Source organism: Zea mays, chromosome 9, assembly GCF_902167145.1.
Source record: "Zea mays cultivar B73 chromosome 9, Zm-B73-REFERENCE-NAM-5.0, whole genome shotgun sequence".
Taxonomy (NCBI): Eukaryota; Viridiplantae; Streptophyta; class Magnoliopsida; order Poales; family Poaceae; genus Zea; species Zea mays.
This window is the reverse complement of record NC_050104.1, coordinates 122,682,848-122,754,936: the sequence shown is the minus strand read 5'-3', so window position 1 is coordinate 122,754,936 and position 72,089 is coordinate 122,682,848. Positions and strand designations below refer to the sequence as shown.

General features: G+C 46.7%; 1 long non-coding RNA gene and 2 pseudogenes across 1 annotated transcript; 2 read left to right on the top strand and 1 right to left on the bottom strand.

Annotated features, from left to right (window-relative positions):
* Positions 1–58,928: 58,928 nt before the first annotated feature.
* Positions 58,929–61,027, top strand: LOC118473465 (kinesin-like protein KIN-14O; annotated as a pseudogene).
* An 882-nt stretch (positions 61,028–61,909) lies between these two features.
* Positions 61,910–63,171, bottom strand: LOC109942607 (putative receptor protein kinase ZmPK1; annotated as a pseudogene).
* Positions 63,172–66,443: 3,272 nt separating this feature from the next.
* On the top strand, positions 66,444–67,201 carry LOC103638957 (uncharacterized). Its single transcript, XR_559123.2, has 3 exons — positions 66,444–66,528; positions 66,745–66,807; positions 67,100–67,201. It is a non-coding gene; the product is annotated as an uncharacterized lncRNA (long non-coding RNA).
* The last annotated feature ends 4,888 nt before the right edge of the window (positions 67,202–72,089 follow it).

The window sequence follows — 72,089 nt, the reverse complement described above, 5'->3', positions numbered from 1 at the left end:
AATTAAAATTTTAGGTTTTAGAAAGTCATACTCAAAATTACATTGGGTATTATAGTACCCCAGAAATTTGGGTACCCGATAATTTGGGTTCGGGCATCGGGTACTCCCAAAGTACCCGAATTTAAAAAAAACAGTCACTACCCGCATGAAACATACACAGGTCACTGGTAAATACACATAGGGAAAATATGATACAATAAAATACATCAAGTTCTCAGGAACTGCTAGACTTTAGACTAGTACTCAACGACCTAAATAAACGATAAATGATATGAATTAAAACAGACGATAAATGAAGTGCTACTCTCCAGTTCTCCACACACGGCACTTGTCCAGAACACCACTCTCGAGCACTTGTCCAGCAACAGGGGCGGAGGACCTAATATGGCGAGGTATGGCCCACGCCATACCTTAGCTCGACCCATTAGCATCACTAGATCGAAGACCCTTGATCTTTCTTCGCATCTGACATCCGCCTAGCTTCTTTGTTGCGTCGTCGCTCGCAGATAGACACAGTTGCTTGCTTCTCCGTCACCCGTTTGGCTTCTTGGCTGCGTTGATGTTCGCATAGGTAGGTACAATTGCTCGCTTCTCTATCGTCGGCTATCGCTCGCTCGCTTCGCCTCCACACCTCTAAGGACAGCCACTCACCTCTTCTAATCTTCGTGCTCGTCTCGACCCTGTTCTGCACTCACCTTAATTCTCATGTCGCCTTGGTTGCTCACCTCTGCTTCGCCGCCGCGAACCGCGGGCGCGACCGCCGAGCAAAGGAGGAAGACATCGTTCAATCGCAAACAATAGTTCGTTTATAATCAGGTAAATCGGCAAATCCCCTGGCAAGATGACCAATTCACATATTTCTTTATACATGTACACATATTTGTACATGTAGTCATATACGAATTCCACCATACCTTAAATTCTAGGCGTCCTCCACCACTGTCCATCAAGGCAACACTTGGCTTGGCACACGGTAGCACACTAGCACCACTGCATTGCATAGAGACAGAACACCACTCTCCAGCACACCGACACACTAAACTCAGCACTATAGGTGTACATTCGGGCCGCCCGACCCGGTCTGGCCCAAGCCCGAAAATGCCCGTATTGTTTGAATTTCGGCCCGGCCCGACCCGTTTGAATTTTGGGTCATGCTGGGTCGGCCCACGGCCCGACGCGTGATTGCTTAAACGTGCGGGGCTCATTTCGGGTGGCCCGAAATTATAAAAGCCCAAAATTCAATTTTTGGACCGAAATTTAAATTTGGGCCCAAAATTCAATGTTTGGCCCGAAATTCACATCAGGGTCGGGAATTCACATCAGAGCCCTAAATTCAAAACAAATTTAATAAAACAAATAAAAGACAAGACAAATAAATTTGAACAAAAGCAAACTTAATATTTGTATTAAAGTTACTAGAGCTATGCAATGACTATATCGTTTATAAATCATTTTGTTAGAAGGAAAAAGAGTATAATCAGTTCTATAGAAAGTTCGTAAGTTCAGTTTATTATCTAATGTTCATAACAAAAGTAAAATTACATCACATACTTCAATCCAAAGCTACAAAAAACATCTAACTAGCATTATCTCTAGATTTGTGTTCTTTATCAAGTACATGAAAGTGTGGAATGAAGTGTAGTTTTAATAAATATATGGGCCTTTTCGTGTCTCTATATGGGCCATTTTGTGCCTGCCTTAAACGGGTCGTGCTCGTGCCCGCCCATGAGCCGCGACCTCGACCCAAACCCATCCCGATATATCAGGTCGTGTCGGCCCAGCATTAAAATATTTCGGGCCATGTCGTGCCTGAGCCGTGCTCTTTTTTCGTGCTTCGGTCCGGCCCATCAGGCCCGGCCCAAATATACGCCTATACTCGGCACTCGGCACGGCATCACACCACTCTCTAGCACTTGGAACACACGGACACACCATTACATGTCTACACCAGTGACCAGTCCACATAGGGAAACAATCTCATCTCTCATGCAGAGACACAGCCATACAGATACAGACAGCATGCCACCACAGACACGTGGACACAGGCACATAGCCGCCAGACTGCCACCAATGAAGGAGACATAGGGACATGCAATCACCAATAAGCCAGACGCGCACCACAGTCCACAACCGTACTTATCCTGCCATTCTGTACAACATACACAAGTCCAAACAAAATATATATAAGTAAACAGTTCATAGCATGAGTAAAAAAGAGAACACAGTTATTTAAACAGCGAATAGTTCATAGCAGATTAATAGCACATTCTTGTGTTGCTTGAGACTTGGAAGTGGAAGTAGCCTCAGTTCTTTTTCCTTTGCCACCATTACCAAATTCTTCAATTAGCTCTGCAATTAAAGGAGTGGAACCATGCAGCTATCAATTAGAAATGACTAAACATCAAATACATACAAAAAATGATGGAATACTATCATACCTTTTTCTATAATGGCTAATTCCTCGATATTTTCTTGTATGTCAATGGGAGTAGACCTTCTTAGCCAATCTTGGGTACATACAAGGGCCTCCAACATGAAAGGTGTAAGGAAAGTACGAAAATCATCCAAGATACGTCCACTTGTGCTGAAAACAGACTCTGAAGCTACTGTTGATATTGGTATAGCAAGGATATCTTGGGCCATGTGAGCCAAAACCGGCAATCTGTGTGTATTATCCTACCACCAAACGACAATATGGATCTTTTTTCTGTATCTTCACAATCTTCAGATACATATTTGTCCAGTTCTGATTTGGTAGTGTTGTTACTACTATTAGTCATCTTCATTTTCTTGGTAATAACTTGTTTAAGCTTCCCTCCTTGACCACCTTTTGCTTGAGCTGAATCTATTTCTTCAGTTGATTCTTCAATTGGTGCATCAATATTTCTATATTCTGTGAACAGTTCTCGAATACATGTCTTAATAGCAGACCAAACTAGTTGTCCTCTATCCTCACCAAAGATCTCTTCAACGGTAATCTTATGGTACAAAGATAACTTGTATCTTGGATCAAGAAATACAACAACAAAAATCAATAGATTAATGTTCTCCTTTTCCTTACCCTTTCCTTTCCCTTTGTCCTTCTCCGACTCATTCCAAACTCCCTAATACTTGTCATATTTCTCTTTCATTCTGAAGCCCATTGAAACTCGCAAAGGATCCACACTGTCAATCCATGATTGAATCAACAAGTGGATCTCTCCAATCTCATGAAAGAAGGTGTTACTAGCGACATGAAGGCTAGAGGAGATATGAATAGTGAGATCATAGAAATGCTCTAGAAATTCAGCCATCTTCTTGGCATTCTCCCAATCATCCTCATTGGGGTGATCATGTCCTCCTCTCACCTTAGATAGCTCCAAAACATAGCTAATGTCGTCTTCAGCCAACCTCAACAATACCTTCTCATACACAATTGCAGCCTTCAACATTAGATGTGTTGAATTCCATCTTGTCGGGACATCAAGCCTCAAAAAGGCCTTGCTGTCAACCTTCTCTTTCTCTGCAATTTCCTTGAACTTTACCAACCTTGAAGTTCTATTTTTTATGTAACAAAAAACATCCCTAACACGTTGCACTGAGAGGTCCACATCTTTCAAGCCATCTCGCACAATGAGGTGCACTACATGTGCAGCACACCTCATGTGGAGATACTTGCCATCTGCTATTGTTGTTTTCTATAATTGTCTTCTCAAATAACCAATAGCACTATAATTGGCACTTGCATTATCAACTGTTACAGTCACAATTCTATCCAAACCCCAGTCCACCAAACTTTTGATCAAGCTTTTCCCAATATCTTCCCCCTTATGCCCTTTTACCTTGAAAAAGCGGATGATTTTCTTCTGCAAAATCCATTTCTCATCAATAAAACTTGCTGTCACAGTCATATAGCCATCTTGTTGTTGAGAGGTCCAACAATCAGTTGTTGGACTAACTCTTTGACAAGAGTATTTAGCTTGGCTCTCTCTTGGAAGTATGTGCGCACAATGTCCCTAGTACAAGTTCTTCTAGATGGCACTTGGAACCATGGGCAAGCTTTTGACATAAATTTTCTGAAGCCCGGTCTCACCAAAAGCAAAGGGCAGCTCATCTTCTATTAGCATTTCATCAAATGCATCCCTCAATGAATTTTAATCAAACCTCCAAGTGCTAGGAGCTTCCCCTCTGGTTGCTTGCAAAGTACCTTGCTTTGGGTCTTTATCAAATTTTATTGGGGTTGCACTTGCATACATTAAAATGTTTTTTAATGAAGATGTACCATGCTGATTGGAATCAACCTTAAGGATACGCTGACAATATTTGCACTTAGTAGACTTTAGCCTACCCTTGTTATCTTTGATCTTAATCAAATGATCCCACATACTTGACCTTGGTACCATATCCTTCCTTGCCTCCTTTTTCTTAGTTTCATTCTCAAGGTCTACGAAATTAGCACCCCCTTCAGTTCCACTAGATTTACCAGCTTGTATAGTTTGTGACTGATCAACTATTGTTTCCACAGTTGCTTGCTCAAATTGAGTAGCAGTACCCATAGATTCTCTTTCCAATTCCATGTCTACTATATCATCAGTATCAGGCATCTGCAAAAACCTCAGACATATAAACAGAAATGCATACTAAGTTACTAACTATAAAACAACATATAAACATAAATGCATACTAACTTAGTAAGAGACAAAAATGCATATGTTGCTTAATTACGAGATAGAGAGTTAGAAACAAAAATGCGTATGTTGCTCGATTCCTCGGTCGGTGTCATTGTGTCGACCGGCGAGGTCTGCATGTTGTTTGGTGCCTGCTACGAGGTTGGTCGGCGACCTTGGACCGCTGAGTTGGACAACGTAGAGCCCTAGACCGCTAGACCTAGACGGACTTGGACACTTGGTGGCGGCGAACGAATCACAGAAGGGCTCGGTGTCGGCTGTAGGGTTTTCTGTATTGCTGTACTACGTGGGAGCCTGGGCAGTGGCCGGTGGGCTAGTGTACTTGAGTTTGGGTAGTTGGTTTAGTGACTTAGTGGGTAGGCTCGTGTGACCGTGTGAGATGTGAGTTGGGTTAGCACTTGGGCTAATGGGTTGTACGCATGTAGGCTGTTAGCTATAGGCCCCTGTAGCTGGCTTAATATTTCCGGGTTCGGGTTATTCAGGTACCGGCAGGTGATACCTGAATTACCTAGAATAATTTCGGGTTTCATAAGTTGGTACCCGAAATTCCCAAATAAAACTCAGGTACCCAATATTATGGTTTGGGTTCGGGAATTCCGAGTTTGGATATCGGGTTACGGGTTTTTTTGCCTAGGCCTAGTGGTGATGGTGGACCAGGAAGTTGGGCGTTTGGCCGATAGGCACCGCCTTGTCATCCTCCATGGCTGTCACGAACTGCAGAATTTTCTTGTTGTGGGCCCTGCTGGGGATGAAATCAGTCTTATACTTTCTCTCTTTCCATCACTTTGGGTACCAATCATGGGCATTTCTGATAAGTCAAAGGATAATGTAAAGGTAAGATTGGATCTAGCAGCGTTATGTGATAGACCAAACCAAGAGATGAAACCGCCTAGTGGTGGAAAGACATGTAGAAGGCCTAATGCTTATTTCGTCCTCAGCAGGGCCCAAAGGAAGGAAGTACTGCAGTGGATCAAAATGTTGATGTTTCCTAATGGGTATGCAGCTAACCTGAGTAGGGGGTGAACTTATCTACTCTGCGAGTCTTAGGGATGAAGAGTCATGACTTTCACATATGGATTGAACGGGTTCTTCAGGTGGTGGTTCGAGACTATGTCCTTGAGCATGTCTGACAAGCGCTTGCAGAGTTGAGCTATTTCTTATGCCAGTTTTGTGCAAAAGAGTTATCTCGGACCGTGATTACAGACTTGGAAAGATTGACACCCGTGTTACTGTGTAAGCTTGAGAAGACCTTTCCACCCGACTTTTTCAATCCGATGCAGCATTTGATTCTTCATCTCTCGTATGAGGCACGAATGGGGGGGCATGCAGGGACGTTGGTGCTATCTAATCGAGAGATGTCTAAAGACTATTCGGAAGAAATGTAGAAATAAATGCAAAATCGAGGCTTCCATTGTAGAGTCATACATTCTAGAGGAGGTGTCAAACTTCACAACAACTTGCTATGGTGACAAATTACCGAGCGTGCATAATCCACCCCCTTGCTACAATGATGGCGGCAATGAATCGAACCTTAGCATATTTCGAGGGCAACTCGGAAGCGCAAGTGGTTTGACCACCAAGACCCTGAGACATGAAGAGTAGCGCCATATCATACTATATGTATTGACCAACTTTGAAGAGGTGACGCCATACATGGAACAATTTCTACATTAATTCTGGCGTCGATCAAGGGACCCAACTCCACAGGAATATGATACCCTTCTTAGAAAGGGTGCGGGAAATGGATTACCCGATTTCATTTCCTGGTTCAAACATAAGGTATGTGCTTAGTTTGTCATTTGAAGTTGCTCTTACATGCTAATCCTATAACAATATAGCGTGTTTGAACTTGCAGGGCCAAAGAGATCCGTCTATAACTGCCGAGTTAAGACAAGTAGCCAATGGTTTTGCCTATAGGGTCAAATATTCTGGGTATGATGTCAATGGATACCATTTTCGCACAACAAGCTACGACCAAAGTCAACTTAATTGAAAAACCACGTGTTTTGGAGTCTTTACACAGGGGCTTGATGAGGTCGAGTATTTTGGACGAATCGAAAATATATGAACTCAAATTTCATGGTTCCAATCTGTTGGGGGCTTGTTCTCAAATGCTATGAATTAAGAACAAGGCAACATAAAATGTTAAATATCAAAGCCCTTCGTCCTTCGAAGCATTATTTCCCTTTGGATATAATGGATTTCGGACGAAGGTTATGAAGGTCACACCTTCATAATCGTAATAAAAGATAAGAGAAACTTATACACAAAAACACGGAAAATAACATGATTACTTTGAATATTATTATTAATCTATTTCTATTTATTTTACTTAAATAAACAACAGCAAATTACAAATGTACCTTCGGTTTGAAGGAAAGTAAGGGTACAAGCGTGATGCTAATGCCAAGTCAGCGTGAACAGTACGGGAGTACTGTTCATCTATTTATAGGCACGGGACGCAGCCCATGTAAAATTACATTAATGCCCTTGTTGGGGACTTGTTCTCAAATGCTATGAATCAAGAACAAGGCAACATAGAATGTTAAATGTTAAAGCCCTTCGTCCTTCGGGTCATTATTTCCCTTCGGATATAATGAATCTAGGACGAAGGTTATGAAAGACATGCTTTCATGACCATGATGAGAGATGAAGAACGTTCATACAAAGTACGGAAAGTAATATAATCTTTTGTAAACATTATTATTAATCTATTTCCATTTATCTTATTTGTACAAACAATATTAGATTACAAATGTACCTTCGGCTTGAAGGAGTGAAAATACAAGTGTGACACCAAAAGCGAATTCCAAGTCAGCGTGAACAGTACGGGAGTACTGTTCACCTATTTATAGGCACAGGACGCAGCCTGTGTAAAATTACATTAGTGCCCTTTATATTTATCAACAACTCTACAGTAATTCTTCAGGGTCTGATTTGGCTTTTCATCTTTAAGTCGGTTCCCCTTTTCTACTGTCATGCCGAAGCTTATATGCGCATAGCTTCGTAATGATCTTTTCCTTCGTCACAATCGCCTTCCGTCCCACTCAAGCTTCATCTTGACCATAATCTTATATACTCGTAATCCAATTCCGAAGATACCTGCTCACACATTTCACTTGGAAAACATTGTTAAATCATGTTTTTGAGGACCTTCGGAAGCCGAAGGCCCCCAACAGTAGCCCCTCGCAATTTTAATTTGTTGTATTGATAAATTCATATTGCGATATGGACGAAGGCCTTAAGCCGAAGGTCCGAAAAAACACCTTCCCTTTGCTAGAATAGCAATCAGTCTTTGACAAGCGGGACCCTCCAGTTTTCAACGCTCTAGGCGTATAAATAAGAGCTCATCCCGAGTTATTTGGTACGCTCTCTTGCCAACCGTTTTTACTCACCCAACCTTTAGCCTACGCGCAACAACACTTGCTTGGCCTTTTAGATTTTAAAGCTTCGGTTTAGAGAGCGCTTTTCAGCGTTTGCAAAGATGTCTGAAGGTAAAAAAGTTGCTGGTGATTCGGGTGATTCGAAGCTAAGTCTTTCTGAGGAGATGCATCTGGGTTTTCTTCAATCAATGTCGAAGACTAATACAGAGAAGATTACTAAAGAAATCTTGGAGGGTTTATCTGAAGATACTGGCGACAGTGACAGCTATGATGTGGATAGCGGAGGTGAAGACTCCGAAGATCGACCCTGGCGACCAAGCCATGCGGTTTTCGGCAAATCAAGTATTAAAGAAAATCATCTTGTCAACATGAGGGGAAGATATTTCCGGGACTTGTCCGTTGTGAGGGCCAACGAAGGAGAGAAGACTTGTCCAACTCCTGAGGAAAATGAAGTCGTAATATTTCGAAGCTTCTTGAAAGCTGGACTATGATTTCCCCTGAGCAGCTTTGTTGTAGAGGTGCTGAAGATATTTGAAATCTACCTTCACCAACTTACCCCCGAAGCAATCATAAGGATGAATATCTTCGTGTGGGCCGTTAGAAGCCAAGGCATGGAACCTGATGCGAAAAGTTTCTGCAACATACACGAATTGATATACGAGACAAAACCCTCGGGTAAGGAACAATATCACAACAATTTTGGGTGCTACAGCTTCGGCTCCCGGTCTGGGTCAAGCTGCCCAGTGCCGACCTTTCGAAAGAGGTGGCCTGGCGACTGGATGACGGAATGGTTTTACGTGAAGAATTACTTGATATCACGAGAAGATATAAAGAAGATCATTATGCATCCTATCTGGCAACGCTTCGGCCTGCGGAGGCCGAAGGTGGAAATGAATGAATTAGCCGAAGAATGCCAGAGAGCCTTCAGAGTTGTTTGCTCTTTTATTGGGACGAGGGACTTGGTCCAGGAACATATTGCCTTCAGAGTATGGCCGCTTGTGGAAAAATGGGAAATGCTGCAGGAGACCATTAAAGAGGCTGACGAAGGTGGACTAGTCAGGCTGAAGTACACTTTTAAGTTCGGAGATAAATTCGTTGAGCCAGATGATGACTGGCTAAAAAGCATTGAAACTGTAAGTGATGAACTACTTGGGGTATATTCAAAGGCCGAAGATACTGCATTGTCAGCAGCCTTCGGAGGCCGAAAAAAGAAGATACTGAACCGAGTGTTTGATGCCATTGGGTTCGTGTACCCCGACTACCACTATCCAGTGCGGGGGCAAAAAAGAAAAGGCACAACTTTTGCGAAAGAAACTGCTGCAGCTGTTCCTAGCGAGCCAGCGCCGAAGAGAAAAAGGGTAAAGGTTCTCACACACCGGCCATGCTATATTGAACCAGCCATGGTGCCTGAGTTTGCCGGTGAGACCTCTTCGGCCACCGAAGCTAAAAAGCCAACCCTGCTGCCAGAAGTCAAAGAAATGGCCGAAGTGCCAGCGACAGAAAAGATGGAAGAACCAAAGACAGAAAAAGCGAAAGCATCAGCTGAGAGAGTGAAAATATCAGAAATTTGAAGTCCTTCAGAAGAAATTGAAGCAGCAAAAATTAAAAAGGGGCCAACAGTGACCCCAAAAAGAAAAAGAATGGCTAATGTGCTAGATGTTTTGGAAACAATTAAACTTCCAAGCACAACCCCAAAGAAAACTGCTAAAACTTCTGAGGCGCTTGCTGAAGTATCCGTTGCTGAAGCTCCGAAGCAACAGACTGGAGTTGAAACCGGGCCTTCAGAACCAACCAAGGTAATACCTTTGGAAGCAGAAGAAACAAAAATTGCAAAGGCAACCGAAAAAATGAAAATGTCAGAGCCAACTTTGGTTGAAGAAATTGATACCACTGCCCCCGAAGCATCTTCCAAAATATACGATTATATCGTGCGACATGCTTCGGGGAAAAAGTTATCGGAAGAAGAAGTTTTTGAAGCTAATCACTATGCCAAAGAATTGAAATATCCGAAAGGGGCACTAGTGTTCAATGGGACGAACGAAGAAGATTTCCTATACTGCCTCCCAGACAACAAAGAATTATCCGTCTGCCGGGAGATGGCTAGGAGTATGGGGTTTCCGAAGCTTGAAGCTGGATTATGCGCTATGACGAAGGAGGATCTTGCAGATAGCCTTGCATACAATAGCCTGAAGGTATGAGAACTGCGTGCTTGGAAATTTTATAATTTGTAAATCATTCTTTTATTCTTATACCAACTCTTTTACATATAGGGTTTAATACTAAGCAACACGTTAAGAGCGCAAAAGAATGCTGAAGACGAGAGCTATGATATTGCTTTCAACAACCTACGATCAGAGGTCATTAAGCTGAGAAACGAAGCTCTGGAAAAGGATAAAATTCTGCTTACATTGGTGGACAAGGTAAAAAAGGACGAAGCTGCCTCAAAGGCCCAGGCCGAAGCCCAAAAACGTGAAATTAAAGATCTTCAGAAACAGCTAGCTAGAGCCAAAGAAGAACGTATACTTGAAGAGACAAAACGAGAGCTTAGTGATCAATGGGCCAATCATTTAGAGAAAAGTGTTAAGGAGCTTCGTGCATCCCAGAGGAAATGCTATGTTAAATCCATAGAGTACGTTAAAAAGATAAAATCCAGCTTCGCCAACGTTGGGGCATTCTCTAGCGAAGAGAATTTCTCAAGAGGCAATCCTGAAGGTCCAATGGAATGGATCAGTCACGAAGCAGAGGCCTTCGAGGAAATCCTGAATAGCCGCGGTGACATCTGCGCTTTTTCGGGTGCTAGAGGGATTGCTGCTATTTTGGAGAGGAAAGGTTGCGAGCATGTAAAATCCTTAGCGCAGTCCAAAGCTACCTTGTCCTCTGAAGACATCAAAGACCCCTCGGCCGAAGCAAGCATGGTTGGCGGAAAATTCTTCACTGATATCTAGGAGAACGGCGGCCGAGAAATGGCGCAAGAAATTATTCAAAAGAGTGAAAAAGGCATCCACAATGCTAGGAAGGTGACAGAAGCTGCCGAGGAAAGTACAGAGCCCGAAGGGCAAATAGGTATTAATTAGTGGTTTTTATTGTGTTGTAATTTTTAATTCCAGACTTTGTTCGCGGTTTGTAATAGTAATATAGCCGTATCTTTTCTTCCCTCAGAACCTGCTGAGGCATCTCCGGGCCCCCACCCAAAGGGGGACGATGAAATTAGAAAAATGGCCGAAGCCATTATGGACAAGGTTGTCGACCAGCTACTGAACGAAGCTGCAGAGATAGTTCTCAAGGAGGATTAAACACTATTGTAGAAACATTTGGAACATAACATGTGTAATATATTGTAACTTTGAATGTAATATATAATCTATTTATAATTTAATTCTTTACGATGCATGAAATTGTGCATACATACCATTTTTTGAGCCTTCGGCGAAAAAACACCTTCCCTTCTTTTCATGCTTCGTGAAGAAAATCTTTTCTACGTCACCAAATTTTGCATACTTCTCTAATGAAGGCTATCCAAGCTTCGTGAAATATTCTCCGAAGTTATAAAAAAGTTTTGTGTTGCCTCTCCAATGAAGCTACACTTCGTCTCGATTTATCTTTTCCAAAATATTCTCTGAAGTTCAACATTGTATCCCCTTCTTGTTCCACATGCAATATGCTGTATGATGCTTATGTTATGCAAAAATGATGTGATGATGTTATGTTATGCAAAATGATATTTGTGCCACAGATATAAGTCCCTGTAATAGAGCACACATACTTTTTATGTCAGCGCTGACTTTTCGCTGTAAGCCTCCCTTAGGAGCTTCTTCGCCTTTTACTTTCAGCGGAATCAGGTTTATTTTTCGCTGCAAGCCTCCCTTAGGAGCTTCTTCGCCTTTTACTTTTAGCGGAATCAGCATTTATTTTTCGCTGTAAGCCTCCCTTAGGAGCTTCTTCGCCTTTTACTTTCGGCGGAATCAGCGCTTATTTTTCGCTGTAGGTTCAGAAAACTTACTCTGCGCTCCCTTAAGAACGACTTTTTACTGTTTCGAACAATTTGCATTGTGTCTGTTAAAACAAATTTTTGATAATACAAAGGTCCTTCATGCCACCATAAATCCGTATGCTTTGGCAACTCAAGCCTATGGAAAGGACATATTTTTATTATGGTAAAAGACGAAAGTGTTACAAGAAATTAAAAAACGATAAAAGACACTTAAACTTCTCATAATTGATCCTTATTAACAAAAAGGTAATACTGAATGTAAAAATGCGAAAAAATTGCTGTTGAGGTAGGATATTTATCAATAAATGTGCTTTGATTCTAGCACAGTGCTATTGACTGTGCGAGCTTCGGATTCCTCTCTGAAGTCCCTCTGAAGGTGATTGTTCTGACTCCCTTCTGGCTACTGTCCTCGCTGTGTCGGCGGTGGTGGTGGAGGGTGCTGCCAGGATGCTTGGGGTTGGCTTGCCGAAGCAACAGAAGCTACGGGGTGATTGCCTACATATTCTAGAATATAAGGTGAATGATACGAAGCAGTATGCATGACCTGCTTTGGCTGACTTTGCTGCGCAGCTGCTTCTGCTATCTCCTTCTGCTTCTGGATGGTAACGTGACACATCCTGGTGGTATGGCCCTTGTCTTCACCACATAATAGGCAATAAATTTTTCTTGGCTGATCTCCAAACCTTCCCCCGAAGCCCCTGGCGCCTCTGCCCCTTGGCGCCGGCGGCCGAAAAGAACTTTGCTGCTGGCCCGAAGCTTGTGAAGAGTATTGTGGCCTTTGCTGCTGACTCCCTCGATCATCAGTTTGAGTAGAGTTATGAATTGACCTAACGTGCCTTGGGTGAAATCTTCCTCCGAAGCCCCTGGTCATTTCAGAGAACCTGAATGCTTCCTCCCTTCTTTGGCGGAAGTCATTATCGGCTCGAATGTATTCGTCCATTTTCTGGAGCAGCTTCTCCAACGTTTGTGGTGGCTTCCTGGCAAAGTACTGCGCTGAAGGTCCCGGCCGAAGTCCCTTAATCATGGCCTCAATGACAATTTCATTGGGCACTGTTGGCGCTTGTGCCCTCAGACGAAGAAACCTTCGGACATACGCCTGAAGGTACTCTTCATGGTCCTGGGTACACTGGAAGAGAGCCTGAGCGGTGACTGGCTTTGTCTGAAATCCTTGGAAGCTGGTTATCAACATATCCTTCAGCTTCTGCCAAGAGGTGATTGTCCCTGGCCGGAGAGAGGAATACCAGGTCTGAGCGACACTCTTGACGGCCATGACAAAATACTTTGCCATGACTGCAGTATTGCCACCATACGAAGATATGGTTGCTTCATAGCTCATCAAAAATTGCTTCGGGTCTGTATGACCGTCGTACATGGGGAGCTGAGGTGGCTTGTAAGACTGGGGCCATGGTGTAGCCTGCAATTCTGTTGAGAGAGGAGAAGCATCATCGAAAGCAAAATTTCCATGATGGAAATCTTCATACTAGTCATCCTCATTATAAAAGCCTTCTTGATGAAGCTCTCTCAGAGGCCTTCGGTTCTGATCATCTTGAACAAGATGACGAACCTCTTCCGAAGCTTCGTCTATCTGTCTCTGAAGATCAGCTAGATGAGCCATCTTCTCCTTTTTTCGTTGCACCTGCTGCTGAAGGATTTCCAGGTTTTGGATCTCCTGGTCCAAGTCGTCCTCCGGAGGCGTTGGACTAGCGGCCTTCCTCTTCTGGCTTCGGGCCTCCCTGAGGGAAAGGACGTCCTGATTGGGGTCCAGCGGCTGTAGAGTGGCAGCCCCTGTTGCTGAAACTTTTTTCGGCGGCATGACGAAGGTGATGCTTGCCGAAGATATTCAAAGCTCAAGAAATGGAAGTGAGTTCACCAGAGGTGGGCGCCAATGTTGGGGACTTGTTCTCAAATGCTATGAATCAAGAACAAGGCAACATAGAATGTTAAATGTTAAAGCCCTTCGTCCTTCGGGTCATTATTTCCCTTCGGATATAATGAATCTAGGACGAAGGTTATGAAAGACATGCTTTCATGACCATGATGAGAGATGAAGAACGTTCATACAAAGTACGGAAAGTAATATAATCTTTTGTAAACATTATTATTAATCTATTTCCATTTATCTTATTTGTACAAACAATATTAGATTACAAATGTACCTTCGGCTTGAAGGAGTGAAAATACAAGTGTGACGCCAAAAGCGAATTCCAAGTCAGCGTGAACAGTACGGGAGTACTGTTCACCTATTTATAGGCACAGGACGCAGCCTGTGTAAAATTACATTAGTGCCCTTTATATTTATCAACAACTCTACAGTAATTCTTCAGGGTCTGATTCGGTTTTTCATCTTTAAGTCGGTTCCCCTTTTCTACTGTCATGCCGAAGCTTATCTGCGCATAACTTCATAATGATCTATTCCTTCGTCACAATCGCCTTCCGTCCCACTCAAGCTTCGTCTTGACCATAATCTTATATACTCGTAATCCAATTCCGAAGATACCTGCTCACACATTTCACTTGGAAAACATTGTTAAATCATGTTTTTGAGGACCTTCGGAAGCCGAAGGCCCCCAACAGCCCTTTACTTTTATCAATAACTCTATAGTAATTCTTCGAGGTCTAATTTGGCTTTTCATCTTTAAGTCGGTTCCCCTTTTCTGCTGTCATGCCGAAGCTCTTCTGCACATAGCTTCGTGATTGTTTCATCCTTCGTCATGATTGTCTTCCCTTTCAGTCAAGCTTCGTCTTGACCATGCTCTTGTGTACCCGCGACCTGATTCCGAAGATACCTGCTCGCATACATGGAAAACATTGTCAAATCATGTTTTTGAGGACCTTCGGAAGCCGAAGGCCCCCAACAGTAGCCCCTCGCAATATTAATTTGCTGTAATGATAAATTCATATTGCGATATGGACGAAGGCCTTAAGCCGAAGGTCTGAAAAAACACCTTCTCTTTGCTAGAATAGCAACAGTCTTTGACAAGCGGGACCCTCCAGTTTTCAACGTACTAGGTGTATAAATAAGAGCTCATCACAAGTTTATTTGACACGCTCTCTTGCCCACTGCTTTTACTCACCCAACTTTTAGCCTGCACGCAACAACACTTGTTTGACTTTTTAGATTTTTAAGCTTCGGTTTCGAGAGCACTTTCTCAGCGTTTGCAAGGATGTCTGAAGATAAAAAAGCTGTTGGTGATTCGAAGCTAAGTCTTTTTGAGGAGATGCATCTGGGCTTTCTTCAATCAATGTCAAAGACTAATACAGAGAAGATTACTAAGGAAATTTTGGAGGGTTTATCTGAAGATACCGATGAGAGTGACAGTTTTGATGCGGATAGTGGTGGTGAAGAGTCCGAAGATCGACCGTGGCAACCAAGTCACACAGTCTTCGGAAAATCGAGCATTAAGCAGAGTCATCTTGATAGCATGAATGGAAGGTATTTTCGAGACATGTCTATTGTGAGGGCAGATGCCGGGGAGAAGACTACGCCTACTCCCGAAGAGAATGAATTCGTAATCTTTCGAAGCTTCTTGAAGGCTGGACTGCAATTTCCTTTGAGCAGTTTTGTCGTGGAAATACTGAAGATATTTGAAATCTACCTTCATCAACTTACTCCGGAATCAATCATAAGGATGGGCATCTTCGTCTGGGCCGTGAGGAGCCAAGGTTTAGAACCAAATGCAAAAAGTTTCTGCAACATACATGAGTTATTGTACGAGACAAAACCCTGGGGTAAAGAACAGTATCACAACAACTTCGGCTGCTACAGCTTTGGCTCCCGGTCTGGGTCAAGCTGCCCTGTGCCAACCTTTCGAAAGAGGTGGCCCGGCGACTGGATGACGGAATGGTTTTACGTGAAGAATGATTTGAAATCACAGGAAGATATTAAAAGTATCATTATGTGTCCCATCTGGCAACGCTTCGGACTACGGAGGCCGAAGGTGGAAATGAATGAAGCAGCCGAAAAATGCCAGAGAGCCTTCGGTGTTGTTTGCTCTTTTATTGGGACAAGGGATCTAGTTCAAGAACATATTGCCTTCAGAATATGGCCACTTGTGGAAAAATGGGAAATGCCGAAGGAGACCATTAAAGAAACTGACGAATGTGGACTAGTCAGGTTGAAGTACACATTTAAATACGGAGATAAATTCGTTGAGCTAGATGATGACTGGTTGAAAAGTATTGAGGCCATCAGTGATGAATTACTTGGTGTATACTCAAAGGCCGAAGATACTGCATTATCGGCGGCCTTCGGAGGCCGAAAAAGGAAGAGGCTCAACCGAGTATTTGATGCAATTGGGTTTGTCTACCCCGACTACCATTATCCAGCACGGGGTGAAAAAAGAAAGAATACATTTTCTGCGAAGAAAACTGCTTCAGCCGCTCCTAGCGAGCCGGCGCCGAAGAGGAGAAGGGTAAAAGTTCTCACACACCGGCCACGTTATATTGAACCGGCCACAGTGCCTGCATTTGTTGGTGGAACTCCTTCGGCCACTGAAGCTAAAGAGACAGCTCCCCTGCCTAATATTGAAGTGCTGGCCGAAGTGCCAGCGACTAAAAAATAGAAGAAACGAGGGTTGAAGAAACGAGGGCTGAAGAAGTAAAGACATCAGAAATCTTGAGTCCTTCGGCAAAAACTGAGGCAACAAAAAGCCAAAAGGGTCCAGCAGTGACCCCTAAAAGGAAAAGGATGGTTAATGTGCTAGATGTTTTAGAGACAATCAAATCTTCAAGCTTAACTCCAAAGAAAATTGCTAAAACTTCCAAAGTGCACACTGAAACCTTTGACGCCGAAGCTTCAAAGCCACAGTCTGAAACTGAAGCCGGGCCTTCAGATCCCGCCAAGGTGAAATCCTTGGAAGCTGAAAAAACAGAAATGGCAGAACAAATTTTGAGTGAAGAAACTGGCACTGCTGCCCCCGAAGCATCTTCCAAAATACATGATTATATTATTCGACATGCTTCGGGGAAGAGATTATCTGAAGAAGAGATTTTTGAAGCTAATCACTATGCCCGAGAACTGAAGTATCCGAACGGGGCCTTAGTATTCAACGGCACAGATGAAGATGACTTCTTATACTGCCTCCCAGACAACAAAGAATTATCTGTCTGTCGGGAGATGGCTAGAAGTATGGGGTTCCCGAAGCTTGAAGCTGGGCTCTGCGCTATGACGAAGGATGATCTTGCGGATAGCCTTGCATATAATAGTCTGAAGGTATGAGAATTGTATATTTGGAAATTTGCAATTTTTGAATCATTCTTTTATTCTTATACTAATTCTTTTTTCATATAGGGTCTAATACTGAGCAACGCTTTGAGAGCGCAAAAGAATGCCGAAGACGAGAGCTATAATATTGCTTTCAACAACCTATGAACAGAGGTTATTAAGCTGAGGAACGAAGCTTTGGAAAAAGATAGAATTTTGCTTACACTGGTGGATAAAATAAAGGAGGACGAAGCTACCTCTAGGGTTCAAGCTGAAGCCCAAAAACGTGAAATTCAGGATCTTCGGAAATAGGTGGCCAGAGTTAAAGAAGAACGCATACTTGAAGAAACAAAACGAGAACTTAGTGATCAATGGGCGAATCATTTGGAAATAAATGTTGAAGAGCTTCGTGCATCCAAGAAAAGGTGCTATGACAAATTCATAGAGTGTGTTAAGAAGATAAAATCCAGCTTCGCCAGCGTTGGCGCATTCTCTAGCGAAGAGAATTTCACAAGAGGGAATCCAGAAGGCCCGATTGAATGGATCAGCCACGAAGCTGAGGCCTTCGAAGAAATCTTGAATAGCCGCGGAGACATATGTGCTTTTTCAGGCGCCAGGGGGATTGCTACTGTTTTGGAAAGAAAAGGCTGTGATCATGTGAAATCTTTAGCGCAATCCGAAACTGCCTTGTCTTCTGAAGATATAAAAGACCCCTCGGCCGAAGCAAGCCTGGTTGGTGGAAAATTTTTCACTGACATCTAGGACAATGGCGGCCGAGAAATGGCCCAAGAAATCATTCAAAAAAGCGAAAAAGGCATCCATGATGCTAGGAAGGTAGCAGAGGCTGCTGAGAAAAGTGCAGAGCCCGAAGGGCAAATAGGTATTAACTAGTGGTTTTTATTCTGTTGTAATTTTTGATTTCAAACTTTGTTCGCGGTTTGTAATAGTAATATAGCCGTATCTTCTCCTCGCTCAGAACCTGTTGAGGCATTTTCGGGCCCCCACCCGAAGGGGGACGACGAAATTAGAAAAATGGCCGAAGCCATCATGGACAAAGTTGTCGATCAGCTACTGAACGAAGCTGCAGAAGTAGTTCTTAGGGAAGATTAAATGCTATTGTAAAAACATTCGGAATGTAACATGTGTAATACTTTGTAACTTTGAATGTAATATATAATCTATTTATGGTTCAATTCTTTACGATGCATGAAATTTTGCATACATACCATTTTTTGAGCCTTCGGCGAAAAAACACCTTCCCTTCTTTTCATGCTTCGTGAAGAAAATCTTTTATATATCACAATAATTTCCATACTTCTCTGATGAAGAATATCCAAGCTCCGTGCAAACATTCTCCGAAGCTATAAAAAAGTTTTATGTTGTCTCTCTAATGAAGCTACACTTCTTCTCAATTTATCTTGTGCCTTAGCATGATTTTCTCTTTTTCAAAGCATTCTCCGAAGATCAATACTGTATCCCCTTCTTGTTCCACATGCAATATGATGTATGATGCTTATGTTATGCAAAATGATGTGATGATATGTTATGCAAAATGATATTTGTGCCGAAGATACACACATCCCTGCAGTAGAGCACACAATATTGTTATATCAGCGCTGACTTTTCGCTGTAAGCCTCCCTTAGGAGCTTCTTCACCTTTAACTTCAGCGGAATCAGCGTTTATTTTTCGCTGTAAGCCTCCCTTAGGAGCTTCTTCGCCTTTTACTTTCAGCGGAATCAGCGTTTATTTTTCGCTGTAAGCCTCCCTTAGGAGCTTCTTCGCCTTTTACTTTCAGCGGAATCAGCGTTTATTTTTTGCTGTAAGCCTCCCTTAGGAGCTTCTTCGCCTTTTACTTTCAGCGGAATCAGCGCTTATTTTTCGCTGTAGGCTCAGAAAACTTACACTGCGCTCCCTTAGGAACGACTTTTTACTGCTTCGAGTAAATTGCACTGTGTCCCTTAGAACAATTTTTTGATAATTCAAAGGTCCTTCGTGCCACCATAAATTCTTATGCTTCGGCAACTCAAGCCTATGGAGAAGATATGTTTTCATTATGGCAAAAGGCGAAACTGTTACAAGAAATTGAAAAACGATAAAAGACACTTAGACTTCCCATAATTGTTCCTTATTAACAAGAAAGTAATACTGAATGTGAAAATGTGAAAAAACTGCTGTCGAGGTAGGATATCTGTCAGTAAATGTGCTTCGACTCTGGCACAGTGCTATTGACTGTGCGAGCTTCGGACTCCTCTCTGAAGTCCCGTTGAAGGTGAGTGTGCTGACTCCCTTCTGGCTGCTGACCTCGCTGCGTTGGTGGTGGCGGTGGAGGCTGTTGCCAAGATGCTTGGGGTTGACTTGCCGAAGCAACAGAAGTTGCCGGGTGATTGCCTACATATTCTGGAATGTAAGGCGAATGGTACGAAGCAGTGTGCATGACCTGCTTCGGCTGACTATGTTGTGCTGCAGCTTCTGCTATCTCCTTTTGCTTCTGGATGGTAACATGGCACATCCTGGTGGTATGGCCCTTGTCTTCACCACAGAATAGGCAGTAAATTCTTCTTGGCTGATCCCCAAATCTTCCCCCGAAGCCCCTGGCGCCTCTGCCCCTTGGTGCTGGCGGCCGAACAGAGCTTTGCTGCTGCCCCGAAGCTTGCGAAGAGTATTGTGGCCTTTGTTGTTGGCTCCCTCTATCATCACTTTGAGTAGAGTTGTGAATTGACCTGACGTGCCTCAGATGAAATCTTCCTCCGAAGCCCCTGGTCATTTCAGAGAACCTGAATGCTTCCTCCCTTCTTTGGCGGAAATCATTGTCAGCTCGAATATACTCGTCCATCTTCTGGAGCAGCTTCTCCAACGTTTGAGGCGGCTTCCTGGCAAAGTATTGCGCTGAAGGTCCCGGCCGAAGTCCCTTAATCATGGCCTCAATGACAATTTCATTGGGCACTGCTGGCGCCTGTGCCCTCAAACGCAGAAACCTTCGGACATACGCCTGAAGGTATTCTTCGTGGTCCTGGGTACACTGGAATAAAGCTTGAGCAGTAACTGGCTTCGTCTGAAACCCTTGGAAGCTGGTTATCGACATATCCTTCAGCTTCTGCCATGAGGTGATTGTTCCTGGCCGAAGAGAGGAGTACCAGGTTTGAGCGACACTCTTGACGGCCATAACAAAAGACTTTGCCATGACTGCAGTATTGCCACCATACGAAGATATGGTTGCTTCATAGCTCATCAAGAATTGCTTCGGGTCTGTATGACCGTCGTACATGGGGAGCTGGGGTGGCTTGTAAGACTGGGGCCATGGTGTAGCCTGCAATTCTGTTGATAGAGGAGAAGCATCATCAAAAGCAAAATTTCCATGATGGAAATCTTCATACCAGTCGTCCTCATTGTAGAAGCCTTCCTGATGAAGCTCTCTGCGCGGAGGCCTTCGGTTCTGGTCATCTTGAGCAAGATGACGAACCTCTTCCGAAGCTTCATCTATCTGCCTCTGAAGGTCAGCTAGACGAGCCATCTTCTCCTTCTTTCGTTGCACCTGTTGATGAAGCATCTCCAGGTTTTGGATTTCCTGGTCCAAGTCGTCCTCCGGAGGCGTTGGACTGGTGGCCTTCCTCTTCTGGCTTCGGGCCTCCCTAAGAGAAAGGACGTCCTGATTGGGGTCCAGCGGCTGCAGAGTGGCAGCCCCTGTCGCTGAAGCTTTTTTCGGCGGCATGACGAAGGTGATGCTTGCCGAAGGTGTTCAAAGCTCAAGAAATAGAAGTGAGTTCACCGAAGGTGGGCGCCAATGTTGGGGGCTTGTTCTCAAATGCTATGAATTAAGAACATGGCAACATAAAATGTTAAATATCAAAGCCCTTCGTCCTTCGAAGCATTATTTCCCTTTGGATATAATGGATTTCGGACGAAGGTTATGAAGGTCACACCTTCATAATCGTAATAAAAGATAAGAGAAACTTATACACAAAAACACGGAAAATAACATGATTACTTTGAATATTATTATTAATCTATTTCTATTTATTTTACTTAAATAAACAACAGCAAATTACAAATGTACCTTCGGTTTGAAGGAAAGTAAGGGTACAAGCGTGATGCTAATGCCAAGTCAGCGTGAACAGTACGGGAGTACTGTTCATCTATTTATAGGCACGGGACGCAGCCCGTGTAAAATTACATTAATGCCCTTTACTTTTATCAATAACTCTATAGTAATTCTTCGAGGTCTAATTTGGCTTTTCATCTTTAAGTCGGTTCCCCTTTTCTGCTGTCATGCCGAAGCTCTTCTGCACATAGCTTCGTGATCGTTTCATCCTTCGTCATGATTGTCTTCCCTTTCAGTCAAGCTTCGTCTTGACCATGCTCTTGTGTACCCGCGACCTGATTCCGAAGATACCTGCTCGCATACTTGGAAAACATTGTCAAATCATGTTTTTGAGGACCTTCGGAAGCCGAAGGCCCCCAACACAATCCTTTTACTCCAGTGATATTCAAATGTCATTGGTTTGACCCTGAAGTGACGAGACGAACACATTCTAATCATGGGCTAGTTGAAATTCGACATGATTCCACCTTACCAGTAGACGATGTCTATATCGTGGCCCAACATGTCACACAAGTGTATTATCTCCCATATGTGTGCCAAATGAAAGGACATCTTAAGGGTTGAGATATTGTGTATAAGGCATCACCGCACGGTAAATTACCTATTCCAAACAATGAATATTATAATTTAGACCTAGACACATATGACGGAGAGTTCTTCCAAGAAGATGGGCTAGAAGGGTGATTTGAGATAGACTTAACTGAAGCTATCGGAATAGAAGTAGATATTGAAATGGTTGTTGATGAGGAGGATGATGAGGTGTAAAATGAGAATGACTTAAAAATACTTGAAGGCAATGACATTAATGACGTACTTGCACCTTCATATGGTGTTGACTATGAAATTGTTGATAGTGATGATGAGACTTATGATCCGGTTAACCCGGACACACATGAAGATTATTTTTATTCAATGTAATGCTATATTTTATTTATTTCGCATCTGTTTCTAAATACATCTTCTTTTATCTATGTTTATTTGCTTACTCTTAATTGTAGGTTGTTGGACAGAGATGGTGGACGGTGGGATGAGGACTAGGCAGGGGAGGAGGAGCACCCGTAGGACGGCAGAGGAGGCACATCAGGACAACGACGCTCAACAGCAGGTGGAGCAGTAGGCCGCTGTCGATGCGGCGCAGCAAGACGATGACGACGCTCAGTAGGACGCCTCAGGTTCTGGCGCCTCAGGTTCGAGGAACGTCTACTTGCGAGGTCACACGAGTTTCCCTCAACGACCCATACTTTGTGACAGGCGGCCGCTGATTCGACCCGATGGGGAGAGACATGTAACTTTAGATGTTCTCGCTAATTGTTCATATTATATGTTTAAATTCATTATAGAAACTAATACTTTTTCTTTATTACTCGGACAGGTCTTGAAAGGTTGTGGAGAATGCAGAGGGTCACGCTCGCAACCTTAATGACATCCTCGACCTTCTTGCAGGGGACACTTCCCTAGACTGGTTGAGTAGTACGCCTAGGGGTGGTAATGGATCATGGCCCTAATACTTGTTTCACAAATCAACAAAGCCCTTAATTTTGTTAGTTCAAAATTGTATTGTTTTATGATCCGGCCCTAACTTGACTCGATCCTTAAATTTGCTAGGCTAAATTAAATGGCCCGTTACCACCCTTGAGTACGCCGGAGTGACGGGCCCAACCTACACCTTCGACCACTACGACGTCGTCCCCGATGCAGTAGATCCGGATGACATGGAATTCAACAACAAGGTGGAGCGGGTGAAGCAAGAGTTGTGGGTAAGTCTTCCTATATTGTAAAATATGTCACATTCGTTGCACATTCTTGAAATAATGTATGGATACATCGTCTTTGTATGTAATATTTCTTCAGATGCGAGGCTGGATACAATGCCACGGCGGATGTGGTGGCTACCACGAGCTGTAAGAAGCTCGTCGTGGACATGCACTACGAGGCGCGAATCCAGGCCATCGTCAGTTACCACGGCTCCGTCCTTGGGGAGAAGGTGACCAAGCAGGACACCCGAACCATGTCGTTGACTCGAGACCAATATTTGTAGGTAAATACAGAACTTTAATATTCGCGACAAAATTTGCTTAATTTTATCTTATGATATGTCGTGTACTTGTTTTACTTTGTTTTATCGTCAGTATATATATAACTTGCTTAATTTTTGCATCTCAAGACTCGGACCAGTACTTGTCGTTGACTCGGGACCGGTACTTGTTTTACTTTGTTTTATTCGTGGATTTGCTTAATTTTATTGTCAGTGTATATATACACACTTGCTCATACATGATTGAAATGTTTATTACATCTCAAGCACCCAATAATTAGACCACCATAAAAATTTACCATGATTAGACCACATAAACTATTGCTATAAATTAAGTATAGAAAAACATAGGTCTAAAGCTATAGCAAAATATTTGTACTAAGCATACCGTATGATGTGTTCGATATGTAGATCTACTTATGTGGAACACAACAAAAAAAATTATGCTCATTGAATCGAGTGAGTTATAGATATATCCAAATCTAAACAAATCTATAACTACGCATGATCCAACAAATATGATTTTGTTACTATATCTCAATCATGCAATAATTAGCTCATTAGACCGTCTCCAACAAGTGACAATAAAGCATCCCGTACGCATATAGTGCTTCTCGTCATTCGTAAGCCCTCCAGCAACCATTTGTAGAAGGTTCGGTATTGCCGTTCGCGATATGTGGAGCACCTTTATCCTCTCGTTAAAGCTTGTCTTCTCGTTCAAATTCGCGCTAGCTAGAGCTTTCACGCCATGCTCGATGTGCAGCACACGTCTCTGGTGTACGACATCATCCTTTGTCGTCCGCTTATATCTGGAGCACCTTCATCCGCTCGCTAAAGCTTGTCTGCTCGTTCAATTTCGCGCCAGCTAGAACTTTCCCTTCATGCTCGATGTGAAGCACATGTCTATCTCTGGTGTACTATAGAAAAAACTAGTCTACATGTCCACACACATGAACACAAAAAACAATTTCGCAACCGCGTCAAAGTGCAGTTGTAAAACATATTTAATAATTTCAATATAAATACTATTTCACAATCTACGAATGAATTTTTGCATTGCGTACTCATACAATTTTTGCATTGTGTACTCATACGATTTTCAAAAAATGTTTACTTCATTTTTGGATTACGTACCTTTGTTAAACTTGTATTTAAATGAATATTAAAAAACAATATAGTACATGAGTTCTGTTATCACTTTACACTACCGGACTCGCCTTCTTTGGCAAGTGTCCCAAACATTCGGCAAAAGTCATTTTGCACTCGACAAAGTCTATGTCGAGTGTTACACTCGGCAAAGAATATTCGACAAACATTTTATCGGCAAATAATTTTTTGTCGAGTATTTTTTCGGACCCTCGACAAAGACTTTGACGAGTGTCGAAAAGCACTCGACAAATTAAGAATAACATAAAACCCAAAAAACAGCAAACCATTTTTTAAAATTAAGGAAACAACTCCCCAACCATCGCCACCGTTACCCTACGCATCGCACTATCAATTCACCATTTTTTAAAATAAATTTATATGTTTTATGAATGATGAGATTCGAACTAGTAAACTCTCGTGCATAATATCCTCTACCACTATACTACTATATAAATTATATATATTACGTTTTCATTCCTCATGTATTATAACAAACCATGAGTAATTTGATTATTTAAGGCACTAAATGAATTCCACTAAAATTATTGCCAACTATAAATTTTCATAACTTTTCAAGATCTACAACTTCTATTTTGATAGTTTCTACATCCGAGGCCGTTTACAAAATCTGAAGTTCAAATCTAAAAACTTCACACGAATTTTTCTATGATAAAATGATTTCAAATCAAAAAATTATCAATTACAAAGTTTCATTACATTTTAAGATCTACAACTTTTATTTTGGTGGTTTTTCTATCTGAGGTAGTTTGAAAATTTTAAATTTTAAAATTCAATCATAGTTTTGCATGACAAGATGATTTCAAACCAAAATATTGTCAACTACAAAGTTTCATAACTTCTCAAGACATAAAACTTTTATATTGGTGGTTTTTCCATTCGAGGTTGTTTTCAAAATTCAAATTTTAATTTTTTTTAAATTTAGACGCAGTTTTCGTTGACAAGATGACTTCAAATGAAAAAGTTGCAAACTACAAAATTCTATAACTTTTCAAGATCTACAAAGTTTTTTTTGATTGTTTGGTCATTTGTTCATCCCACATGATGGTTCTAACATTATTCATAAATCTTATATATCTCTGTTGTGGTTTCATAAACTACGAGAAAGATATAGGTTTTATGAACAAATTTACTTTTATTTTGTCATATGAAGAAATGACCAAAATATAAATTATACATCTTGATGAGTTATACAAATTTGTAGTTGAATTGTTTTCAGTTGAATTAATTTACTACTTCAAAATATGATTTTTAAATTATCTTTGCCTAGTGTTGAAAAAACACTTAGGAAAAAGCTCTTTGCATAGTGTCAAAAAAACACTCGGCAAAAAATATTTTTTCAGAATGTCAAAAATAAAACACTCGACAAAGAGTTTTGTCGGGGACCATAATTAGGGGTACCCTCAAGGCTCCTAATTCTTAGCTGGTAACCCCCATCAGCATAAAGCTGCAAAGCCCTGATGGGTGCGATTAAGTCAGGGATCAGTCCATTCGAAGGACTCGATCACGCCTCGCCCGAGCCTAGCCTCGGACAAAGGCAGCCGACCCCGGAGGATCTCCGTCTCGCCCGAGGCCCCCCTCCAGCGGCGAACATATTTCCGGCTCGCCCGAGGCCCTGTCTTCGCCAAGAAGCAACCCTGACCAAATCACCGCACCGACCGACCAAATTGCAGGAGCATTTAATGCAAAGGTGGCCTGACACCTTTATCCTGACGCGCGCCCCCCAGCCGACAGAGCCGAAGTGACCGCCGTCACTCCGCCGCTCCACTGACCGGCCTGACAGAAAGACAGCGCCGCCTGCGCCGCTCCGACTACGGTGCCACTTGACAGAGTGAGGCTGACAGGCAGTCAGGCCCGGCCGCAGGCACCATAGGAAACTCTGCTCCGCCCGACCCAGGGCTCGGACTCGGGCTAAGCCCCGGAAGATGGCGAACTCCGCTCCGCCCGACCCAGGGCTCGGACTCGGGCTAAGCCCCGGAAGACGGCGAACTCCGCTCCGCCCGACCCAGGGCTCGGACTCGGGCTAAGCCCCGGAAGACGGCGAACTCCGCTCCGCCCGACCCAGGGCTCGGACTCGGGCTAAGTCCCGGAAGACGGCGAACTCCGCTCTGCCCGACCCAGGGCTCGGACTCGGGCTAAGCCCCAGAAGACGGCGAACTCCGCTCCGCCCGACCCAGGGCTCGGACTCGGGCTCAGCCCCAGAAGACGACGAACTCCGCTTCGCCCGACCCCAGGGCTCGGACTCCGCCCTAGCCTCAGCCGACGGTCTCCGCCTCGCCCAAACCAGAGGCTCGGACTCGACCTCGGCCACGGAAGACAGACTCGACCTCCCCTTCGGAGGAGCTTCCACATCGCCCAACCTAGGGCGCAGACCAGCCACGTCAACAGGAGGCGCCATCATCACCCTACCCCGAGCTGACTCGGGCCATGGGGAACAAGACCGGCGTCCCATCTGGCTCGCTCCGCCAGATAGGCAATGATGGCGCCCCGCATACTCTGTGACGATGGCTGCTCTCAGCCCCCTTACGGAAGCAAGAGGACGTCAGCAAGGACTCAACAGCTCCGACAGCTGTCCCTCCGCCAGGCTCCAGCACTCCTCCGACGGCCACGACATCACACCAGCTGGGTGCCAAAATCTCTCCGGCTGCCACGACGGCATGTACTTAGGGCGCTAGCTCTCCTCCGCTAGACACGTAGCACTCTGCTATACCCCCCATTGTACACCTGGATCCTCTCCTTACGCCTATAAAAGGAGGGACCAGGGCCCTCTTAGAGAAGGTTGGCCGCGCGAGGACGAGGACGAGACAGGCGCTCACTTGAAGTCGCTCGCTCCCTCTCCCGCGTGGACGCTTGTAACCCCCTACTGCAAGCGCACCCAACCTGGGCACGGGATGAACACGAAGGCCGCGGGATTTCCACCTCTCTCACGCCTGTCTCCGGCCACCTCACTTCCCCCCTTCGCGCTCGGCCTCGCGTCGACCCATCTGGGCTGGGGCACGCAGCGACATTCACTCGTCGGCTTAGGGACCCCTCGGTCTCGAAACGCCGATAGTTGGCGCGCCAGGTAGGGGCCTGCTGCGTGTTGACGAACAGCTTCCCGTCAAGCTCCAGATGGGCAGTCTCCAGCAACCTCTCCAACCCGGGACGATGCTCCATTTCGGGAGTCTTGAGTTCATGTCCCTTGACGGCAGCTACGACATGATACTCATTCCACCGCCGGGCGACAGCGGCAATGGCGGCCGACAGCCCGCCCGCCGGCGGTGGAATCGACGACGTCTTCCCCGCGTGGTGGAAGAACAACCTTCGAGCTCATCCCGCCCTCTTCCCCGCCGATGGAGGGGAAGGCGGGGCAACCAAGGCCAAGCAGGAGGCAGCGCCTCGTCGGCTGTCGAGCGAGCCGATAGCACCAGCACCCCAACGGGGGGCGCACCGGGCATCGACCTCGCGCTTGAGACGAAGACGAGCGCCGTCTCCCCGCGACACGCCAATCCCGAGCAAGCGGGCGACGCCAGCACGCTCGCGAAAAGCTTGCTGGACGTCACCCTCGTACCTGAGACGACGGTGCAGTCAGTCCCCGACGTGACTTCATCACCGCCCGTCGACCAAGAGGTACCGACCGATTCCCATCCCACGTCATTTGGATTCAGCCTCAACCCGCCTAGCGGCTTCACTTTGGCGGGCGCTCTCGTAGAGGCGAGCCCAAACCCTCTGGGGTTTCGTATGCGGTCACCTTGGGACCGGCTGACGGACGTCTCGACCTACGGGCCCTCTGGGTCCGAGGAAGACGACGAGCCCAGCTTCTGTTGGGATTTCTCTGGACTTGGCAACCCCAGTGCCATGCGGGACTTCATGACCGCATGCGACTACTGCCTTTCCGACTGTTCCGACGGTAGCCGTAGCCTCGGCGACGAGGACTGCGGCCCAAGTCGCGAATGTTTCCACGTCGATCTAGGGGGTCCCTCCGTAGGCAACCATCTCGGCATGCCGGAGGACGGTGATCTCCCTAGGCCGGTGCCTCGCGTTGACATCCCACGGGAGCTAGCTATGGTCCCCGTTCAGGCGGGGGGCCATGACCCACAGCTCGAGCAAATCCGCGGGGTGCAGGCCATGCTCGACGAGGGAGCAGGAGCGCTTGAGCCGATCCGCCGGGACGTCGGGCAGGCATGGGCGGCTCAACCTCCGGCCGGAGAAATACGTCATCTACCCCAGGGCTTCCAGCACCGCATCGCCGACGATGTCAGGGTCAGGCCGCCACCCGCATCCAGTGGGGTTGGCCAGAACCTGGCTGCAGCAGCAATGCTCCTCCGCGCGATGCCGGAGCCATCAACCACCGAGGGGCGGCGAATCCAGGGAGAGCTCAAGAATCTCCTGGAAGGCGCAGCGGTCCGACGGGCCGAGAGCTCCGCCTCCCGAAGGCAGGGGTACCCCTCGGAACCTCATGCCGCGACTTCCCGATTCATGCGGGAAGCCTCGGTCTACACCGGGCGCACGCGCAACACAGCGCCTGCGGCCCCGGGTCGCCTCGGCAACGAGCACCATCACCGCGACCGTCGAGCCCGTCTCGACGAGAGAGTGCGCCGAGGCTACCACCCCAAGCGTGGGGGACGCTACGACAGCGGGGAGGATCGGAGTCCTTCGCCCGAACCACCCGGTCCGCAGGCCTTCAGCCGGGCCATACGACGGGCGCCGTTCCCGACCCGGTTCCGACCCCCGACTACTATCACAAAGTACTCGGGGGAGACGAGACCGGAACTGTGGCTCGCGGACTACCGTCTGGCCTGCCAACTAGGTGGAACGGACGATGACAACCTCATCATCCGTAACCTCCCCCTGTTCCTCTCCGACATCGCCCGCGCCTGGTTGGAGCACTTGCCTCCAGGGCAGATCTCCAACTGGGACGACCTAGTCCAAGCTTTCGCCGGCGATTTCCAGGGCACGTACGTGCGCCCCGGGAATTCCTAGGACCTCCGAAGCTGCCGACAGCAGCCGGGAGAGTCTCTCCGGGACTACATCCGGCGATTCTCGAAGCAGCGCACCGAGCTGCCCAACATCACCGACTCGGATGTCATCGGCGCGTTCCTCGCTGGCACCACCTGCCGCGACCTGGTGAGCAAGCTGGGTCGCAAGACCCCCACCAGGGCGAGCGAGCTGATGGACATCGCCACCAAGTTCGCCTCCAGCCAGGAGGCGGTCGAGGCTATCTTCCGAAAGGACAAGCAGCCCTAGGGCCGCCCATCGGAAGATGCCCCCGAGGCGTCAACTCAGCGCGGCGCCAAGAAGAAGGGCAAGAAGAAGTCGCAAGCGAAACACGACGCCGCCGACGCGGACCTTGTCACCGCCGCCGAGTACAAGAACCCTCAGAAACCCCCCGGAGGTGCCAACCTCTTCGACAAGATGCTCAAGGAGCCGTGCCCCTATCACCAGGGGCCCATCCAGCACACCCTTGAGGAGTGCGTCATGCTTCGGCGCCACTTCCACAGGGCCGGGCCACCCGCGGAGGGTGGCAAGGCCCGCGACGACGACAAGAAGGAAGATCACCAAGCAGGTGAGTTCCCCGAGGTCCGCGACTGCTTCATGATCTACGGTGGGCAAGCGGCGGATGCCTCGGCTCGGCACCGCAAGCAAGAGCGCCGGGAGGTCTGTTCGGTGAAGGTGGCGGCGCCAGTCTACCTAGACTGGTCCGACAAGCCCATCACTTTCGACCAAGCCGACCATCCCGACCATGTGCCGAGCCCGGGGAAATACCCGCTCGTCGTCGACCCCATCATCGGCGACGTCAGGCTCACCAAGGTCCTCATGGACGGAGGCAGCAGCCTCAACATCATCTACGCCGAGACCCTCGGGCTCCTGCGTGTCGATCTGTCCTCTGTCCGGGCAGGCGCTGCGCCCTTCCATGGGATCATTCCCGGGAAGCGCGTCCAGTCCCTCGGACAACTCGACCTTCCCGTCTGCTTCGGAACACCCTCCAACTTCCTAAGGGAGACCCTAACGTTCGGGGTGGTCGGGTTCTGAGGAATCTACCACGCGGTACTGGGAAGACCATGCTACGCGAAGTTCATGGCCGTCCCCAACTACACCTACCTGAAGCTCAAGATGTCGGGCCCCAACAGGGTCATCACCGTCGGCCCCACGTACAAACACGCGTTCGAATGCGACGTGGAGTGCGTGGAGTACGCTGAGGCCCTCGCCGAGTCCGAGGCCCTCATCGCTGACCTGGAGAGCCTCTCTAAGGAGGTGCCAGACGTGAAGCGTCGTGCCAGCAACTTTGAGCCAGCGGAGACGGTTAAGGCCGTCCCCCTCGACCTCAGCGGCGACGCCTCCTAGCAGATCCGGATCGGCTCCGGGCTCGATCCCAAATAGGAAGCAGTGCTCGTCGACTTTCTCCGCGCGAACGCCGACGTCTTCGCGTGGAGTCCCTCGGACATGCCCGGCATACCGAGGGATGTCGCCGAGCACTCGCTGGACATCCGAGCCGGAGCCCGACCCGTCAAGCAGCCTCTACGCCGGTTCGACGAGGAGAAGCGCAGAGCCATAGGCGAGGAGATCCACAAGCTAATGGCGGCAGGGTTCATCAAAGAGGTATTCCATCCCGAATGGCTTGCCAACCCTGTGCTTGTGAGAAAGAAAGGGGGGAAATGGCGGACGTGTGTAGACTACACTGGTCTGAACAAAGCATGTCCGAAGGTTCCCTACCCTCTGCCTCGCATCGATCAAATCGTGGATTCCACTGCTAGGTGTGAAACCCTGTCTTTCCTCGATGCCTACTCAGGGTATCACCAAATCAGGATGAAAGAGTCCGACCAGCTCGCGACTTCTTTCATCACACCCTTCGGCATGTACTGCTATGTCACCATGCCGTTCGGTTTGAGGAATGCGGGTGCGACGTACCAGCGGTGCATGAACCATGTGTTCGGCGAACACATTGGCCGCACGGTCGAGGCCTACGTTGATGACATCGTAGTCAAGACGAGGAAAGCCTCCGACCTCCTTTCCGACCTTGAAGTGACATTCCGATGTCTCAAGGCGAAAGGCGTCAAGCTCAATCCCGAGAAGTGTGTCTTCGGGGTGCCCCGAGGCATGCTCTTGGGGTTCATCGTCTCCGAGCGGGGCATCGAAGCCAACCCGGAGAAGATCCTAGCCATCACCAGCATGGGGCCCATCAAGGACTTGAAAGGCGTACAGAGGGTCATGGGATGTCTCGCGGCTCTGAGCCGCTTCATCTCACGCCTCGGCGAAAGAGGTCTACCTCTGTACCGCCTCTTAAGGAAGGCCGAGTGCTTCACTTGGACCTCTGAGGCCGAGGAAGCCCTCGAGAACCTGAAGGCGCTCCTCACGAAGGCGCCTATCTTGGTGCCCCCAGCTGCCGGAGAAGCCCTCTTGGTCTACGTCGCCGCGACCACTCAGGTGGTTAGCGCCGCGATTGTGGTCGAGAGGCAAGAAGAGGGGCATGCATTGCCCGTTCAGAGGCCAGTCTACTTCGTCAGCGAGGTACTGTCCGAAACCAAGATCCGCTATCCACAAGTCCAGAAGCTGTTGTATGCGGTGATCCTGACACGGCGGAAGCTGCGACACTACTTCGAGTCTCATCCGGTAACTGTGGTGTCGTCCTTCCCCCTTGGGGAGATCATCCAGTGCCGAGAGGCCTCGGGTAGAATCGCAAAGTGGGCGGTGGAAATCATGGGCGAAGCAATCTCGTTCGCCCCTTGGAAGGCCATCAAGTCCCAGGTCCTGGCAGACTTCGTGGCCGAATGGGACGACACCCAGCTACCAACGGCGCCGATCCAACCGGAGCTCTGGACCATGTTCTTCGACGGGTCGTTGATGAAGACAGGAGCCGGCGCAGGCCTACTCTTCATCTCGCCCCTCGGCAGGCACATACGCTATGTGCTACGCCTCCATTTCCCGGCGTCCAACAATGTGGCCGAGTATGAGGCTCTGGTCAACGGGTTGCGAATCGCCATCGAGCTAGGGGTCTGACGCCTCGACGCTCGCGGTGACTCGCAGCTCGTCATCGACCAAGTCATGAAGAACTCCCACTGCCGCGACCCGAAGATGGAGGCCTACTGCGATGAGGTTCTGCGCCTGGAAGACAAGTTCTACGGGCTCGAGCTCAACCACATCGCTCGGCGCTACAACGAGACTGCGGACGAGCTGGCTAAAATAGCCTCGGGGCGAACAACGGTTCCCCCGGACGTCTTCTCCCGAGACCTGCATCAACCCTCCGTCAAGATCGACGACACGCCCGAGCCTGAGGCACCCTCGGCCCAGCCCGAGGTACCCTCGGCACAGTCCGAGGCACCCTCGGCTCGGCCCGAGGCACCCTCGGTTCGGCCCGAGGTACCCTCGGCCCCCGAGGGTGAGGCGTTGCACGTCGAGGGGGAGCAAGGCGGGGTCACGCCTGATCAAAACTGGCGGACCCCGTACCTGCAATATCTCCACCGAGGAGAGCTACCCTCCGACCGAGCCGAAGCTCGGCGGGTGGCGCGGCGCGCCAAGTCGTTCGTCCTGCTGGGAGATGAGAAGGAGCTCTACCACCGCAGCCCCTCCGGCATCCTCCAGCGATGCATCTCCATCGCCGAAGGTCAGGAACTCCTGCGAGAGATACACTTGGGGGCTTGCGGCCATCACGCAGCGCCTCGAGCCCTTGTCGGGAATGCCTTTCGACAAGGCTTCTACTGGCCCACGGCGGTGGCCGACGCCACTAGAATTGTCCGCGCCTGCGAAGAGTGTCAGTTCTACGCAAGGCAGACCCACCTGCCCGCTCAGGCTCTACAGACAATACCCATCACCTGGCCTTTTGCTGTGTGGGGTCTGGACCTCGTCGGCCCCTTGCAGAAGGCACCCGGGGGCTACACGCACCTGTTGGTCGCCATCGACAAATTCTCCAAGTGGATCGAGGTCCGACCCCTAAATAGCATCAGGTCCGAGCAGGCGGTGGCGTTCTTCACCAACATCATCCATCGTTTCGGGATCCCGAACTCTATCATCACCGACAACGGCACCCAGTTCACCGGCAGAAAGTTCCTGGACTTCTGCGAGGATCACCACATCCGGGTGGACTGGGCCGCCGTAGCTCACCCCATGTCAAATGGGCAAGTAGAGCGTGCCAACGACATGATTCTACAAGGGCTCAAGCCTCGGATCTACAACGACCTCAACAAGTTCGGCAAGCGATGGATGAAGTAACTCCCCTCGGTGGTTTGGAGCCTGAGGACAACGCCGAGCCGAGCCACGGGCTTCACGCCGTTCTTTCTAGTCTATGGGGCCGAGGCCATCTTGCCCACAGACTTAGAATACGGTTCCCCAAGGACGAGGGCCTACACCGACCAAAGCAACCAAGCTAGTCGAGAGGACTCGTTGGACCAGCTGGAAGAGGCTCGGGACAAGGCCTTACTACACTCGGCGCGGTACCAGCAGTCCCTGCGACGCTACCACGCCCGCGGGGTCCGGTCCCGAGACCTCCAGGTGGGCGACCTGGTGCTTCGGCTGCGACAAGACGCCCAAGGGCGGCACAAGCTCATGCCCCCTGGGAGGGGCCGTTCGTCATCGCCAAAGTTCTGAAGCCCGGAACGTACAAGCTGGCCAACAGTCAAGGCGAGGTCTACAGCAACGCTTGGAACATCCAACAGCTACGTCGCTTCTACCCTTAAGATGTTTTCAAGTTGTTCATATACCTCGCTCCCACGCAAAGTTTAGTCATCAAGGAAGGGTCGGCCTCGCCTTGGCAAAGCCCGACCCTCCCTCGGGGGCTAAAAGGGGGGAACCCCCTCTGCGTCGAATTTTTTCCTCGAAAAAAGATCCCTTCTGCCAGAATGTCTTTCGTGCTTTTTGACTACTTCGAAAGTGGATCCTGAAAACGGTGGAGTACACGTAAGCAGCCAAGGCTGACCGAGCCGAGGGACTCCTACGCCTCCAGGATACGGATACCTCACTCATCACCTTCTGCGATAAGTAACTCACGTTCGGATAAGTGATTCTGCGGACCGAACAAGTCTTCACGTTCGGAAGCTCTTCTGCCGGAGCGATTCTTCGATCCTTCTTGACTGCGTCGGTGACAGAACCCCATGGACGGGTAAGAGTGCGCGTAAGCGGCAAGGCTGACCGAGCCGAGGGACTCCTACGCCTCCGGGATACGGATCCCTCACTCACCACCTTCCGTGAGAAGCAGCTCTCGCTCGCACAAACAATTCTGTTACCGACAAAAAAGTCCGGGTACTCGAAGCAAGAGGAAAAGAGACGCAGCTTCACAACACGGCGAGGGTGTGTTTTGGCCTCGGTGGCCGTAGGAAACACACGCTACAAGACGATCCGATCCTGCAGGCTCGGATCTTGACCCTTGAAGGGAGCAGCAGCACCCTCGGCGTCGACAACACCTTCGGCGAGGTCCGACCTGGCCTCGGACGGCGACACGGACCAAGGGTCTCCGCTCTGAACGACAACGCCATCACCGAGCCCGGGCCATCGCCGCCAGGGTCTTCTCCGAGGATCCGGCCCGAGCAGGCAGCTCGGTCGATCACCCCGGGGCCTCGGCCAGCTGTCCCCCGAGGACATCAGCCCGACCCGAGGCCTCGCAGGTCAATTCCGGCGTCGGTCCCGCTAACGGACGACCCGGCCAGGCTCCGGCCGACCAGGTCTTCTTTTCGAGCCAACTCCGCCTCTGTTCGCGCTGACACCGCTACCCCTGGCCTCGGCTCATCAAAGAGCGGCCGAGGGGTTCCTTTAACTAAGCAAGGGAAGCCTCGGACAACAAGGCTGACCGAGCCGAGGGACTCCTACACCTCCGGGATACGGATACCTCACTCGTCACCTTTACACGGGGCGACTCACGCTTGGTGAAGCGGCTTAGACAACCAACAGGCGAGTCTTAGTGCTCGAAAATGAGGAAAAAATACATACATGTTCAGGCCCCGACAGCCACAATGAACAAAAAACACTGGCATTCAAAGTGCCATTACAAACATAACTCCGGTTCCACCTCCGCAGGTACGAACAACCCCACTCGATGGGGGGGGCCTGCGGAGCAACAGGAGACTGACGGGTGGCTCGTCGTCGCCCGCTCTGGCAGCAGCAACAACGACTCCCGCTCCGGGTGGCCGAACTGCAGCAGCGAGGGCCTCAGGGCGGATGCTGCTGCAATCTTGCCCTCGCCCACGCTGACGCTCGAGGGGCGAGGACAAGTACAAAGAGCCGGAGGCCCGAAGCGCGGATGGTGGCGGTGATCCCGTCGGCAACGGGGACTTCTCGAGCCGCCTCCACCTCGGCACCGACGACAGGGGCCGTCAGCCCTCCGGCAGATCCCCACTCAGATCCTCCTGGACGAGTGGGGCGCCGACCTCCGCGTGGAGGCGCCGTACCGGTGCAAAGGCAGGACCACCCCAGAACACGAACGCCGCCCTAGCAGCGCGCGACATCTTGGGTGGTCCTCCCGTGCACACGGTGCGGCAGCCGCCTCCCGGCAGGAGGGGGCACCGGGAGCCAAGCCGACGAGCCCGACGCGCTGAGGCTGACGACGTCCGCCGTCGACCAGCCCCTCGTTGTCGAAGTCCGACCCGCCCGCAGGGCCAATGAGCGCCCTCTCCCTCGAACGCCGCAGGAGAGGCCGACCCACGGACCCGCGCGGGAGGTAGAGCTCCGGCTCAACCCGGCCTCCACCCCAGCGAGGATGATGAACATCCTTGAAGATGAGGGTGGGACCAAGATCACAGCCCGGCTTGCTTCTCCCCACCCAGGAGCTGGTGGTCACCGTCTCGGGTGACCGCCGGCAGAGGGGTACAGCCGGGTCGGCTGATGAAAATCCTTGAAGCCGAATGATGGCTGAAAGGTACCAACTCCCGCGGAGTTGCGTTCCTCCAACGATGAAGCAGAAAGACGGTGGGAATCCCCCATCCGGGGGCTTGGAAGGTGGAAGGACACGATGCATAAGGGAGCGTGAAGACATGGTCGCCTTCCAAGGGGGTCACCCTCCTTTTAAAGGCAACTCTCCCTACTTGCGTCCCCAGCCGTCGTGGGCTGAGTCTTCTCCAACACGCTCCAAGGTCTTCCCCTACAGCGCGGGGGCTGGGTCCCACACGTCATGCAAGCCGGCTCAGAGCAGAAGAAGCCAAACCACCGTGCGCGGTGCGTACAACCGCCCAGCGGTTACAAGCGACTCTCCACTTTTGCCCAGACTAGCGGGCGAAAGGGCAGGCAGCCATGCAGGCGGCATGCAACCGCGCCAAGTGGGCGCACTTCTCCGACTCCCAACACGCCCGGCATGGAGGCCCAGGCCCACGCGTCATGCAACCGGCGCGCCGAATGCTTCGTGCATGCAGCTGCACCGCCACTTGCGCCACCACCGGGCCTCCTCGACTGCGGAACCAATACCGTGACTCGAGGCGACCCAGCGCACGACCCAGCAGCGCCAGCCTGGCGCGACGGTCAATACGACCAAAAATGAGCCGGCAGTAATGGCGGTGACAGGCGGGCAGGAGCAGTGGTCACGTCGTCAGCCAAGCCTACGTCCCATCCAGGGGCGACGAGAGAACCCTCTCTCACGGCGTGAAGACAACGCGCCCGTGTTTCGTTCCTTGAACGGCTCGCGCACGCGCAACGGCCGCCCCGCCAACCACTCGCCCCGTCGCATTAACTCCGCGGCGGGACAGGCGGCGCCTCTGGCAGGAGAAGCGGGCGACGCTTCGCCTTCGCCATAATGACCGCGTCAAAAAAGGTACGCCGCGCCATTCGATTTCGTATCCTTTTCATTTTTCCTCTTTCTCTCTCTTGCAACAGGGACCAAGAAAGGGGGATACCCCAAAAAGGATCCTTCCCCGTGAAGGAACCAGGCTCCGAGCCTCCCTGCTGATCAGAGGTTTGAAGGCTGGCCCCTCGGATGGGTTCGACAGCCGCCTCAGATCGCGTGGGCTCTACACCCACTACTGGTCAGAGGTTCGAAGGCCGGCCCCTCGGAAGGGTTCCACGGCTGCCTCAGGCTACTCGGGCTCCGCGCCCACTACTGATCAGGGGTTCGAAGGCTGGCCCCCGAAGGGTTCACAGTCGCCTCAGACACAGAGCGAGGGATGACCATGGGTACGTTCGATACATAACCAAGGCTCGGGCTACGCTCCCGAGGTACCCTAGGACATTTCCAAGACCAGCTGGAACGATCTTGTAACGGAATCCCATCAGAGGGAGGCATCGAGCCCTCGGACCCCGCCGCCAGGGGACCAGGACCGGCAGATCACCCGCAGGTACTTTTGGGCGTGCCTCTGCGCCCCTAGCCGACCCCTAACGAACGGGGCACGGACGTCCACTCGGATTACCCGCTTGCAGCTCACCGGAGACACCATGTTCGGCGCCCATCGAGGGCAACATGGCGCTTTCCCCCCCTCCTCCTTGCGGAAAGGCGACGCAGGGGCGTATGTAAAAAAGTCGAGTCTGTCCCTGATCGCCCTCTCGCCCTGTGCAGAGGCTCGGGGGCTGCTCTCGCAAACCCGGCTCCGGCCGAACCGTTGACAGCGTCAACATACCAGCCCGAGAACTTGGGACCCGACCGTACACCCGGGCTACGGCCAGCTCGCATGAGGGACGACCAGACCAGCCGAAGCATTACACGAGGCATTAAGACCTCAGAGGAGTGAAACCACTCCTCCGAGGCCTCGGGGGCTACACCCGGTGGGTGCGCTCGCGCGCACCCACCGGAACAAAACGCAACCGAGAAAGGCTGGTCCCCTTGCAAAAAAGTGCGACGAAAGCCTCCAAGCGAGTGCTAACACTCCCTTCGAGGCTCGGGGGCTACTGTCGGGGACCATAATTAGGGGTACCCTCAAGGCTCCTAATTCTCAGCTGGTAACCACCATCAGCATAAAGCTGCAAAGGCCTGATGGGTGCGATTAAGTCAGGGATCAGTCCATTCGAGGGACTCGATCACGCCTCGCCCGAGCCTAGCCTCGGACAAGGGCAGCCGACCCTGGAGGATCTCCGTCTCGCCCGAGGCCCCCCTCCAGCGGCGAACATATTTCCGGCTCGCCCGAGGCCCTGTCTTCGCCAAGAAGCAACCCTGACCAAATCGCCGCACCGACCGACCAAATTGCAGGAGCATTTAATGCAAAGGTGGCCTGACACCTTTATCCTGACGCGCGCCCCCCAGCCGACAGAGCCGAAGTGACCGCCGTCACTCCGCCGCTCCATTGACCGGCCTGACAGAAAGACAGCGCCGCCTGCGCCGCTCCGACTGCGGTGCCACTTGACAGAGTGAGGCTGACAGGCAGTCAGGCCCGGCCGCAGGCACCATAGGAAACTCCGCTCCGCCCGACCCAGGGCTCGGACTCGGGCTAAGCCCCGGAAGACGGCGAACTCCGCTCCGCCCGACCTAGGGCTCGGACTCGGGCTAAGCCCCGGAAGACGGCGAACTCCGCTCCGCCCGACCCAGGGCTCAGACTCGGGCTAAGCCCCGGAAGACGGTGAACTCCGCTCCGCCCGACCCAGGGCTCGGACTCGGGCTAAGCTCCAGAAGACGGCGAACTCCGCTCCGCTCGACCCAGGGCTCGGACTCGGGCTAAGTCCCGGAAGACGACGAACTCCGCTCCGCCCGACCCAGGGCTCGGACTCGGGCTAAGCCCCGGAAGACGGCGAACTCCGCTCCGCCCGACCCAGGGCTCGGACTCGGGCTCAGCCCCAGAAGACGACGAACTCCGCTTCGCCCGACCCCAGGGCTCGGACTCCGCCCTAGCCTCAGCCGACGGTCTCCGCCTCGCCCAAACCAGAGGCTCGGACTCAACCTCGGCCACGGAAGACAGACTCGACCTCCCCTTCGGAGGAGCTTCCACATCGCCCAACCTAGGGCGCAGACCAGCCACGTCAACAGGAGGCGCCATCATCACCCTACCCCGAGCTGACTCGGGCCATGGGGAACAAGACCGGCGTCCCATCTGGCTCGCTCCGCCAGATAGGCAATGATGGCGCCCCGCATACTCTGTGACGACGGCTGCTCTCAGCCCCCTTACGGAAGCAAGAGGACGTCAGCAAGGACTCAACAGCTCCGACAGCTGTCCCTCCGCTAGGCTCTAGCACTCCTCCGACGGCCACGCATCACACCAGCTGGGTGCCAAAATCTCTCCGGCTGCCACGACGGCATGTACTTAGGGCGCTAGCTCTCCTCCGCTAGACACGTAGCACTCTGCTATACCCCCCATTGTACACCTGGATCCTCTCCTTACGCCTATAAAAGGAGGGACCAGGGCCCTCTTAGAGAAGGTTGGCCGCGCGGGGACGAGGACGAGACAGGCGCTCGCTTGAAGCCGCTCGCTCCCTCTCCCGCGTGGACGCTTGTAACCCCCTACTACAAGCGCACCCGACCTGGGCGCAGGACGAACACGAAGGCCGCGGGATTTCCACCTCTCTCACGCCTGTCTCCGGCCACCTCACTTCCCCCCTTCGCGCTCGGCCTCGCGTCGACCCATCTGGGCTGGGGCACGCGACGACATTCACTCATCGGCTTAGGGACCCCCCGGTCTCGAAACGCCGACAAGTTTCTTTGTCAAGTCTTTTTTACCGAGGTTTTTTTGCTGGGCACTCGGTAAATAACTTTTTTGCCGAGTGCCGAAAGAAAACACTCGGCAAAGAATTTGGCACTCGGCAAAGAGCTAAATTTCAGTAGTGTTAGAGAACGAGATGGAGTCATGGAGAAGATATAGAGAGCGAAATCTTTTAGAGTGTGTTATAAATAAAATGAAATATTTCTTTAGAGTATGAAATTTAGAGACGTTGCTGGAGACAGCCTTATAAAAAATTCACTATAATTGGGCCATAAAAATTGTAGCTATAGATTAATTATATGAAACCATATATCTAAAGCTATTGTAAAAACTTTGCTCCAAAGTATACCATATCATAAGTTCACTACATAGATCAGCTTATGTAGAGTTTAATAAAAATGGTTTTTGATCTATTATGTTTTTAAATATTTACCCAAAATAAAGATAGCACAAAAATAGAAAAAACGGCGAGGAGATCATATATATAATTTTAGGAGATGAAAGAGAAACTATTCCGTATTTGTAGTTGAGGAGGAAAAGCTGATGATAGGTAAGGGCATGTTTGGGAGCAATGTTCCGGTATTGGAGGGACTAAAATCTCCATACTATTTATTTCAATAGCCAGGAGATTTTTGCCCATCCAATCCCTCTGTTATCCTTGTTCTCAAACAAGGTCTAAGGACTAGTTTGGTAGCCATATAGAAATTATGCTAGGGTGAAAGGATCACGATACCCAAGAGGGGGGTGAATTGGGCTTTTCTAAAAATCAACACTAATTAAAAAGCTAAACAAGAGCTAAGCAAGAGCCCAACTTCACCCCAACAACTAGCACTAAGATAATAATACTAGAAATACAATATTGCTAATACAATACTTCAAATACTTGCTAAACAAATACACAATGTAAAGTGCTTGAATTAAGTGTGGAATGTAAAGCAAGGTTTAGAAGACTCCTCCAATTTTTTCCCGAGGTATCGAAGAGTCGGCACTCTCCACTAGTCCTCGTTGGAGCACCCGCGCAAGGGTATCGCTCCCCCTTGGTCCTCGCAAGAACCAAGTGCTCACTACGAGATGATCCTTTGCCACTCCGGCGCGGTGGATCCCTCGAGACCGCTTACAAACTTGAGTCGGGTCACCAACAAGATCTTCACGGTGATCACCGAGCTCCCAACGCCACCAAGCCGTCTAGGTGATGCCGATCACCAAGAGTAACAAGCCGTAGACTTTCGCTTGACCAAGAGAAGCCTAATGCAAGTGGTTTGTGCTCTAGGTGGCTCTCGCTAGCGCTAATGAGGAACAAATGCGGGATTAAGATTCTCTAATCTCCTCACTAGGCTTTTGGTGCTTGCAATGCTCTAGCAATGTGCTGGAATAAATGTGGGGTGCAAGACATTGAATATGGTGGGTGGAGGGGGTATAAATAGCCCGCACCCACCAACTAGCCGTTACAGGCACTTTACTGCGCACTGGCGCACCGGACAGTCTGGTGCGCCACCGGTGCGCCAACGGTGCACCAACGGTCGTTTCCAACGGCTAGTTCTGACAGTTAGCCGTTGAACTCATGGCACACCGGACAGTTCGGTGTACTGTCCGGTGCGCCACTATAATTCAACTCTGAAACCTGCGCTCTCGGGTTTCTGCGTGGGGAAGGCTCTTCCCCGGGCCAGCCTGGCCCCACCTGGCAGAGGGTGCACCGGACAGTCCGGTGCACCAGGGCCAGAAACCATATCTCTTGTTTTTCAGCTGATTTTCAAATCGGTTTTCGTTCTAACTTGTGAGTGAGTTCTAGAGTGACACCTAGCACTGTATGTGAGTGTGATTGTGCACCAACACTACACTAGAACTCTCTTGGTCAAACTACTCATCGACAACCCCTCTTTATAGTACGTCTAAAAGAGAATAAAAGACCTAACTAAATCACGAGTGTCCACATCTCCTTGACACTCGGATTCCATAGTCCTTCACCTTTTGTTTCGTCGTTTTAGCCGTCGCTTCGAGTTCTTATCTCCGGGATTGTTTTCATGGTTGTAGTACTTCTACCTGTCATGCGACCTAACTTACCATTTGTCTCTGCAAAACACACGTTAGTCACATATAACATTACGTTGTCATTAATCACTAAAACCAACCAGGGGCCTAGATGCTTTCAATCTCCCCCTTTTTGGTGATTGATGACAACCCTACAAGATTTGTGAGAGTAGTTTGTTTTGAAATTTCTGTCAATAGAAAAGATGGTTAGTTATACTCAGTAATCTTTGACAGAAAGAATGTGTACCATAATAATAAGAATGAGCGCATACACATCGTAAGATTCTTGTTCATATAGAAGTGAAATTAAAACAATGAATCAAGAACTAGAAGACTGGTGATAGAATATAAGGTGAAAACATAATACACACAGTCAATCATAAGCATCGAGAGTATATATAGAGTTTGTGAGCCAAAAGCACCAAGCTAGTACAGAGAGTAACAAGCACATATATTACATCAAAATGACTCTCTACTAACTCTCTAACTCCCCCTAGCTCTCACAACTCATATCTCTCCCCCTTTGGCGTCAAACACCAAAAGGGTACCCGAACCTACACATCTGAGGCGGGAGGAGGCGGCGAGGGCGCATCCGGTCGCGGTCGAGGCAGGAGAGCGAACGCCGGCGGGGGTCAGAGTCAGTCTCGGATCCAGGATCTGCTGTAGAAGCTGGAGCTGGTACTGACTCGGACTGAGGCCGCGCTGCAGGAGCTACCGGAACTGAAGTGGTCACAGATACTGCCACAGCAGGAGTGGTAACAGCAGAAGCTGGTGGCACTAGCGGCTGAGGTCAGACAGAGCTAAGAACCGGTGACGTGAAAGCCAGAGTGACCGGCCGGAGCGGAGAGGAAGAAGGACCAACAGAAGGAAGAGGGGGTCCTGTCTGAATCGCTGGCACAACAGGAGCCTGAAGCGGAGGAGGTGGAGCAGACTGAACCGGGGGAACTGAGACACCAGAATGCTGCAGCATAAGAGCCATGAATGCCCTGCTCTCAGCCCGATCCTAGAGAAGCTGCTGCTGAAGAGAATCATGCATGTCCTGTATGGTCTGAAACATCGAGAGCATCCGCTCGGATAACTGCTGATGGGCTGCTGCCTGGCGGGTCTGCTCGGCTGCCAAGTGAGCCTGCTGCTGAGTGAGAGTCTGAAGAATCGAAGCAATAGTAGGGTCAATAGCCGGAGGGGCAGCAGGGGTAGCACTAGAACTCCCAGCCTCATGATCATGGGAGCGTGGAGGCATAGGAGGCGGAGGCGGAGGAGGAATCCCAAAATCATCATCATCATCATCATCAACTGCTGCACCCTGAGCTTCGAACTGATGAAGAGCAGCATCCTCAGCCTGAGAGTCAAAAACTGGAGCAGAAGCTGGCACAGGAGCCTCAGGCGCAGGACGGTAGGACTCAAAGACAAGGCGTGAGGCCTCAAGTGTACCCTGGAACTGTGGAGGCCGAATCAGCTGCGCAAAAATGTGACACGGGTAGTGAGCATATGGAAACTGTCGACGAGCACGTATGCCATCCAAAACGGTGTCCTCGATCTCACAAATAAGGAAATCCACGACGTCAAACTCAGAGTGAGAGACCAGGGCACCAAGGAGCCAGAGCTGGATATGTGTGGTAGCCTCCCTGTATCCCATCCTTGGTAGAAGAGTCCGTCTGATAAGATCAAATAAGTACTTGGCTGTTGTAGTAAAATCTGCCGGTGAACATCGCGACCCATCTGAGAAGGGCGGGCGGAATAGAGCCGCGACGTGAGCTGTACTCGGAGCCACATCGCCGTGAGGGCGACGAGGAGGGTCAGAGGTGCCGTAGCATAAGCTATGAAGTCGAGTCGACGACTCGGGAAATCCAAAGAGCTCGCGAATCTGACTGGCAGTAATAGTGACATCCTCTCGCTCAAAACGAAACCTCATCCAGTGATGATCTAGGTCTATCCATACAGTCGCGTAGAAAACTCGGACCCACTCCTCAACATACCTGCCGCTGGTAGTCAAAAGAGTCAGAAGGCCAGGCAGATATGTGAGGTGCACCTTAGAGTCAGCACCGGCGACAAGCAGAAAAGCTGGAAGATCCAAAAGCCGGTGCACTCGCAGAGCAATCTGTGCAGACATCTGTGCCCTGAAGAAGGATTCCTGAATCCTGGTGCTGAAAAGGTCAACTGCAGCAGGGTCCCTCTGAGCCGGTAACCAAGACTCCATGGGTACGTATCTGAACCTACGTACTCGTGCCGTTGTAGCACACTGAAGGTCAAAAAGTCTGGGATCCGCAGCAAGTGGTCGTACCTCAGTCTCATCGCGCTCCCGGAATCGAGGTGGAGGGATACGAGGAGCTGAAGCGGGAGCGGGAGGAGGAGCAGTGGAAGCTGGTGTAGTGGAGGTAGCGAGTATGGCTGTGGTGGTGGATGGTGCAACAGGGGTGACGGGAGCAGGCAGAGTGGGTGGTGGAGTGGAAGCAATGGTGTGAGTGGAGGAGCGAGGCCGGGAGGCGAGACGACGAACACGGTACGCAATCTGGTCTGACGGAGTCTGTGGCTGATCTCCAAGCTTGGCCTACGCAGCGGCTGCTGCCGCTGCACGGGCTGCTCTGTCCATACGCCACTTCTTACGGCCTTCCTGCTGCTCCAAGTGTACTGTCTTGCCCTTGACCTGTCTGAAGGGGCGACGAGGATCCTCATCATCGCCTCCCGCTGGCGCCGACACATTCTTCGTGTGTGGCATCCTGACCTGATGACTGCAAATGAGAGAGAGAGACAAAGCACGGATCGATAATATCTGATAGAATATCAAAGGATGAGATGACTACCTGGAAAGCTCACACGAGAGGTGACGATCCAGGCAGGACAGGAGACGGCACACGGGCAATCAAGGTCACTGATATGACAGAAGAGGTGAGCACGTATTAGTCACATAGTCATAAGTATATGAAATGTGAATAAATACATATACAGAGAAATATGGCACAGAAAACAAGAGATGAGACGAACGAGAGGTCAAACGACGTGAAAACAGCGTTTGAACGATAAAAAGTGCCATAGGAGGTTTGGAATTCGAATTGAGGCACGAAATGACGTGGAATTGAGCCGATACTTCACAAATAGGTTTATATGGGTGAATATGAGTGAAGTGTGTGCTTGGTTTGAATTTAGGCGAAGAAAAAGAGATTTGGGCACTCGGCTCGGAAACGATCGCTCGAAACGGGGAATTTGATGAAATTAAAGCCTGGAATATCGGATGGGCGTGAAATTTTGCGAATATGTTACTGGAGATGTTGTGAAGGTGCCTGAAAAATCTGGGTTCAATTGGAGCATTTTTGGCTGGTTTGGGCATTTCACCGAGCACGTGACGTGCGGGGTTCTAGGGTTTCGGTGAAAAGACTATTTGGGGTGGGAAAACCTTCCCGAAGGAGCTAGGAACCTGCAAGGATACTCAATGGCCACATAGGAACACATTGCACCACATGGATTCACTGGAATTCACATGATTTTGAATTGGGCACAAAGGGTGGAAATAAGGGGTGCACTGCCTAGAGAAATAGAGAGAGAGAGAAGACAGAGGGAGAAGGGGCTGCTCACCAAGCGAGGGCAGGAGAGGAGCACTGGGTCGAGGTCGCCGGAGAACAGTGGACGCCGGTGAGAGGAGGTCGCCGGCGAGAAGGAGCAAATCGGCAGAGAACAGAGAGCAGAGAGCACAGAGGGAGAAGAGAGCCTCTGGCTCGGTCTCGGGCTGGAGGCTGTTTTTTAAAACGCGATATGGGCGCACCGGACAGTCTATAGTGCCTGTCCGGTGCACACCGGACAACACACAGTAGCTGTCCGGTGAACCACCGGACAGCGCACAGGAGAAAGACATTTTAGCGCGCGGCTGCCGGTGCACCGGACATTGCACAGTGCACTGTCCGGTGAGCCCAGACAGAGGGAAAATTTGGATTTTTTGAATTTTTCTATCTAGTTCCCAACCAAACCAAATCCCAACTTATAAACACACAAAATAACACCTGTTGGGACATGTATTGGCACCCTCATATACTTTTCTCATAATTTTCAAAATATTTTGCCATAGGCTAGATAATTTTTAGAGAAAATAGGCAAATGGTGAAATTTGCATTTTGGCCTTGCACTAGGGGTTTTCATGAGTGATTTGAGTTTTGAATACTCCCCCTAAGTGCAGTACCTCATGCATATTTCAAGAACCAACAATTGCATAAAAAGTAAGAATTTAAGTGCTAAAAGCTTAAAACTAAGACTTGTCAAGTTTGATCCAAGTTAAGCTTTTTCACTCGCTTTGTTGGCGGTTATCTCAACTAGGTTAGACAAGCCCTAGATGCAATACAAGAAATTTAAACATGCAATGCAAGCTTGACAACACCATTTGACATTTTACATAAAATTTCTGAGATCAAGAATATTTAGTTCATTCCTCAACATGCAAAAGCGGGTCTTATCAAGTGGCTTAGTGAAAATATCTGCTAATTGATCTTCCGACCTCACTCCTTCTAAATGATATCTCCTTTAGCAACATGATCTCTAAGAAAGTGATGACGGATATCAATGTGCTTGGTGCGAGAGTGTTGTACAGGATTATTAGCAATTTTAACAGCACTCTCGTTATCACACAACAAAGGTACCTTTTCTAGAACTACGCCATAGTCTAGAAGAGTTTGTTTCATATATAAAATTTGTGTGCAACAAACACCTGCGGCAATGTATTCCGCTTCGGCAGTTGACAAGGCAACACTATTTTGCTTTTTGGATGTCCATGAAACTAGTGATCTACCAAGCAGACGGCATCCCCCAGAAGTACTTTTCCTATCAATTTTGCAACCGGCATAATCCGAATCGGAATAGCCAATTAAATCAAAAGTAGCTCCTTTGGGATACCACAGACCAACGCTTGTGGTGTGCTTGAGATACCTAAGAATTCTCTTAACAGCGCGAAGATGAGCTTTCTTAGGATTAGATTGAAATCTAGCACACATGCAGACACTAAACATAATATCGGGCCTAGATGCGGTAAGGTACAATAAACTACCAATCATAGAACGGTAGAGAGTTTGATTAACCGGGTTACCTCCCTCATCTAAGTCGAGATGTCCATTTGTTGGCATGGGGGTCTTGATTGGTTTGCACTTCTCCATGTTGAACCTTTTCAACAAGTCTTTGGTATACTTCTCTTGTGAGAGAAAGTTACCATCTTTCATTTGCTTGACTTGAAAGCCGAGGAAGTACGTTAGCTCACCAATCATTGACATCTCGAACTCCTTCGACATCAACTCACCAAATTCCTTGCAATGATAGTCATTTGTCGAGCCAAAGATTATATCATCAACATATACTTGACAAATGAAAATATCACCATTATGTTTCTTTGTGAATAGAGTTGTGTCGACGGTCCCGATCTTGAAGCCCTTTTCGATGAGGAAGTAACGAAGGCGCTCATACCAAGCCCTTGGAGCTTGCTTTAGCCCATATAGCGCCTTGGACAACCTGTAAGCATGGTTAGGATATCTAGGGTCTTCAAATCCAGGTGGTTGCTCAACATATACAAGTTCATTTATAAAGCCATTTAAAAATGCACTTTTTACATCCATTTGATAAAGTTTTATATCATAGCATGATGCATAAGCAAGTAGGATACGGATGGCTTCCAGTCGAGCAACCGGTGCAAAGGTCTCTCCAAAATCTAAGCCTTCAACTTGAGAGAAACCCTTTGCAATAAGTCTTGCCTTGTTCCTTACAATCACACCTTGATCATCTTGTTTGTTTCTAAACACCCACTTTGTTCCAATGATTCTTGCATCTTGTGGGGGCTTCTCCAGGGTCCAAACTGAAAGGATTACGGGGAGGCTACGCTAGCGCAAAACAAAATTTTCAACCCCATAAAACCAAGAACTACTGCGGTTATAGGTCATGGAATTACCACTAGACGCGCAGAGCAGCGGAAGACGTCTCGATGTAGACGAACGCGTCGAGCAGTGCCGTGCAGTCGTCGGCGTCCTTCACGTCCTCGCACGGTTCGTCCTAGTGCTCCAGATGCAGCACCTCCGAGGTATCCACACGTACAGGGAGGAAGCGTCGCGTACCGAACTGCTAGGTTCACGACGGCGGCTTAGCGAGGGCGAGAGGCGAGCGGCTACTCGTTTGCTGGTGGCGAATTAGGTTAAGCCTAACCGCGCCCCCGCCCCTCATTATATAGGCGTTATGGTGGGCTTCTGACACCGAGGCCCATCAGTAACCCTAAAGCCCAGTCTAATTTCGGATCTAATCCGAGTTAGGCTTCCTTCCCCTTAAGTGTGTGACCCTATAGGTTCACGTACAAATAGACATAGCCCGAGTACTCTTACTTGGCCCAATAATTGACAGCGGCCTCTAGCAAGACATGTCAACTCCTATGCGCACGTAAAGATCATATCAGACGAACCACTGCAACATTACGTACATGATGTTCCCTTTGTCTCACGATATTCGGTATGGCTCTAAGCTGACCTCTCTTTCTCGATACTGTGAATTGGAATCCTTTCAATGGTTAACTCTTAACCCTAGCACGGCCATGCATTTCTTGATCCAATCACTCGAGGGGCCCAGAGATATCTCTCTCACAAAGAGAGGGACAAATTCCATCTTGACTGACCATGCCTCACAGCATGCTTCCTGACAAACCCAAAACTACCTTTATAACTACCCAGTTACGGAATAGCGTTTGATAGTCCCTAAGTAAGTCAATTCACATCTTGAGAACATGCGACAATCTCAGGTCTAAGGATACAGTATTTATGTTGCAAAAAGAGAACTATATTACAATATCTCACGTTGGGTCGGTCCAGCCTCATGTCATACATGCGCCCACATTATTAGTTTAACATCTCCATGTTCATGACTTGTGAAATGTAGTCATCAACTAATACATGTGCTAGTCATCGACTCTGACTAGGGACATCATTTAGAATAACCATATAAGTAAAGAATCTCACAAACAATTCACATAATTGCTAATCAATACAAGGTGCCTTCCATGGATATTCAATTAAGCAATATATATATCATGGATACAAAGAAATATGCTCATCTCTATGATTACCTCTAGGGCATATTTCTAACACAAACTTCGTTACGGGTGAAGTTGTTAAGTTCTTCATGCATGGCATTCACCCAGTCCGGATCCTGTAGCGCCTCATCTATACATGTAGGCTCAACACAAGAAACAAAGGAGTGATGTTCAATAAAAGAAGCATGTCTATGTGATCGAGTAATAACCCCTTGTGAAGGACTCCTGATGATTTGGTTTTGAGGATGAGCTTGAAGTAGTGATGAGTTTCTCCTATCAACCACTTGGGAAGAAGATCCTGGAGCATCAACATCTTCGGCTTGTACCCTTGCTTGTTCATGAGAGACAAATGTATCCTCATTTGCATGCCTCTCATCTTTATCATCATCTTGTGGTACATTTGATGAAGAAGGCCTATCAATGTTTTGCACCTCTTCTTCATCTTCTTTTGGTTTGATAGCTCCAATTGGCATGTTCTTCATTGCTTCCCTAAGTGGCTCATCACCTACATCATCAAGATTTTCAAGTGCTCCTTGGGAGCCATTAGTCTCATCAAATTCCACATCATATGTTTCTTCTACCATGCCAGTGGCATGGTTGAATACTCGATATGCTTAGAACTTTAATGAATAACCCAAAAGAAAACCAATATCACAACGTCTTTAAAACTTCCCTAGGTGATGGCATTTCTTGTAGATGTAGCATTTGCACCCAAACACCGAGAAGAAGGAGACGTCTGGCTTTTTCCCATTTAGCAGTTCATAGGGAGTCTTCGCAAGTAGCCGGTGAGGAAATAGCCTGTTTGATGCATAACATGCAGTGTTGACAGCTTCGGCTCAAAACCTCTCCGGTGTGTTATACTCATCAATCATTGTTCTTGCAAGTGTGATCAAGGTCCTATTTTTTTCTTTCAACAACTCCATTTTGTTGAGGTGTGTATGTGGCAGATACTTCATGCTTGATCCCAATTTCATCACAGTACTCATGAATGTTGGTGTTGTCAAATTCTTTGCCATTATCACTTCTAATCTTCTTGATCTTGCAATCAAATTCATTTTGTGCTTTCTTGGCAAACTTCTTGAATATAGATGCAACTTCAGATTTGTCATGGAGAAAGAACACCCAAGTGTATCTTGAGAAGTCATCAACAATCACTAGACAGTAGAGGTTGCCACCGGCACTTACATAATTTGTAGGTCCAAATAAATCCATATGAAGTAGTTCCAGTGGCCTTGATGTTGACATGAAAGCTTTAGTAGGATGTGTATTAGCAACTTGCTTTCTAGCTTGACATGCACTACATGGCTTGTCTTTTTCAAACACCACATCCTTTAATCCTCTAACCATGTCTTTCTTTAATACCTTCTTGAGTGTGCTCATCCCAACATGTGCAAGCCTCCTATGCCAAAGCCATCCAAGTGAAGCTTTGGTGAAGAGGCAAGTTCTTAAGTCTGCATCTTCTGAAGTGAAATCCACTAAGTAGAGGTTGTTGTATCTAAATCCCTTGAACACCACTGATTCATCATCCATCTTTGTTACAATAACCTCTGTTGGAGTGAATAAGCATTGAAGTCCAAGATCACAGAGTTGACCCACTGATAATAAATTGAAGCTCAAAGGTGCAACCAAGAGAACATTTGATATTGATAAATCATTTGAAATTGCCACCTTGCCAAGTCCTTGCACTTTTCCTTTTGAATTGTCTCCAAATGTGATTTTATCTTGTCCATCAACATTCTCATCAAGTGAGGTGAACATCCGTGGGTTGCCTGTCATATGTTGTGTGCATCCACTGTCAATAACCCAATGGCTCCCACCGGTCTTGTAGTTCACCTACATCCATAGACAAATCAAGCTTGAGTTTTGAGGGCCCTATATTGCATAGGACCAGTGACTCTCTCAATCAAGGACTTTGCAACCCAGATTTGTCTAGGTCTACTCTTGTTTGGTGGACCTAGGAATGTAACTTTGACCTTTCCATTTGCAACCTTTCTTAGAACATAATGAGCATTGAAAGCAAATGGTCTTGAGTGCTTAGGCAAGGGAGTTGGTGGTTTGGCTTTGCAGTTGTGGGCAAAATGACCTTCATTTCCACACTCAAAGCATTTGATAGGCTTGTGAGTCTGCTTTGGCTTGTATTGAGTGGTAGCTTTCTTTTGCACAAAAGCATTGTATCCAATACCACTCTTGTTGTTTTTCATGACAGTGTTCATAAGCAGCTCATTTTGGAGGTATTGACCCTTGTTGAACTTTTGCACACTTGTTGCAAGATGTTCATTTTCACTCTTTAGTTTCTTGACCTCATTTTTAAGCCTTTCATTATCCATTGCCAACTCATTGTTGAAATCATTGTTCTCAATAGCGACCTTTCCTCTAGTAGTTGCATCAGTCAAGTATTTCTTCAATTTTTGGTTGTCTAAAGTCAAGACTTCAACTTTTTCAGTCAATTCAGCATGTAGACTAGTTTGCTCTCCTTGACTCAAATCATCACATGAGGTTGCTACATCAATCTTAATAACAGGGTTAATAGCCTCATGTGTTTTGCAAGATAAAAGTTCATTTTCAACAAGAAGATTGTCATGATCAAATTTAATTTGAGTATAGTCTTCCTTGATTTTTACTAGTCTATCTTGCAACTCCCTATTAGCTTCATTTAATTTGTCACATTTATCCTTAGCATCTTTTAGGGAGGTTGTGAGCTCATTTACAGTTGATGACATAGTTTTATTTTCTTCTTTCATTTCATCACTAGCTTTCATAACTATGTCATATTTGGCATTTAAAGATTCATTTTCATTTTTCAACATATCACATTTAGCTTTTGACTTTCTAATAATTTGAGTATATTCTTTAAGCAAGTCAGCTAGTTCATCATATGAAGGTGAAGCAAATTCCTCATCACTATCACTATCATCAGTAATATCAATATCATTTTGTACCTTCCGTTCACCTCTAGCCATGAGGCATAGGTGAGAAGTCGATGATGGCGATGGTGGTGGTGAAGAGAAGTCCCAGCGATGGCGGCAACTTTTTCATCATTCTCTTCTTCACTTGAAGAAGATCCACTTGATGACTCAATGTCGGTGAGCCAGTCACCAACAATATATGCCTTTCCATTCTTCTTCTTGTGGAACCTCTTTTGCTTCCCATCCTTCCTCTTGAAGAATTTCTTTTCCTTCTTTTCATCATCGTTGTCATCTTCTTTCTTGCCCTTGAACTTGTTCTTCTTGGGCTTGTTACATTGATGAGCAAGATGACCGAGCTCACCACAGTTGTAGCAATCCATCTCAGAAATGGGCTTTCTTTTGTTGGAAAAGAATTTCTTCTTTCTTGAATCAAATTTGATGCCTTCTCTATTGAGCTTCTTCAACATCTTGGTGGTCTTCCTTACCATCAAGGCAATGTTAGCATCAAGGTCATCATCACTTGAGGATTCTTCCTCAACTTGTATTTTTGCTTTTCCTTTTCTTTCATGATTTGCTTTGAGAGCCAAATCCTTTCTTTTGGAAGATGATTCTTCTTTGTCATTGATGTGCATGTACATCTCATGAGCATTGATCTTTCCCAAAATCTGTGTAGGTGTGGTAACTGAAAGATCCATTTGATGTAGCACAGTGACAATGTGTCCATATTTGTCTATTGGGAGGACACTGAGAATCTTCCTCACAACATCCGGTTGTGAGATTTGAGTAAGCCCCAATCCATTAACTTCCTCTACAAGAATATTGAGACGTGAGTACATAGCATTGGCATTTTCATTAGCAAGCATTTCAAAAGAATTTAACTTTCTCATGGCTATGTGATATCTCTCCTCACGCTCACTTTTAGTTCCTTCATGTAGAGCACAAATGTCCATTCACAAATCATGAGCATTTTTATGATTTCTTACTCTATTGAACACATCTTTGCAAAGGCCTATAAAAAGGGTGTATTTGGCCTTAGCATTCCATTTCTCATAATTAAACTCATCACCTACAAGATTTGTGTGATCTCTAGGTTCGGGGAATCCTTGTGTGGCGACTTTATAGACACCAATGTCTATAGCCTCTAGATATGCTTCCATACGAATTTTCCAATAAGGAAAATCGTCACCATCAAAAACGGGAGGAGGTCCATCCCCACCGGACATCGTAACTCTTAGCGGTTAAGCTAATCTAAGAGCAACAAGGCTCTGATACCAATTGAAAGGATCACAATGCCCAAGAGGGGGGTGAATTGGGCTTTACTAAAAATCAACACTAATTAAAAGCTAAACAAGAGCTAAGCAAGAGCCCAACTTCACCCCAACAGCTAGCACTAAGATAATAATACTAGAAATACAATAATGCTAATACAATACTTCAAATACTTGCTAAACAAATACGCAATGTAAAGTGCTTGAATTAAGTGCGGAATGTAAAGCAAGGTTTAGAAGACTCCTCCAATTTTTTCCCGAGGTATCGAAGAGTCGGCACTCTCCACTAGTCCTCGTTGGAGCACCCGCGCAAGGGTATCACTCCCCCTTGGTCCTCGCAAGAACCAAGTGCTCACTACGAGATGATCCTTTGCCACTCCGGCGCGGTGGATCCCTCGAGACCGCTTACAAACTTGAGTCGGGTCACCAACAAGATCTTCACGGTGATCACCGAGCTCCCAACGCCACCAAGCCATCTAGGTGATGCCGATCACCAAGAGTAACAAGCTGTAGACTTTCGCTTGACCAAGAGAAGCCTAATGCAAGTGGTGTGTGCTCTAGGTGGCTCTCGCTAGCGCTAATGAGGAACAAATGCGGGATTAAGATTCTCTAATCTCCTCACTAGGCTTTTGGTGCTTGCAATGCTCTAGCAATGTGCTGGAATAAATGTGGGGTGCAAGACATTGAATATGGTGGGTGGAGGGGGTATAAATAGCCCTCACCCACCAACTAGCCGTTACAGGCACTTTACTGCACACTGGCGCACCGGACAGTCCGGTGCGCCACCGGTGCGCCAACAGTCGTTTCCAACGGCTAGTTCTGACAGTTAGCCGTTGGACTCATGGCACACCGGACAGTCTGGTGCACTGTCCGATGCGCCACTATAATTCAACTCTGAAACCTATGCTCTCGGGTTTCTGCGTGGGGAAGGCTCTTCCCCGGGCCAGCCTGGCCCCACCTGGCAGAGGGTGCACCGGACAGTCCGGTGCACACCGGACAGTCCGGTGCCCCAGGGCCAGAAACCCTATCTCTTGTTTTTCAGCTGATTTTCAAATTGGTTTTCGTTCTAACTTGTGAGTGAGTTCTAGAGTGACACCTAGCACTGTATGTGAGTGTGATTGTGCACCAACACTACACTAGAACTCTCTTGGTCAAACTACTCATCGACAACCCCTCTTTATAGTACGGCTAAAAGAGAATAAAAGACCTAACTAAATCACGAGTGTCCACATCTCCTTGACACTCGGATTCTGTAGTCCTTCACCTTTTGTTTCGTCGTTTTAGCCGTCGCTTCGAGTTCTTATCTCCGGGATTGTTTTCATGGTTGTAGTACTTCTACCTGTCATGCGACCTAACTTACCATTTGTCTCTGCAAAACACACGTTAGTCACATATAACATTACGTTGTCATTAATCACTAAAACCAACCAGGGGCCTAGATGCTTTCATAGGGAAATGAGCGAGTGGGAGGATTTTTTTGGACAACCGAGTACCCCTCTATCTGGTGTGGGATATCCCTGCATGGGGTAACTTCCCTGTTGCTATCTGGAAGTTTCCCTAAGGGCTCCCAAACTAACCCTAAAGAAATAATCGCGCAACAGAAAAGCAACAACAAGACAACATATTCAAACAATTTCATACGACCGGTCAAGCAACAGTTTTTGAAACAAACAGTTTAATTCAAGTAGCAAGCGCTAAAACAAACATTTTAATTCAGCTAGACAACATTGCAACGGAAAAGCAGATGAAAAGCAAGAATTAATTCAAGTAGCAAGCGCTGAAACAAACGATTTAATTTTGCTAGAAAACGTTGCAACAGAAAAAGCAACAACTAGTACAAGCTTGCCATCTTCATCCACACATTCATGCGTAATAAAACCACAATGTAGCTACATCTTTCTTCTTAAATTATACATTGGTTCCACCAAGAGCTCTACAAGTAAACACAAGGAATACATTAGCAGCTAGTATAAACTAGAAAAACATTAGGTCAAGGAAAAACATGCAGCTAGTATACACAGTTTACACAAATTATACAAAATATCAGTTTATCAGATTTGGACAGTTTATTAGTTTATATAGACATAACTAATTTGGATAGTTTATCAGATTTGGACAGAAATATTCTCTATATCAAAATGAGTACTTTGGATCAACATTTTACTTATTTTGCAAAATGTCCTAATGTTAGAATATTTTGTGTTCATCATTTGTGGCAAACATATTTTGTGTTAGTCGGATTTGGATAGTTTATATACGTAGCTACTAGCAGTATCTCAATGCAGACTCATAACACAATATTCCACTTAGGCATCTTTATCATAGCAGTAGCAACTGTTCAACTAGCAGCTGATTGATGTTAGTTGTTAGTTGTTAGTAGTACTCGGAGACAATAATCAGCATTGCTCTGTGAATATCGATATTGCAGAAATTGTTGATGTGGACTAAGTAAAGAAAATCACATGATACTAGTTTAAATAATTCACAGTGATTTTTTGATGAAGGGACTATGAGCAGGTAGTAGTTACTTTATTAAAAAAACTAATGTCACATAGAAAGAGAGAACTAAACAAGAGACGAAAGAGACAACAGGTTATCTGACAACCTTGAGCAAAGTTCAGAATGGAGAGTCTTTGTGCCAAATCTTCTAATAATCACTGCGAGAAAAAAGGAAGACGCTTATCTACAACCAAATACAAAAATATCTTCAAACAAATAACCACACATACGTATCTTAAAACATTAGCACAAGTTATAGATGCACAAAACTTCCCCATATGTGAGTTGCGGTAAAAGCAGGTTCTAGATGCCGATATTTCACACTAAGCTAGCCATGTCTGGAAAAGCGACATCGGTAGAATAAGAATCATCGTGAGCTGATATTATCCCTGGCTTAACAAGATTTCAGATGGCTTATTAAGGTTTCGTAAACTCAATAAGCAATCAACCTATTTATAGAAGTTGTAGAAACAACATATATAATAAACCTACTGGAACTAGACATTGTGATTGCACTTTTGCAGCTTCACAATGTAAAGACTTGATCATACAATTCTTCAGCTAAAGTCTAGGTTCTGTTTGCTAAATCATCATTGTTAAATAACTTGGATGATACAAGTAATATAGCTACAGTATAGCAGCTACCTCGACCTAGCACACCAATGATATAGTCGTGCTCGTGTCTCTACAATCTGCTGGTGTTGCTGCACCATCCGTTGTCAATTATCGTTAGCTTCAAACCATGGCATCTTAAGCGTGTCACCGGCGATGAGCGTGACCTTGAATATAATAATAAGCTTGGTCTATTCTAAGACCTATATTAAAGATCACTAGTTCGGCCTTCAACGACTGTCGCGCAGGTTCTGGATGCACAAAATTTTGCATACCTCACTAGGTCAATGATAATATGTCCATACATAAAAATTTTGCACAGAGGCGTCAGTAGATCAATGATAATATGTCCATTGGACAAAGGAAATTTTGCACACCAATCATTAGATCAATGCATATCTCACTAGCGTCTGGGTTCAGATCTTGGAGGAGACAACCCTGAATCTTGGAGTAGACCTTGTGCTGGAGGTTGGAGAAGACCTTATACTGGATCTTAGAGATGACCTTGTACTAAATCTTGGAGAAGAACTCAAGAATGGAGAATGATTCGAAACCCTAGGTAAGTTTGTAAGGTACAAGAGGAGTGAAGGGCTTACATCGTGTCGTGAAAGATGACTATTGAGGACAACAAACCAGAGGCGGAGATGGCAACGGAGGATGGCAAATCCGAGATAGGGACGACGGTGGAGGGCATAGTTGCCTCATGTCCTGTTCGCGTGCGATTGCGTTAGGGAAAATACGATGGCGGCACAATGAATGATGGTGGAACGACAACGTAGTAGATGGCAGCGGTGCGGACGATGGCGATGGAGACGGTGGCAGTAGAGGGTGTGGTCGCTCGGATCCACTCGCTCGTGTCCCTTCCAAACGAAGGAAAGTTGCCCAGCCTCGGGTGGTTAGGAGCGCTGCCACGGGTATGCCTCTGCGTCGGGAGGAGAACTAGATTGTGCCTTCTGAATGGGCCAAGTAATGTAACCAGGGTATACCTCCACGTGAGACTGACACGGAGACGACCTCTCACCCCTCACCCGGAAGTGGCCTTCCAAACAAGCCCTAAGGGCTAGTTGGCAATTTCATTTTCCCATGGGATTCTTATTTTCCCAAGGGAAAATAAACTAATTTCTTTTGAAAAATGGAAATCCTTTGAAAAAATAAGGTTGACAAACTAGCCCTAAGAGGTAAATTAGGTTTCCCATTTTTTCCATAGGAGGACGTCATTTTGCACAATGCAAAGCCCAGTAGAGCGTGGCCCAGTAAATGTATCCTATCCTAGTGGAGTCCGCAAGACCAAAATACATGCCCAATCTGCTTCCTGTTCCCCTAATGGATACAACACACGAGTCCCGAACAACGCTCACTTACTTTCCTTCCGTCTAGGGCCGCAAACGAGTCGAGCCGAGCTCATCTCGGCTCGCCTATTGCACGAGCTCAAGAATGAGGCTCGGTTTGGCTCGCGAGCTGGTTCGACTCGGCTCGTGAGTCGTACCCTAATAAATATTATTGCATTATAAAACAATTAAAAATATATAAATATGGAATATACGATGATCATTCAATATTATGAGTAATCTAAATTATGAAATATCTTAAATTCATCATCAAAAGTTAAGAAACGATCCTATTATATCTCTACTACTACTTAAGACGTTAGTGTAGACGTCCACATTTTTGGTGCACGGTTCTGCCGTCGCCCGCTCTCCTCTCTCACGGCCCCGCTCTGTGCTGTCCGTCGCAATCTGCGCTATCTCGCCGCCAGACCCGCCCCCGCCCCCGCTCTCCTCTCTCACGCCTCGCTCTCTCGTCTGCCATCATGGAAGGAGAATCAACACATCCAGGGAAGGTCCGACCCCGCTCTCCTCTCTGCTGTCTCTCTCGCCCGCCATCTGCGCGCTCTTTAGCCGCCATCTCCGCGCCCCCGCTCTCCTCTCTGCAGTCCACCGCCATCCATGGCAACCTCTGTCCGCGCCCACAAATCGCGCACGCTTCATGGCAGCCGCGCCCCGCTCCCAAATTACCTCTGCGCCAGGGATCCGCGATCCCCGTCATCCACCCCATCGCGCCCTCCTCCCCAAGGCTCAGATCCCCCGCGCGCTCAAATCCCGCCAACCGCTGCCCGCTGTGATCCACTGCTGCAAATCCCGTCTCCTTCAGGCAAAACCGCCTGTGACCCGCCGCCATCAACGGCCACCTTCCATCGACCCCGCGCCTGCCCCGCACCCCCGTGCGTGAGCCTGCCTGCCCTGTGTCGCCGTGTGAGCCCCGTCCAGCGGGAAGAAGCAAGTGCCCTCGACTGCCAAAGAGGACGCGCGCGGGCGCAACTCGCGAGAGAAGCGGCCGCAAGCACCATAGCACAAGCATCCGACCTCCTCGAACGAGCTGAGCCCTCGCCCAGTCGCCACCGCTCGCGCCCCTCACACTACCCACCGTGCTTCAGCTTCAGATTCCACACACGAGTATAGGGCAAAAGGTAGGAGGCTAGGAGCCGAGGCACCACCGCCCGCCCGGCGAGCGAGAACCAATGAGCCACCGGGCCGAAGTTGCGCGTCGCCTCGCCGTCCGCCCAGTGCGCTCCTGGGCCGCCGCCATAGCGGGGCGGAGATCCACAGCGTACCTCCCACAGCTTTCGTCGGTTCCTGGTAACGAAGCAACCCCTAGCCTCTGCGTGTGGATTGATGATGATGTTGTTGTTGCTGTTCTACGACCAGTTCCTATCCTGCGGGATCTTCCCTCTCCCCTTCGCTCTAAGGCAAATCTAAGCCCGAATCCATTTTTACTGGGATCGGCGGGTTCACTTGTTGTGCATGTCGAGGGTGGGCAACTTGCTCCTGTCCCAGCAATTTGGGGGGCCAGCACACTGCACGTCTTTGTGTTCTAGAGGAGATTTCGAGTATGCGATCGAGGCAGCGGCGTGTTGACAGGAAACGGCGGGAGGCGCTCGACAGGCTCGTTGACCTGAAAGGTACTAAGTACTACGTCCTTCAGCCCTTGACACACAGCTGGTTAGCTTTGTTACCGCTTGGATTTCCCGCCAATCTGTCTCTGAGCTCCAGAGCTTTGGGTTTGGGGGCAATGTGTGTGCAGGAAGCGTTAGGGTCTTCTGCCGGGTCCGGCCGCCGGTTCACACGAACAGCTTGCATGCTTAATCACCTGTTATCGTCGAGCAGGAGAGGATGACGGTCTGGGCAGCCGGAATCAAGAAGGAGTTTGGAGCTGATAGGGTTTTCGGCCAGGAGTCAATACAAGGTAATCCTTTTTTTTGCTTACTACTTAGTACTGATCACTTGTTTGTTTGTAGGTCTGTACGCTTGTCTTTCTTTCTTACTCACTTGTTCCAGTGTGTGGTCCATACAAAGGATGTGTTTGAAGAAGTGAAACCAATCCTCAGGTTTGCTCTCGACGGCCACAACGTCTGCATCCTCGCGTACGACCAGACCGGGATGGGGAAGACCTATACAATGTTTGTTGGTTGGTCGTTCGTGCGTGTTGGCCTGGCTCCCAGCAGAACTCGAGCTAAATCTATGGCTTTTTTCCCACGGTGTGTGTGCTTCTTATGATAGGTGGGTTGCATTGAAGGAAGGAACCGACGGTAATAAGCTCGGCGTCGTGCCTCGGCGATCCAAGAGTTGTTCTCTCGCGCTTCGGAGGACGGCTCATGTGCCTACTCTTTCTCTATGAGCATGCTTGAGATCTACCTGGGGAGTCTCAGGGACTTGCTGGCAGCACCAAGGCAACCTCTCTTTAGGCGAACAGAGTGCAAAGCAGCGACATGGTAAATAAGACTGTCAGTTCAGTTCACCTACAGTTTCTTGTTAAAACGAAAACAGAAGCTTCAACAACAGTAAAACCATTGAAAGATCCCCAGCACGGGAATTGAATTTCCATGTCCCATTTTCTTCGTGTACTTGATCAGTAGTAGCCTCAGCATACTGGCAATGAAAGGTTTGTGGGTGGGATTTAGAGGTAAGTTGCTTCACAGGAACTTTTCTTTATGAGGTTTTTATTATGTCATTCTTGTTTTTTGTAATGACTACTTGAAATTGGTTTCATTTAGGGTCGTATACTCATTTCTGTAATTTCCAAAACATCAGGAAATAATGCACTACTTTACAGAAGGGAAAATCCTCTCTCGTTGAGATGCTCTTTTCGCTCCTTGAAAGCAAGAAATAACTGTTCATCAGTTGTGGCACCTAAGGACTACTGTGAAACTTACATCCAATTTTTGAGAGATAAATGGATAGTTCCTGATTCAGATCCTCCAAGCCCTAAAGATGTGGACCTATTGTATCAGTTTATAGATAAGAGGTGAGACCCCCCATATATGAACGAACTTGTCATTTTTCTGAACTGTAGTTTAAATGAAATGAACTTTATTGCCTTCTCTCTTTTAGTAAAAGGCTCATGGTAGTAACTGGGGCAGGAATGAGCACTGAATTTGGGATTCCTGATTACAGGAGGTATGTGCATTGTTGTATCTGATGAAACCATATTTTCAGCCTCCCATTACTCTTAATATTCTAACAAGCAGAATTCTTATTTTATGGCAGTCCTAATGGTGCATACAGTACACGTTTTAAACCACTTTCTCATCAGGTGTGCCCAGCATTGCTTATCAAATGATGTCTCTTGCTGTTTTTGATACACATTTCTTCCATTATGGTGCTATTTTTAAAAGGGACGCTGGTATCTTTTACAAAAATTTCAAATTTGTATCCTAAAGATAACAAGGTTTTTGTTCTGTTTATCTGCATACATTGTCTTTGTGTGAGGACTCATAAAAAGAGGCTACTTGTGTTACAATCAACTATATTACATAAGAAGTTAACTCTGTCTCTTCACCTTTGTTCAGCTGTATAACTATCTGGAGCATTGAATCCAAGCTAAAAAATGATATTTTTTTATTCTTGAGCTAACATTTTACCTACAGAAATCATTCAAAAGTATGATCATCAATGATGTTTGGTCTATGTAGGCCTCATCATTCTTCTTTCTTGCTCTGTTACTGTAAGTTGTTCTGTGAATTGTGGCATTCTTTTATAATTTTACTTTATGATTTTTGCAAATTCGGTTCTGGTTATTACTGATTAGTTAAACCAACTTTCGTTATGAAATCATTCTTGCAGTCACCAATTTTCTCTTTCATTGTCTTGTTTGTGGTTACTTACCACTTGAACCACATAGGAGTTTGTTCGCTCTATTAGAGCCTAGAGGCGGTACTGGGCTAGGAGCTATGCTGGATAGAGAAGGTTTAGGAGAGCACAACCAAATGCAACCCATTACGCTCTTGCGGTTCTAGGAAGGATTGGCCGTGTTCACTCAATGGTTACCCAAAATGTGGATAGGTAGTGAGCTGGGCCTGTGTAGGTAACAGAAGTGTATTTTCACCTTCACTTGTTGTACATGTAACTTAGGTTGCATAATCATGCTGGGAGTAATCCACTTGAGCTGCATGGGAGTGTATATGAGGTAATTTGTTTAGAATGTCTGAATGTGGTACATCCATCAGTCGAGAATCATTCCAGGAGGAATGTGGTAAATAACACTGACCCTTGTTGGAAGCTTGAGATATATCGTTCGCACGTCAGATGTTGGGTGGGTTCTTCCACTGAAAAGATAAGCTTTTGGATAGCATGATCATGTGCCTTACTGATACTGAAAGCCTTTACAGGTGCAGTCACTGATGCAGATATACCTACAAATTCGAAAAGAAACCGACAGAAGATGTTGTCGATTTGACCCCCAAAAATCTGTATTGGGAAGTCTCACAAATTTCATAGACCTCTTGTCATAGAGGTCACAGGTTGTGTTGACAATAGCCATACAGCCTTCGGTCCAGTTACCCGGGTTCCTCGTCGCATAACCTGGTGGGCACGAACATGTAGGTCTGGGTGAGTAGTGGCATATGCCATTAGGACCACACAAATCGTGAATATTGCAAGGCTGGGTCATTGCTACCATTGAAACCGACCATGACCCATCTGAATCGTTCAGGCTGTACAGACGGAGATTGCCATCAGGGTCAAGAGTTAGCCTTCTCTTGACGCCTGGCCCTACGTCGGAGGCCACAAGCGCCTGATCATCAGCGAAGTCGCTCGAGGCAAGCACCCTGCTATCAGTAAGCATTCCTAACCTCATACAATTATACTGGTTCCGACCATCCTGGTAGATGTTCTGGTCAGGGTCTGGCCAGTATATGTCTGAGACTTGAGGCAGGTCGCTGAAGCGGAAGATGTAGTTACCAGGACTACGCGATTGGGTTGTGGGGACTAATCTGGTCAAGCAGTGATGAGCTGCGTCGGCAGGAAAGTGTCCGTTGGGGAATCAAAACTCTGCCATACAGTGTTACCTCCTGAGTCCTCGATGATGAGGTTCCCGGTGTTCAGGAGCCCAGCACGCTGGACACCGGTGAAGTTGTTCCCATCAGCTTGCCACACGGCTGCCCCGTCATAGTCGGTGAACACCATGTTGTCGTCCTTTTGCAGGGTTAGAGTCGACGTCCTGGCATGGACAGGGCGGTCAGGGTTTGCGCTCCACACGATGGTCTTGTTGGCCGCCGCCTTTGAGTACCATACTGAGAATGTGAAGGCATGGGTGTAGACTTCGTAGAAGCCAGAGGAGAATGCCCCGTCTGATGATTGTAAGGCGCTGGATTCCTAGGACTTGACTTTGAGAGAGGAACCCAGTGGTAGGATGTCTCGGGATGATGCGGCTCTTGGAAATAGAGCGATGAAGGAGAGGAGAGCTGCAAGAGGACGAGGCATCATTGCTGAGATGGGGTTTTGGTCGATGAACGCGCAGGCACAACTACTTGTATTCGTGGTATGCCGAGTTTCTGTCTCAGTCCTGATAGCGAAACGCCATTACCTGGTCAAATTCAGAGTGCCATGGAGTTCAAGTTGTTTAAGTTTCCTTTATGCGCATTGATGGTGAAGTGTACAACAGCCATTCTAGCGATGTGAAGGCCATATTTGCTCAACTACTGACCACTCAGGTCCACTCACATTTATGTTTCTTGTTTTCCAATTGATCTTTTTTTTTCTGGTGAAGCCTTGAAAAAACATCGATGTCATGTTTAGTGTTCGTGTCAATAGATAAGTTTGTAGTTAATTATATATATATTTATTGTTTTCATGTAATTATTATACACTAACTTTGTATCGAATAATTTGTATGTCGTCGCAACGCACGGGCACATACCTAGTAGGACTTATTAAGGCTACAAGGTAGCCTGCCTCTGGCTGTTCTGCCACCCACCGTGGTTGTCCCTCCCGCGCTGCAAAAATATGAGGCATATAGGGATTGAACTGTGACCAATTCTCTACAGGCGTTGGCACTTAACCACTCCAACTAAGTCTACTTTGTGTTACATGATGGTCGTTCAAAGTATTTTTACAAGAAAACATTGTCTCTCTCCCATCACAAATCTCAACTGGAACCGCTCGCTCACACACAACAACATTGTTTCTCTCCCATCCCAACTGCACAGCGATGACGACCCGAAGAAATTCCCACTCCCATCCCCGGAACCTCTCCCTCGCTCTCTCCCTCTCGTCAGCTCCACGATCTGCACGTCTACCAGCTCGCTCACTCCCTCCCTCCCTCACCTCAACTCCACGATCTGCTCATCCACCAGCTCACAGAGGCAGATAAATGAGGGCATTTGACAACGGATCCGAGCGGGCGCAAAGGAAGGAGAAGCAATCGGGCCGAATCCGTCACCGAAGACCAAGGAGAAGACGATTCTGTGGGGTTTGTCACTGGATTGCTTCGTCGTGGCATCGAAGCCGACGGCGAGTCCACCTAGGACAACAAGGCGCCGCCGTATTCTGCTCACTGCTCCTCCCTCCCCTAGTTTCTGATACGCCTGACGACACGCCGTCAGGTACAGCCTACCTTCACACGATGGCTCGCTAACAATGCTTTTAATTCGCAAGAATCCTCATTTGGGTCGTTTATGCAGCTAATGTTTGTGGTTGTTCTCTCCTATCTGAGTGGAGATCTAGATGCACAATAGCTGTTTGAGGTAATGCCTCGTTGGATACTCCTTTTTCTTTGATAATTAATGTGTTGAGTGCTTTTATTGATTGCCATGCATTTTTAGGTCAAAACGTGACTTAGTTGGACATGGGCAATTTGACTAGTACGACTAGTACTTATTTTCTTTATTCACTGCCCCTATTATGTTCATTTGTTTAGGGTTTAGTAACCGGTTAAGTTGATTTTCAAAAAAAATATTTATGGTAGTAAACGGTTATGCCTAGGCACATCCTGATGGAAATTTGAGCATACTAGCATGTATTTTAAGAAAAAAACTACTATATAATTTCTTGTTATCGAGGAAACCAAGATTATGATGATAAGGAAGCATAACATAGTAGGCAAAGTTGAAACACCTTTTCTTTCAGAGATACACTATTCAATGTGATGACACTTGTGAGGACTATATAGAAGATGAAAGTATCATATGGGAAGTTCTCATAAGTTGTGAATTCAATGTGATGACACTTGTGAGGACTATATAGAAGATGAAAGTATCATATGGGAAGTTCTCATAAGTTGTGAAAGCTGATATAGAGTCTAAAAATAAGCTGGCAGCTTTCTTGAAGTTTCTGGTTACCATGCAGTACAAGCCTTCATATACTTTCAACCTATTCATCCTCTCCCAATCGTCTCCTTCCTCAAAGAAGCTTGTGACAGTAAAATACATGGTCAAATATCATCACTAACTTTTGTGTGTAGAATTACAGATTGGAACTGCAGACAAAGATGGAGCTTACTCATTTTCCTTATAAATTAATTTAAAGATCATATCAAAATCCATGTAGAAAAAACCAATATGCAAAGTGTGGAAGACAAAATCCATATTTTGGCGAACATCTACAGTTTTTCCTTTGGTGACTTTAAGCTGCTCTAGGGCCTTTTCCTGAAATAATGGTTCAACAATGTGTCAACCACAAGACACTTTTTTGTGAACAATGCTGTAGATAAAATTGCAGAAACATAGCAAGTCCTTCCTTCTCATCGACCCTTATAAAGTACAAGGATTTGGCAAGATGTACTTCACGAATAATTTTTTAGCATAGTATGTCCTGATAATTGTTTCATGTTCTGATAGTGTAATGTAAAAGAAGGGTAAAAGAAGGATACTTATTTGTAAACCAAATCATGGTTTCCTCGATGTAAAAAATATGTTATTGACTAATTCGTTGTAACCTGTTTATGCACATTGTCAGGTTTCAAGTAACGTCCTGTTTGGATCATTGGAATTGAATTCCATTCTAATAATAGTAATTTAGGCATATATCAATTAAGCTAATTCGGTTTTATGCAAAATATATTTGTATACTATTATTAGCAAGATGTCAGAGATATTTATGTGCTACATTTTTACTATAGACGAGTGAGACTAAGTGTGACATGTAAGTTACAAAGTAGAAACAAATTATACAAATGTATAAAATCATTTCCCATCATCCACCACATGAATTTGAGATAGGCTTATATCTGGACTTTAGAAAGTGGTGGAATGTTAAATTCCAAACTAAATAAGTTACTTTATTGAGTGAATTCCAAATCCTCTAAAATGAAAGGATCCAAACGCCTCGTAAAGGAAAACCAATACTTCAACAATTCTTCTTTTGTAATAATCTCTCTTGGTAAGTTGATAAAACCACATGTGCAGTTTGCATTGTATTACATTGTTTTTACAACTGAAGTTAAGTGCTTTAGCTGGTTCTTTCCTTCGACCACTGCTTTTGATATGTCATTATTTTGGACGAAGTGTTATGAAATTTAATTAGCCATTGGATCAGCTGAAACTGTGTTAAAATAGATGGATGATTTTTAGGGTATTTTCATCTGAGATGCTTTTCTTGATTCTGGATGTGATTTTTTTGTCATTAGGAAAATCATTGTTGCTTATAGAAACAAACATGAATTGTTACAATAAAAGCTAGACCATGGAGTTTCGATCAAATATGGATATTTCTGCTGCCTTGGTGCATCACCCTGAAACTGAGAAGTGTTTGTGTCATTAGGTAAGAAAGGAGAGGACTACATGTTGACAGAATCACAGAACTTCACCAGAAAGCAAGTAGAAGATCCCCATTTCATTTGGCAAGGTATGTACATGTATCTTCTTTTAACTTCATCTGGAGCCTCCTCTTGATTTGGTTGCGGGTTACATCACCACACAAGGTTATACTGATATTCCGTAAATCGTGAATGCATACATCAATAGGTATTGTTGCTTGATAACTTCATGTGTGTGAGATCTACTATTTCTCTAGCTCATATATGTATTTTCAATAGCAAACCTCTCTGTTTATTGATTTCAGAACGACATTTCGACGGTATTCAACTGATTAACATTTGTAAAAGGTCCTACATCACACATCAAGGTAATATATAGTGAAAATTTTGAATACTATTTCAATATTTGTTAGTGTTTAACGCATTGCTAACAAGTAAATAATATGAGTATATGACAAGAATGTGCTTGTTGATAGTGGTAAATAATTTGAGTATATGAGAATATTAAATTCATGTGATAGCAAAGAATTACTGAAGTATGTACCTAGAGCTTTTTGGTTCTTTATTGCTTAGGGCTGTTACCTTTTTTTGGTTACAGATGTACTCCTCTATTTGATTTTTTCATTGAACTTCAAGAGAGTGCCTTTAGAGTGATTGCAGATAACTATGTCACGGATGATGGTCGAAAACGGGTGTTGTCCATTGTGCTCCTGCTTTTGGCGAAGACGATCATTGTGTTTGCCTTGCTGTTAGGATACTTGAGGTTGGATTTATTCTTCTTTAATTCATTTACATCCTCACTAACTGATGTGTCGCTAATGCTAAGGTATTCACGGGTTGAGAGAAATGGGAAGATCAGTAAACCACTAATCTACTAATCTCCTTTTCAGAAACTTGGGAAATAGTGCTATGTATTTAACTAAAATGACACTATCAAACCATAGGTCATAGGTCTACTTGGGTTAGGCTTGGCTCTTGAGTTATGTCGTTTATAGGTTGGAAAACACAAACTCTGTAAATGGGGAATGATTCTTATCATTGTGAATGGCAGTACCAACATGTTATGGCCATGGTTGGGTGTCAAACAATCCTTACTCCCAGGTGATCAACATACATGAATGTGTCTCCCTGTTACCATATGTTCTGATCATTGCGTCTTTTATAGCCCTTGTGTGAGTTGACCATTCTCCATTTTCAAAATTATGTTACTATAGTTCAGTTAATATCTATATCCTTCAATTGAAGGTATCTGAATGTAATTAGCATATTGTACTTTCAGGAATCATGTTTCTTGTCCCAATTTTCTTATTAGGTAGCTTAGGAACTTCATGCATTTTTAACCTACAAGTGGAAGCATTTTTTTAATATACAAGTGGAACACTTAAGTTTGGGGAATCGTTTTTTAATCCACATCTGAGTGAATTCATGACTGGTGATTTGCTTTGCTAAATACATTTTACTTTTCTTACTTCTAAAATACATGTTCCATCACTACTTGACTTTACAACTAAGTTGACTCGATTTCGTGCTGTTAGCATCTATTTCCATTGGATGGGAAGATGGTCAAACAAAATCTTTGGACACAAAATCATCGTATTTCATAGTTGTTCTAAATTGCACATAGTAACGAACAAAATTGGATCATAAAACTACAATTCTACAGTTTGAACTTTGAAGTACTCATATCACTTTCTTGATAAGATTGAAATTGCCTTACAGTTGGGTATGAGCCCTACTTCGGCAAGACAGTGTACCCGGAGCTCGAGCGATGTCGGCGTACGGACGACAAGAAGTGGCGGTGCTCCAATGAGGCCATCCTAGTCTCCAAGTACTGCGAGCGCCAGATGCACCGTGGCCACAACCGTTCAAGAAAGCATGTGAAGAAGTGAATGACGCCATGGAGCGGCACGACGCGACGTGGGATCACCAGGAGGAGGATAACCTTGCAACATGGTGGCTGTCTTTTAGCTCGTGAGTCGCGCGAGAGAATAGGTTAACAACAGGAATAGGTTACAGTGAGCATCTCCAAGAGTATGCTTAAAATGTTTCCCTAAAATGTGATAATTAGCAGCAGGCAAAAATTTATTAGTTGTAGATTATAATTTTACTCCATCAGTTCACAGAATAGAACACTTAAATGAAAACTAGGCCAACTAATAAATTTCTAGAGTATGAAGTAGTCTACTTGACGGAAGGGCTTGGCCCATATTCACGTACGTGATTTTCATGTTATGTTGTGCGCTAGAACAGTTGAACATGCAGGATCTGTCGATACTAGCTAACATGCAACATATGTTTCATCACGTACTGGGCTACTTGTTAACTTTAATTCAGCCAAAATAATGTAATAATTGCAGTTCTGTTCATTTATGGATGAAGGTGCCACATTACTTCCAGAAGCAAACCAGCTAGCTATAAGTGTGACCATGGCAAATAAATGGTGAGCCATTTTTCAATGACGGTGTACAATATAAAATCACTAGCACAATATGTGGCTGACAAGAGGACAACAGGACCTTCGCACCTGCAGAGACAACCTCACTTCTGCATTTGCAACACTACAAATATGTCTATTGTCTACACAAAACAAACACCATTTATGAGCCATTCTGAGCACACCCGAAATTTAAATCTAAGAATGTTTAACAAGCTGAGAATTTCTAAATGGACAAAACTTAAGTACAAACTTATAGACCCTGCAAGGTTATTGAAAAAAGACCTGATGTGTAAGCTAGGCGGGCAAGGTAGTAAATTATCCATATCATTTCATCAAAACAAAGAATCCAAAATTCATACCATTGACAAATGAGTTGCCGGTGTTCGCGTGTTCGAAGGTTGCTGACAGGTCGTCGCTGCAAGGGAACGGGACTGCCAAAGGGGATCTGAATGCTCGTCACCAAGGGTAGCCAGATGAGGATGGTCTGGTACCTGACCTTCCATGAGACCATGACAGGATGCATCTGCTCGTCGCTGCTGATCCATTGGGTGTGCTGGACACCGACGGACTAGACACGATACATCTGCTCATAGTCGCGTCATCCTTGCCCCTACTGGCCCGGGCCAACTGACCTCGGTGGCTGCATCTCAAATTCATCAGACTGTCGCCACCGCAACCTCAAGCCGCGACCACCACACAGAGGACCTCCGACTGGGGGAGAGGCTTGTGGCAAAGGGAAACACGCGAGAATAGTTTGCTGGCGCGCAGGAGAAGATGCAAGGGGAGATTGAGGGCGCATCATGATCGCGAAGATATGCGCAACCCGTCGCGAAGGATTAGCGTCGCTGAAAATTTGGGGCAGATTTATGGTATCTGTTGGAGCTTAGTTTTTATGTTTCCCTTCCTAAAAAACATATTAGCGGTCAGATTAACAGCCTTTTGGAGATGCTAACCAAATCACCTCAATCACATGCATGCATATCGTGAGTAACTACCCGCCCTGATCGGACGAACGCGGATAGATATGGCGCACGCCATACTTGTTCTGGCCCATGGCCTTGGTTCGCGCTGGCCAAAGCATTCATCTTCTCCGCTTCGCTGTCGGTCGCAGTTTGCGCGTGAGGCTAAGAAGCCATAGCAGTAGCTTCTCTGTGAGTTCCCCGCTGTCTCGCTTCTCCGCAGGCCGCCGCTCGCCCGCTCCACCCTCTGTAGGACCGCCACTCACGTTTGCGCCCACTGCTTGACTCTGCGTTGCGTGCGTATGCCTCTGGGGCTACAGGGGAGGAGAAAGACGTTGTTGGCAGCTAAAAAGTACAGGGCACGACAACACATTTATCTACTAGCTTATCTTTCCCTTCCCCGGTTTGGTAGTTTCTGTGATCCCTCATCTACTACCGCGTGAGTCCCTCATCTACTACTACGTGAGTAACAAGAGTAAGTAGCATATCATTTCAGAAAGCATTAAACTGAATTATGTGAGTGAAAAGGTTTTGAGGGACTCTGCCTGTTCGATTCAATGAAGATGTGTGAATACCAATGCCGAGAAAACGTTAAAAACATTTATTTGATGGGTTCCACACATTCAATTCAACTAAATCGTGTGATTGAATACGTTTATTTGAGAAGCTTTGTCCTTATTTTATATTTGTTTGCTGTAAAATACTTTAAGTTATTGCTTTATATTAAATTGTTTGTTGTCAACTAAAATGTATGTATACACACACGTATATGGATTTGTACATATAGTTCTATATAAAATCTGGCATACCTTAATTTTTGTGCGTCATCCGCCACTGCTCACAGGAACATATTTCCTTCTATCTCAGTTGTGCCAGCGGATCAGTATATTTAGATTATTTTATTCACAATATATGTAGGACTGTTTTATCTTGATGGATTCTTCAGACGAGACAAATGAAGTACTCGTTGATAATAGCTAATTGGACAAGCATTCAAAAGTTGATAATGAATCACCTCTCGATGCAAAAATAGATGAGCATACTAGACTTCCTATACATCCCAATGAAGAAGATATATCTGGAACAAAGATAAATTATCTAGCGCTAATAGATGAATGCAAATTTGCATTGCAGCACAATAAACCAAAAAAGGACATATCAAGTGTAATTGTTCAAGAAGGTATTACAATTGTGTATTAGTTATCTCTACTATTACTATTTGATCAGTTCGTATGTTTTAAACTAATAAAATTCGACCATTCTATGTATGATTGATTTCTAGATTATATGTGTAATCAAGGTGATCTGGCCCTTATCGAAACAATTAAAAACATTCCTTATGCGACAATGGATGTAGAACTTGTATGCGTTGGCTCTCAGGAAATTTATGGAACGTATATTTCAATCAGATTCTTATTTTGGGGATGAGGTAATATATTTTTTGGTACGCGGGCACAGACAAATTTATGTATTTTAACTAAATATAGTTTTTGTACATGTATTTGCAGGTCATAAATTCTTACATATACTTATTGATAGCACAAGAACATATGAAGCAGCATCCATGTGGTACAGTCCACTTAGAGATTACATTTGTCGGTGAATTTTTTAAACAAGATGCTGATGATGATCGAGAATTTGATGATATATACTGTGAAACTAGCGAAAGATCTCAAGTTGAGCGAAGGGTATTATTATATCTTCAACATGACATGGTAACAAAATAATTTACTATATATGAGTTTAGTTATAAAATCATCGTATGATATTTATGAAACATAATATATATAAGTATTTTGTAGGTGTTCATACCTATAAACATTTGTGAACTTCACTGGTATCTTGTTGTGCTTAACGCCAAAAGACGAGAGATACAAATACTTGATTCATTGGGTTCTTCATTGGGTCATAAAGATCTCGATTGTGTTGTGAGTAAATAAAACTCGTTACTAATTTTGTTTGTGGTTATGAGTAATTTGTTGATGTGATTTACTAATTTAGTTTTGTAGCTAAAGGGTTTGCAAAAGCAAATAGATGGTGTATCGCATTGCATAAAACTTAAAGACCATAATTGGCTAGTCCTTCAAGTTGTCTCTTGGCATTGGAAACTTATAGAGTTTAAAGATGCCAAGCAGACATATATATATATTCGATCTTTTTAAAAATGTTTCATTTAAATTGGAAACATATTTGATTTGATTTTTTAATGTAGTTCTTCATGTGGACTTTTCCTACTTAATTATATGGAGTACTT